This window comes from Zingiber officinale, chromosome 1B (assembly GCF_018446385.1).
Source record: "Zingiber officinale cultivar Zhangliang chromosome 1B, Zo_v1.1, whole genome shotgun sequence".
NCBI classification, from domain to species: domain Eukaryota; kingdom Viridiplantae; phylum Streptophyta; class Magnoliopsida; order Zingiberales; family Zingiberaceae; genus Zingiber; species Zingiber officinale.
Genome location: NC_055986.1, coordinates 100,320,606 through 100,392,694, shown reverse-complemented (window position 1 = coordinate 100,392,694; position 72,089 = coordinate 100,320,606). Strand labels below are relative to the sequence as shown.

The following is a 72,089-nucleotide window of genomic DNA, read 5'->3' as shown; positions in this document are numbered from 1 at the left end:
TGGTGAGTGAAGCTAGGTGAAAGTCCTGGTGAGTGAAGCCAGGCAGAAGAAAATCTTGGTGAGTGAAGCAGGTGAAAATCCTAGTGAGTGAAGCTAGGTGAAAGACCTGGTGAATGAATCCAGGCAGAAGAGAAGACCTAGTGAGTGAAGCTAGGTAGAAGGAAAATCCTGGTGAGTGAAGCCAGGTGAAAGACCTAGTGAGTGAAGCTAGGAAGAAGGAAAATCCTGGTGAGTGAAGCCAAGTGAAAGACCTAATGAGTGAAGCTAGGCAGAAGGAAAATCCTAGTGAGTGAAGCTAGGTGAAAGTCCTGGTGAGTGAAGCCAGGCAGAGGAAAATCCTGGTGAGTGAAGCCAGGTGAAAATCCTAGTGAGTGAAGTTAGGTGAAAGACCTGGTGAGTGAAGCCAGGCAGAAGAGAAGTCCTAGTGAGTGAAGCTAGGCAGAAGGGAAGTCCTGGTGAGTGAAGACAGGCACGGGGAAATCCAGATGGGTCAAGGTTGACCAGACATCTGGTGAAAGTCTAAGTAGGTCAAAGGGATTGACCGGATACTTGGCATGAGAAAGAAAAGTCCAAGTAGGTCAAAGGGATTGACCGGATACTTGGCAAGAAGGAAAAAGTTCAAGTAGGTCAAGGGAGTGACCGGATACTTGGCACGATGAGGAAAAGTCCAAGTGGGTCAAAGGGATTGACCGGACACTTGGTGAGGGAGTCCTAGCAGGTTAAGGGTGATCGGATGCTAGGCATGATGAACTAACAGGTCATGGATTGATCGGATGTTGGTTTGGGGGCTTGGGACTTGGTTTTGGGTAAAAACCAACAGTTGGGTCGATCAACCGATCGATTGGCTGGAGCCCAATCGATCGGTCGATCAATTGGGGAGTCCCTGTAAGAAGCCTTCATCCCAATCGATCAGTGGATCGATTGGGAGGCAGTCGCGAGCGCACAGAAACCTGCTGGATCGATCGGATGATCGATCCAGAGGTCCCAATCGATCAGTGGATCGATTGGGAAGCTGCGATTTGTCGCGATAAGCCCTGGATCAATCGGTCGATCGATCCAGGCAAATTCCCAGAGCACAGAGGTGCTCTGGATCGATCCACTGATCGATCCAAAGCCTCCCCGATCGATTGGGAGCAATCCAATCGATCGGGATCTGACCATTGGCATCGTATTTAGCTGCAGGCGTTCGATTCCTTCGGCAGAGAGAACTCAAACTTTGCACTGTTCACTCCAGATCATCGACAGCAACTCCACAGCTCTCTCCAAGCTCCAGATCGCCAGTTCTTGAAGGTTCTTGGAGGCTCTTCCAAGTCAAGAGGCGGATCAAAAGCAAGAAGAAGAAAGTTAGGGTTAGGGTTTCTTGTATTCATTGTAAGCTTTGCTTATACTTTTGTTCCCTTTGCTTTCTTTCTGTATTGAGAGTCTTGTAGGGCTTCTCCTCCTTCGGTAGTTACCGAAAAGGATTGTTTATTAGTGGAGGTGTGTGTGTGTGCGTGGATCCTTGGACTAGTCACCTCTTGTGAGGTGGATACCAAGTAAAATCCATTTGTTAGCAAGAAGGATGACATGGGAGAGAGTCGATGAACTCGGTGCATCTGAGGGACGAGGTGCTACGGAAGAGTACACTAGATGACGAGAAGGAAACACGCAACATTTTTGAGGGACATGAAGCCAGAGCGGAAGCTTGCTCGAGGAGAAAGCCAGAAAATAGGTTTGGTTGAGCCCTATTCAGGATGACCGAAATCACCCAAGCGAATGAGCCGGAACGGAGGAGAAATCGAGCAGTCGGCAGGAAGTTGACTGTCTGGACGCCCGGGCTGCCCTGGGTAGCCCAGGGTGCCTGTAAGTACCCTAGGATAGTTTTGATATGGTCAATTAAGTTCACGCTAAACTGAAGGAGTTGATCACCGGACTCACGAATCTCGGAGTAAAGGTAACAAACCGAGATTCCAAGGTACGCATTAGTTGTTGATTTAATTTAGTATAATTGTGCTACTAATTAGAGTTGGAAGATCAAGAAAAGTTAATTTTATTTTGTAGGCAATTCACCCCCTCTTATCGGCTTACCTGCGCCAATAAGTGGTATCAGAGCCATCACGCCTCAGAATGACTAACAGTCAACTGAAGTACCAAGATGATGGCTAGACCGAGCATCTACCCACCGAAGTTCAAGGGAGAATTTGTGTTATGGAAAAAATGCAGAGGTATTTTTTAAAACTGACTTTGAAGTTTTATTAATAATTAAATATGATTTTGAAACTCAAAAAGATCAAAAAGATGAACAAAAAGAAGAGTATCTTTGGACAAAGAAAGAGCAAGTGGACTTTGTGGCTAATGGACGAGTTGAATTATACCTACTAAGCGTACTGCCATCTCAAGAAATCAACAGGATCAGCGCCTACGCATCAGCAAAGGAACTTTGGGAAAAGTTCCTGGAGCTACATGAAGGAATGTCTGAAGCAAATCTCAATAGACAAGATCATCTCCGGAACCAACTAACGAACCTCCGGTTAAAAGAAGGAGAATCAATAGCACAATTGCATGCTAAACTGAAGGAGCTGATCATCGAACTCACGAATCTTAGAGAAAAGGTAATAAACCGAGATTCTCTAAGGTAAGCACATTAAAAAAATTATTTTCCACTTTAGAACTTCACGAATCTAGATGTGCATAATCAAAGGAGTCAAGTCAAATAATTGCCCTAAAGGCAAGAACAAATGATCTAGACTCCAAAGCATCAATCGACGAAAATGAAGCAGCGTTATTGGTAAGAAAATTTAGTAAGTTTATTAAATCTAATAAATTTAATAAGTCGTAGGCGAAAAAGTACTTTCAGAGCAAAAGGAAGGTATGATGCTACAACTGTCAAGGAGAAGGGCACATCAAGGACGACTGTCCCGAACTGAAGAAGGAGAAGGACAAGGGCAAAAGACCAACAATATCAAAGCACAAGAATCTGAAGGCAACATGGGATAAATTGTAGTCTTCTGAGTCCAAGATCGAGGCCTACGCCGAACTAGCCCTGATGGTAGACCACCAAAGGGACGTTGAAAGATCTTCAAAAATGAGCATTGACGAAGGGAGAGGATCCTTTGAAGAAAGAAACGGTGAAGGGGGAGCATCAAAACATGAGGTAAATGAGGTATGTACACTATCTCCTAAGCAATCTTTTGAATTTATTAAAATATTATCTAAGAATATAGTACAATTAGAAAGAGATAATGCTAGGTTAAAATTAAAATTAGCAAATTCATGCCCCTTAGATATGTATGATAATCTAAAAATAGAAAATGAAAAATTGAAAGTACAAATAGAAAAACTAGAAAATAACTATGCATGCTTAAATTCGAATATCTTTTAAAAATTAGAACTAAAAATTCATGCTAGAATTAACGGGTACATTAGAAAACACCAAGGACAAATTAAGAAAATTCATAGAAATTATGTACTTTCAAAATTTTTAGTAAATCCAGTAAGTAGGAACCTATATTAGATTCCAAAATCTTTAATATATTAAAAATTACCAAAGTTTTAAATTATTAGGATAAAAATTATTTTAATTAGAAATTTCTTTTGTAAATTTTTTTCTGTTCGAATTTCTTACTCAAAATTTTTACACTTATAGAAAAGATGTATTTCTGTTAAGAATTTTTTTTTTTGAATTTTTTTTTTGAGTTATTTTCTATAAAATTATTAACAAAAATTATATTTTAAAATTTAAAATTATTCCACATACTTATTTTTTAGAAAAAAAATATATTTCTATGATAAAATATAATATTCTCTATCAAACTAAATAATTTTTAAAAAATGTTGACCATTAAGTTATTTTCTATGAATTTATTAATGAAAATAGTATTTTGAAAATTAAAAATAATTTTCAGACTTATCTTTAAAATCTTTTATTTTTTGGGGATAAAATATGATGTCTTCTATCGTAACAAAAATTTTCGACATTCTTCAAATTTTATCTAATTCAATATGAATTTTGTTTCAAAAAGTTAATTTTTAATATTAAAAATTTAGGAAAACAGAAATTCATAAACTTTGATTTTTCTAGTGTTAGAGAATCTGTTTGCCATATCTAAAAAAAATTTTACAGAATTTTTAGAAGTAAAAAAGAAAATATATTTTTTAAAGATTTATTGTTGAAAATTAATTGCTTTATTAAAATAAATCATTTCTGTTAGACTAAATAATATTTTTCTATGATAATTTTTTTTACTGGTCTACCTTACTCTACTCAAGTTTGACAAAAGTTATAGAATTTTTTAAAATCAAAAACTAATTTTTTAAATTATTTTTGTCAAATTAAAGATTAATTAATAAAAATAGAATATGTTTGAAAATTACTTCTGAAAAATATTAGTCTACTAATAATGTTTGTAATGTACCCCTAGATTTTTTTTTCATATTTATTTAATTTTTTATTATTTTTTTCTATTTTTTATTGATTAAAGGGAGAGAAATAGGTACAAGTTAAGGGGGAGTTAGGACTTTTTTTTATTTAAAATTTTTTATTTATTTTGCAAGCACTTTTTAGTCTAATTTAGTTATGTTATTGCATTTTTAACTCTAACTTGAACTTAGGTTGATACACATCAAAAATGGGGAGATTGTAAGTACCTCAAGGTAGTTTTGATATGGTTAACCTGTTGGGACCGAAATGTAGCTAGAAGGGGGGTGAATAGCTCGTCGCTTGCTCGTGGTCGGCGTTGCTTGTTTCTTCAAAGATGTGCAGCAGAAATATACAAGAAACAACTACAACAACGCTAACAAATGGATTTTACTTGGTATCCACCTCACAAGAGGTGACTAGTCCAAGGATCCACGCACACACACAAACCTCCACTAATAAACAATCCTTTTCGGTAACTACCGAAGGCGGAGAAGCCCTACAAGACTCTCAATACAGAAAGAAAGGAAAGGGAACAAAAGTATAAGCAAAGCTTACAATGAATACAAGAAACCCTAACCCTAACTTTCTTCTTCTTGCTTTTGATCCGCCTCTTGACTTGGAAGAGCCTCCAAGAACCTTCAAGAACTGGCGATCTGGAGCTTGGAGAGAGCTGTGGAGTTGCTGTCGATGATCTGGAGTGAATAGTGCAAAGTCTGAGTTCTCTCTGCCGAAGGAATCGAACGCCTGCAGCTAAATACGATGCCAATGGTCAGATCCCGATCGATTGGATTGCTCCCAATCGATCGGGGAGGCTTTGGATCGATCAGTGGATCGATCCAGAGCACCTCTGTGCTCTGGGAATTTGCCTGGATCGATCGACCGATTGATCCAGGGCTTATCGCGATAAATCGCAGCTTCCCAATCGATCCACTGATCGATTGGGACCTCTGGATCGATCATCCGATCGATCCAGCAGGCTTCTGTGCGCTCGCGACTGCCTCCCAATCGATCCACTGATCGATTGGGATGAAGGCTTCTTACAGGGACTCCCCAATTGATCGACCGATCGATTGGGCTCCAGCCAATCGATCGGTTGATCGACCCAACTGTTGGTTTTTACCCAAAACCAAGTCCCAAGCCCCCAAACCAACATCCGGTCAATCCATGACCTGTTAGTTCATCATGCCTAGCATCCGATCACCCTTAACCTGCTAGGACTCCCTCACCAAGTGTCCGATCAATCCCTTTGACCCACTTGGACTTTTCCTCATCGTGCCAAGTATCCGGTCACTCCCTTGACCTACTTGGACTTTTTCCTTCTTGCCAAGTATCCGGTCAATCCCTTTGACCTACTTGGACTTTTCTTTCTCATGCCAAGTATCCGGTCAATCCCTTTGACCTACTTAGACTTTCACCAGATGTCTGGTCAACCTTGACCCATCTGGATTTCCCCGTGCCTGTCTTCACTCACCAGGACTTCCCTTCTGCCTAGCTTCACTCACTAGGACTTCTCTTCTGCCTGGCTTCACTCACCAGGTCTTTCACCTAACTTCACTTACTAGGATTTTCACCTGGCTTCACTCACCAGGATTTTCCTCTGCCTGGCTTCACTCACCAGGACTTTCACCTAGCTTCACTCACTAGGATTTTCCTTCTGCCTAGCTTCACTCATTAGGTCTTTCACTTGGCTTCACTCACCAGGATTTCCCTTCTGCCTAGCTTCACTCACTAGGTCTTTCACCTGGCTTCACTCACCAGGATTTTCCTTCTACCTAGCTTCACTCACTAGGTCTTCTCTTCTGCGTGGATTCATTCACCAGGTCTTTCACCTAGCTTCACTTACTAGGATTTTCACCTGCTTCACTCACCAAGATTTTCTTCTGCCTGGCTTCACTCACCAGGACTTTCACCTAGCTTCACTCACCAGGATTTTCCTTCTGCCTAACTTCACTCACTAGGTCTTCCACCTGGCTTTACTCACCAAGATTTTCCTTCTGCCTAGCTTCACTCACTAGGTCTTTCACCTGGCTTCACTCACTAGGATTTTCCTTCTGCATAACATCCCAGTTAGGACTTCCCAGTCAAGTATCTGATCAATCCCTTTGACCTACTTGACTCTTCTTCAACCAACCTGATCAGACCCTGATCAGAGGGGAATTGCACCAAACAATCTCCCCAAATGAACAACTGCACCTGCACTTGTCCATATCATCGAAGTCTTGTATTGTCAAACATTGAAACCCAAACCAAAATTCAAGCTTGGTCAACCAGGTCAAGGTCAACCTTGACCTGAGGGATATTGCACCAACATAACTATGTTCAGTTATATCCTATTATATTTGATCCTTGTATCTAAGTGTGCAGAAGCATAGGAACACAAGAAATTGAGCGGAAGACGTAGCTAGCGAGATGGATGGCACGGGAAAGGAGTCGATAGGCTTGGTGCATCCGAGAGACAAAATACTGCAGAAGAGTACACTAGTGGACGAGAAGGACGTGCACGACGTTCGAGGGACGAGAAGCCGGGAAGGAAGTCTGCTCGAGGAGAAGGTTGGAGTTGGGTTCGGGTCAGCTCAACTCCGCTTAGCCAGAGAATCACCTACACAAAGAGATCAACTTTGAGCTGAGTTACCCTATGGAAGACGCCTTCCATGGCTGGAAGGCTGGAAGGCGTCTTCGATGAACAGTACGAAAGCACTTTCCAACCTTTGAAGGCACCTTTGCTAGCTGTTAACTGAGGATAATGTTTTATTCTCGGTGGATAAACTCTATCCGATGGAAGGCGCCTTGGACCTCTTTGGAGGCACCTTCATACTACGAATAACTTTTTCCAGGGCTATAAAAAGATCCCTGGACCTAAGAAATATTTAACAACTCTTGTATTCATTTTCTAGCAACTTTCTGAGCGTTCAACAGGTGTAAGAGACTTCTCCACCTTCAAAGAAGGAGAATTTTAGTATTTTCTTTTGCTTTGGATTAACAACCGTCTAGGTTGTAACTAAGTAATTTCTTTACCTCTTCCTTTTAGTTGTGGATTAACAACTGCTGGTCCGGGCGCTCAGAGGGGTTCCAGGCGCCCCGGGCTGGTCCGGGTGCCCCGGACCAGTAAAGTCAACCCGTGTTGACTTTTTCATCCAGGACCACTACTCTGTTCGGTTCGGCTCGGTCTGGGTCTTCTACTCCGGATCCGCTCGCTTGGGTGATCTCTGCCATTCGGAAAAAGGGCTCACCCGAACCCAACTTCCGGTCTTCTCAAGCAGCCTTCCGCTCCGGCTTCTCGTCCCTCGGAATCGATGCGTGTTTCCTTCTTGTCCACTAGCGTACTCATCCGCAGTCTTCGTCCCTCGGTCGCACCCCGTTCCGACCTTCTCGCTAGCTGCGTCTCTTGCTCCCCGAGCAATCTTTCGCTCTGACTTTCGTCCCTCGGAACCACCGTACGCTTCCTTCTCATCCACCGGGGTACTCTTCCGCAGCACCTTGTCCCTCGGACGCACCGCGTGCCGTCCTTCTCGCTAACTGCGTCTTCCGTTCGAATACCTGTGCTCCTAAGCTCCTGCATACTTAGACACAAGGTTAAAACAATACATGACCTAACTTAACTTGTTGATCACACCAAAACAACCTTGGGGTTCCAACAATCTCTCCCTTTTTGATGTGATCAACCCAAGTTAAGCTAGGGTCAAAAATAGACATGAAAATGAAACAACTTATATTGTAATAACGTGCAACAAGATTGAAACATTAAATTAAAAAAAAAAATAATCCAATTTTCAATTTTCTACCTCCCCCTAGACTTATACTTTTTCTTCTCCCCCTTTAATCACATAAAAAATTGGGGTTGCAAGAAAAATCTAAGGGTTGACACTTAAAAATTTTATAAAGATCTATTTCAATGATTTTCTGAAAAATATTTCTAAGTCAAGGAAAATTTCTAAGTCAAGAAAAATTTCTAAGTCATTAAGAACTTTTAGAAAATTTTGAAAACTTTGAAAATTTTGCAATAATTTTCACAAAAGAAATCTCAAAATATCAAAGAAAATTTCTAAGTTAAAAATAACTTTTGGGAAATTTCTAAGTTTTCGTCATGAAAATTAAGAGTTTTCTCAGTAGAAAACTTTATGCATAAAAATTTTTTTGGAACATGTAGAAATAATTTATTTATTTATATATTTTTTTTATTAGAAGGTTTTAAATTTTCATTTTAACTTATTACCATTTCTCAAATTTGAAGTAAGAAAATTTGAATATGCGAAGAATTACACATGCTAATTTCTATTAATAGTTTGTCGAGATACTTTAATCAACAGGCTGTTTCTTTCAGCTTTAAAGCAACAAATATTAAACATGCAGGAAATTGTATTGACAAAATAATTGGTAAAAATTCATTTGATAATTTTTCTAATTTGCAAGATTCATTCGACAAAATATTTTGTAGCTTGCAAGAATCTTTTGGCAATATTTCTGATTTGCAAAATTCTTTTGACAAAATAATTTGTAATTCGCAAGAATCTTTCGTCAAAACATTTTGTAATTCGAAAACTTCTTTCGATAATATTCTTAATTCGCAAGAAGTGTTCGGCAGTTGATTTTCTAATCCGAAAACTCTTTCGATGATTCAATTGTTAATTCACAAAAATCTTCAGGTAATTTTTTGATTAATTGAACCAGTTGTTCAGAGGGTAGAGGCCATACCTTACTTATCTCGTCGGTCGTTGGTTCTCCCCCTGTTGAATTACTTTCTTCCGAAGATTCTCCCCCTTTCTCGATTCTCATCTCGGATGAGTTTTCTTCATCTGTAGGTGGGTCTTCCACTATGATTGCTGTCTCGGCAATTTCTTCGGTCTCGGACTGTTCTGTCGGTGGCTCGATGTCTGTTGAGTCGTCGGCTTTCAAAGGTTCTTCGTAGTGCTTCAAGAACTTTTCCCAAAGTTCTTTTGCGCTTTTGTATTCGTCGATTCTGTCGAGATCTTCATTTGGTATTATGGTTAGAAGATGAAATTCTGCCCGACCGTTTGCCATTGACTCGTCACGTTGCTTCTTGTTCCAGAGGCGTAGATCGAGTTTTTCTCCGTTCGTGTTCTTCGGTGCTTCATAGCCAAATTTCATTATTGAAAAGATACCAGAATCAGAGTTTAGATATACCTCCATTTTTTGTTTCCAAGCGGCAAACTCCCCCTCGAATGCAGGTGGGTAGATGTTATCTTCGGCCATCGTTTTGTTGGTTCAGACGGTGGTTAGTCCTTCTGAGGCATCTCGACTCTGATACCACTTGTAGGACCGTTGCGGCCGACTAGGAGGGGGTTGTTGGATAGTCTTGTAAACACAAAAGCAAACAACCCTTCTCGAACTCTTTAAGATAACACTTGCATAATAAAAGCAAAGCAGTAAATCAAAAACATAAAGGAAGAGGCACGAGTATTTACTTGGTTACAACCGATGTGGTTGTTAATCCAAGGAAGATTAAGCACTAAAAACTCCTTCAGGCGGAGAAACCTCTTACAACGTTGAATCGCAGAAACAGAAGCTTAACTACAACTCTAAAGCATACAAGCGTTGGAAATGATTACTTGGAGTTCGTTGAAAAGCTTCTGGATCAAGGCTCTATTTATAGCCTTGGTCGGGGCGTCTGGAAGGGTTCCGGGTGCCCTATAGGGGATAAAACTTTATCCCCAACATTCAGAACGCATTAGACGCGTTCTGGTCAAAGATGCTGGTCCGGGTGCCCGGAGGGGTTCCGGGCGCCCCGAACTAGTGAAGTCAACTCGTGTTGACTTTTTCATCCGGGACCACTGCTCTGGTTCGGTTCGGCTCGGTCCGGGTCTTCTACTCCGGATCCGCTCGCTTGGGTGATCTCTGCCATCCGGAAAAGGACTCACCCGAACCCAACTTCCGGTCTTCTCGAGCAGCCTTCCGCTCCGACTTCTCGTCCCTCTGAATCGCTGCGTGTTTCCTTCTCGTCCACTAGTGTACTCATCCGCAGTCTTCGTCCCTCGGTCGCACCCCGTGCCGACCTTCTCGCTAGCTGCGTCTCTTGCTCCCCGAGCAATCTTCTGCTCCGGCTTTCGTCCCTCGGAACCACCGCACGCTTCCTTCTCGTCCACCAGGGTACTCTTCCGCAGCACCTCGTCCCTCGGACGCACCGCGTGCCGTCCTTCTCACTAGCTGCGTCTTCCGCTCGAGCACCTGTGCTCCTAAGCTCCTGCACACTTAGACACAAGGTTAAAACAACACATGACCTAACTTAACTTGTTGATCACACCAAAACAACCTTGGGGTTCCAACGAGTTCATCATCAGAGTCAAAAATAGAAGCATATGCTGGACTAACACTGATAACTAGTCACGAAAAATAAAGTAACTCAGAAGCAAGCATCAATGAAGGGAGAGTGACATCAGATGAATATAATGATGCAAGGGGAGAATCTAGCTTCAGATCCAACATGGTAAGTTAGGTATGTCTCTTATCTCCTGATTAACTATATTTTGGTATAAATTCCATGTCTAAGCCAATGTGTAAATTGAAAAATAAAAATGAAAAATTGAAAAAGGAGAATTTAGAAATAAAAATGATCTTAGCAAAATCATGTTTAATAGAAGATTTTGATAAATTAAAAATTGAAATGCTAAATTGAAAGAACAAATAGAAAACTTAAAAAATTATGCATGTTCAACTTTTAATACTTCAAATGTTAGAAATTATTAAAGACTAAATTGGTATTATATTTCACAAGGGCCAAATAAAAAAAGGTATATTTCTAAAAAGTACTTGATTAATCCAGTAGGAAGGAACTTATATTGAGTTCCAAAATCATATTTAGATTAAATTCTTTACGTATATTTTTAATTTTAATTTGATTTAATATTTTTTTTAATTGTCTAACTTTTTCAAATAAATTGGTTTGTACAATTTATGGTCGAAATTAATTAGATCTAAATTTTTTCGATAAAGAGGATCTTATTACTTATTTGTAGGAAAAATTTTCAAAATTCTTTTACCTTTGTATTAATTTTTCTAATTTTTTTTTTTAACAAAAATCATATTTTTAAGATAAAGATTATTTCTCAGAATTATTTTTTGAAAACTTCATTTTTTATGATAAAATAACATGTTCTCTGTAAAAAAAGTATTTTTAAAATTTTTTACTGTTATTAAATTTTCTATGAATTTTGTATCCAAATGCTAAATTTAAATATTAAAAATTCTCAAAGATTAAATTTTTGAAAATTTATTTTTCTGTAAAAATACTTGCTCTATTACATTCTCAAAAAATATTTCAAGATTTTTCGAGCTTGGAAACTATTTTAAATATTTTTTAAAAAAATACATCTTTCTTAAAAAATAATTTATTTCTTCTTGAATTAAAATTTTTTTCATGAAAATTTTATCACTACTTTAGATATGTCTGTTTAACCGCTATAAAATTTTTTAAAAATTTTCAACAAATAAAAATAATTTTATAATAATTTTGTTTCAATTGCTTTATTGAGTTTTCAAAATTTTCTCTCTAAGTGTTAGTCACTAATTCTGGAACCCTTAGTTTCTTAACTCCTATTTTTAATGGGTTCAAAGGAGAAGAATTATATATTAAATCTAAGGGAAGGTATATTTTAATTTGCATATTTAATGCCTTAAATTATATTCATTTATTTTACTCTAACTTAACTTAAGTTGATCCACATCAAAAAGTGGGAGATTGTAAGTACCCCGTTGTACTTTTAATATGATCAATCAAGTCAAGTTAGGTCCTGTGTATGTTTATGTCTTGTGTCTAAGTGTGCATGAACTTAGAAGTACAGGAACTGAGCGAAAGACGCAGCTAGTGAGAAGAACAGCACGGGACAAAGTCGACGGGCTCGATGCGCCCAAGGGACGAGGTGTTGCGGAAGAGTACGCTGGCGGATGAAAAGGAAGCGCGCGGTGTTTCCGGTGAATGAGAAGTCAGAGTGGAAGCTTGTTTGAGGAGAATGTCAGAAAATGGGTTCGAGTAAGCCCTATTCGGGATAGCCAAAATCACCCAAGCGAACGGAGCCAGAATGGAGGAGAAACCAGATAGTCAATAGGAAGTTCATCGTCTGGGTGCCCAGACCAATCCTGGGCAGCCCAGGGCGCTTCTTCGACGCACCGAACCATTACGACGAGGATAAAGTTTTATCCACACCTAGGCATCCGAAGCTGCCACATCAGCAAACGGTTAGATTCAACCAACAAGCTATAAATAGAATCATGGTCTCAGTAGTTAGAATAACACTTTTAAACGACTTCCGTACTTCAAATTCTAGTTCTCTTCTTCACTGTCTATTCTAAACTTTCAAAGTTGTAACAGGCTACTCCGCTTTTGAAAGAAGGAGATTTTAGTGAGCTACATTTATCTTGGATTACCAATTCTCTTATTGCAAATTAAGTAAATATTCTTGCCTTTGTCGTTATTTTATGAATTTGCTTTTTATTTTTAAACAATTGTTTTTCTAACTTAATTCAAAGATTGAGAAATGATTTGCTTGTAATTTCAAGCAATTCACTCCCCTCTTATCAACCAACTGGAGACCTACACACAAAATGCACTAAACATACCTAAAGTATCTTTCTTTGGGCCGACACGATAATTCAACTTATAAACTATTTTGAAACTTATAAGCTCTTCAAATTTGGTTGAGCTTATAAGCTCTCTAAAATAGCTTATAAACTATTTTGAAACTTATAAGCTCTTCAAATTTGTTTGGTAATATTTTTTTCAAACAGCTTATAAACTGTCAAAATAAGTTGGTTTGGAATTTATAAGTTGTTTTTAAAAAAGTATGGGGACCTTACTTTTTCAAAAAAAATTCTTGTTTTAATAATTTCCTTCTCTAAAATATCCTTATATAATTTTATAAATCCTCATCTTATCCTCCATGAATTTTTATAAACCTAATATCTTTCTATCTTCGTCGCTTTCTCTTCTAGCATCGTGTCATCTTCTCCGTCGACATCTCTTTCCAATTTTTCTCTCCTCCGATGTAGAAATTCGCCCAAACTCTCTATTAATAAAAAGCTCAAACCCCTCTATTAATAGTATTATACCATTTTTAGTAATTTTATTAATAAAAAGATCTTATAATACCAAACACATCAATATCTTTAAGTTGATTGTAATAAATTCATCCAAACACTTTAACAACTTATTTTTAAAATAAGATCAAATAACTTATAAGCTTCTAAAATAGCTTACAAGATGTACAAACTTATAAGCTATTTTTAATAAATTTAGCCAAACACCCTCTTAGTAGCACATTATATAGATAGATTCAAGAAAATGCTAGGAACTTTAATCGAATAAATTACTTAATCAGCTTTAACAATTCAAAAAAATTAAACTTATTAATTGATTGATACTTTATAATAATCAATTGATATGATCCAATATATTATCTCAATTGATCTGATAACCTACTGACTACATAATTATATATATAATCCTCTATCAAGAAACTAAAGCTTTCTATAAGTTTTATCCCTTAACCATTCATGCATTAAAAATTTAATATATATATATATATATATATATATATATATATATATATATATATATATATATATTTATTTATTTATTTATTTTGTTTTCGCTCACATTGAAACAGTGAAACTGTTTTATGTTTTTTTTGTTTATTCACTGTTTCAACGTGAAACAGTGTATGTATATATATAGATGAAAAAAAAATTAATCAAAAATAAAAAAAATGATCTTAATTGATTAAAATAATTCTAATCGATTAATAACTAATATAGTATTTAAAACTATTAATCGATTGAATTTTAATCATTTTTATTTGAATGTTTAGACTCGACAATCGATTACTTATCAAAACAATCGATTGAATTATCATAATTTTATCTAAAATTAGGTTAAACAGCGACGATTTTCGTTATTCTTCGTGTTATTCGTAGAAACATAAAAACTCAAAAAATAAGTCTATCCTAATTTTCTTTTACACGATTTTCAACTATAAAAAAATTATATTATATTAAGAAAACTTAATCTAACATACAAACAATAAATCAACAAAAAATTTAAATTTTATTGCCAATAAAAACGATGAAATAGAAACTTGGCTCTGATACCAATTGTTAGTTCTTGTAAAACCTACGCCGCATGAATTCTAGACAATCGAAATAAGAATTCAAATAGGAAAAAATAAGAACAAGAATCTAGTTTTAGTCGTAAACTTGGCATAACAATTAAATACAAAACATTGTAATTATGAAGAACCTGAATACAGCCAGTGGCGTAGCCAGGATTTTAAACTAGAAGGGGCTATTTTTAAAAATTTCAAACATTAGTACTAGTCGATTTTCATAATCTAAATCTAATTTTGAATTTAAGGAGTCAAAAATGATCTTAAACTTAAAATTCTCGACCTTAGCTCTAAGGTCTAATTGAAACAACGATCCGTCAATTTCTAAAACTTATCTATATCTTAAAGTTGAAAAATCATTTATGATATCGCTTTCTCATAATATTTAGCATTCCTATAGCGGTGATGGCATATGACACGACGGAGGCTGCAATGTGCGTAAAGAGAAAAAAAATATAAAATAAAATTTTCTCAAAATTATCATAATTTATTTTAAATCAATCGAACTCGCTTAAACTTTAAATTTGCTTCGGTTATAACTCAACCAAATCAATCCTAATTTAAACCAACATAATCATTATATGTGTGCCTATATGTTGGATTTAGTTCAAAACCGATCCAATTTTAATTTAGTACTCTCACTTGTATTCTACATTTAATTTATCCATTTATTATTATATATTTTATTTTTAAAATTTAATATTTAACATTCCAAGTCACGATATTTTTTTGTAAAAATGGTACCAATGGATAGCTCAGGACAAGAGTTTTATAAATATGTGACCAATTTCAATCTTTCGGTGACAAACAATGGTGAATCGATTGGTCAAAATAGCGGCGAGGGTTTTTCAAATATATACTATTAATATATATATATTTTTGAAACTTCCAGAGGGGGCGGTCGCACCCCCTCCTCGTAATGTAGCTACGCCCCTGAATACAGCGGAATTTGTATAGAGCTCGTTAATCCAACAATCCTACGGAAGAAGAGGAAGAAGGAGAAGAAGGTTGATCTTCCGGAGGAGTTAGGGTTGACAGTACCGAATTTTTTTCGTCGATAATCTTAAAAATGTCCTAATCCTCTGGGGACCAACCTATTATATATTGCATATTCATTATTAGCCCATAGAAGATAATGAATACGGGTAATAAATTCTACCCATATGAAATTTATATCCAATAATCTAATAATTTTAAATTAGATCATTTAAACGGATTTAGTTGGCGTTAACATATACAAATTAGAATTAAGCTCGTGTAATAGAAATAAAATCTAATAATAGTCGGGCATCTATTTCAACCCACTAAAATGAATCATTATTTGAAAATTATACCTCCTTTACTTTTGTTAGTACAAGACTATTTTAAACTTTAAAAAAATATCTGATAAATTACTTGGAAAATGCATTATTTTTCATTTTTAGAATGTGTATTACGCCAATATTGAATATTTTAAGATATGTATTTTTTTTTACCTTTTTTGTTATTATTAATGTGATCTCAACTTTATAAAAGTACAATAAAAATTATTTAAATACTTTATTTTTTTATTTCTTAAAATGTATTAAATCATTGAATAAACTTCCATCAAACAACCATTAATTATTTTGAAAATTGTCTGCGGTAGACGATTTACTACCGCACTTTCGTGATTTATTTTTAAGGACGGATGAAAAATTTTGATGGGTCAGACACATGAGTTATATATATAGAGAGAATTGCTATGCTACGGATAAAACCTGTGCAGATCGTTGCGGACATGTTTCCTGATCAGTCACTCCTGATCGGTCTACAGATCGATCAGGAGGTCCTTGATCAGTCTGATGACCGATCAAAAAGCATGTCCGCAACGATCCGCAAAAATTTTGTCCACAGCATAATAATTATATATATATATATATATATATATATATATATATATAAAGCATGTCCGCAACGATCCGCAAAAATTTTGTCCACAGCATAATAATTATATATATATATATATATATATATATATATATATATATATATATATAGTACTGTTATAACACGCGACTTCTTTTACGCGTCTGTGTGCGACGGTGAACGTGGCAGATACAGATGGATTTTTTTTTTTTTTTTCAAAATCTAAAATTTTATTTCAAAATCTAAATTATTTTTATTTATTAATTCCCATTTGCATTACATGAATATTTAACCGTATGGTAATTTTTTACTCTTTAAAGCATTTACAAAAGTTTAATGGGAAAGTGAACATTTTCTGGAAATTTAATAAAAAAAAAGTTTTGTTTTTTCTATTGGGAGGAAAATATCTCGATCAAATCTTCCTCGTCGTCCGCTCGTTGATTTCTCGTTCAAATCTTCGAGCTCCAAAGCCACGAAGGGGGCGAAGAATCGCCAGTCGAGATCGCTCCGAAGACAAAGGAATTCAGGTGAATTTCCTTTCCGTTGATCCTGGCGATTCAATTAGCTTTTCCCTGCAGTAACAAACCATGGGGACTAGGTTTGTTTCTTTTGTTAACGTTTTAGCTATTGATCTGATTGACGCTACTAGAGATCGTAGTTCTTTTGTGGTTGAAAAATATTTTTTTTTTCCGACGGATGGCTGCTGTTGTTGCCCTCTTAATCCCTGGAAAGAGTTTCATATAAATCGTCTTGAGGATCTCGAAAAAAATTTGAAAGTTTCTGTTCGATTCTTTGTTTATTAACCTTATCATACATAGAAAATTAAACTGGATGCTAGGTTGCTGCCTAAAGCTTAATAATCTCAAGTATAACTTTTTTTTATCCAACACAAGTTCAGGAATAGTAGGAACGTTGTACTGTCAGAGAAGACCATATTATCATTTAGTTATGGTGTTTTTTATACTAAAATGATCGCATTAGTATTATTCATAAGAATGATCTGTTGGGTTATGCGTTGCTTCTATTTCATGGTTTCCTTTTATCTTTTTGATAGGAATGGTTTCTAATATTTCTGTTTGAACACCAAATTTCCAACACAGTCAAAGATGAGCATTGTACCCTGATTTAGATATTCATTTTGAGTGTTTGGGCTTAAACTTCAGAATGTTTGGAATTATTTACTATAGTTTGATGTCCATAAAGCGTCTTGATTCTGAGTTTTCTGTGGTCACATCTGAAGCTGAATACTATCAGATTCAATCCCAATCCTTCTTGTTCAATTTCCACATTTGTTTTGCCACGAGCTAACCTTTTGTGATCCTGAACTGATTGTCTTTGGCATCAAAATAATTATTGGCAGTCTTAAGCTATTTGCACTGATTCTGTTTTTTCTGATTCGATAGATATTGAACTGATCATCTTAAATCAGGGCAATTTAAGATATATTGAACTGATATAGTGTCTTAAGCTATTTGTACTGATTCTATAAAAATAATAGAGTATCTAAGCTTAGAAACAACATTTTATGCAATTGAGAGCGATATATTTTGCTTAGACATTGAACTGATCCTTTGTTTACAAAATTGAATTTTATAAAATTGTCCTTAGGGCTACAATACTGAAAGAGGAAGATCTTGTAAAAAGGAATCAACTCTAGTAAAATTAAATTATCTGTAAACATTATGTACATCACGTTTCTGTATGAAAATTTTGATTATTTAATTGTAATGTTAAGAGTGTGTTACATTTGATTCATTGGAAGTTAATGCTAATCAGTATGCAACTAAAGATACCAGTAATATAATCCATAAGAAGACTGTTGGAAACAGTAAGAAGATATTATGCCATTGGTTTAACTGAAGCCATTTTTTAAAGGTTGATTTTTTTTTAAAAAAAAACATATATCTAAAGGCACTGTAGCTTATTAGTTAGTATATGTAACAAGTTGTAATCTCAAATGTACCTATCAATATAAGTGTTTTGTTTAGTAGCATAGTTCATCAAGAATTTTGAGAAGATAGCAAGAAACAGTACTATTGAAGAAATATTCGTTCTTATATCTTTTTTGTTTGTTTAATGCTCAGAAAAGAACCTAAAAGCAATCCATCTGACCACATGTTCTAAAAAAGATGAAGCATAAGATTTAGTAGCAAGAATTAACTTCTGTAGTATGCACTTAATTTGCCGAGATGCTGGTGGAAGTACAAGAAGAGTGGTTTGCTATCTAATTTCTATTCAATTTAACCAATTTAACCAATTTATCTTGTTTATCACATCTCATTATGTTTAATTACATTTCACCTTATCGTACTTGATTGTTGAAAGTTTTTTTTTATTTATTGCAAAGCACAGTTTACTAGCAAAATACTTTTTTCAAAAGGTTTTGTTAAATGACTAGCTAGATATTTCGTATAGATTGCATGCCTTCATCTTCCCTGCTCTTATTTTGTTCTTCATATAAGAATATGCATATAATTCTTCAGCTGGCTATTAGATGACTGCACAGGACATCAAATATACCTTCTATAACAGCATGAGAATTTATTGCCTAATCGAGACGATGGTTCATGAATAATTTTTTGATTCTTAAAAAATTGCAATTTATAGTTTAAGTAAATTTAGGCAATTTGTAGGATAGTGTTAATTATGGCATAGTGTTCTGTTCCAGATTTCCTACAAGGCAAGTGTATATGTTTCCATTGCGCTCCAAATATCTAGTATAGATTAGAATTTATGCATTCATAGTACCCGTACGGTCTGACAATTCGTTGAAACTGGTACCACAATTGCAAACAAGGTCGATCACTCTAAAAGGACTAAAAATGAGTACTGAATTGATATTAGTTCAGTTTTTCCGGATAATCTTTCTATTATGATGTCAACTTTGCATGTTTTCAGTTGCGTAATTCAAATATATGGGATGAATGCTAGTCTCCTCCTCTGGCTTTATAATATCTAAGTAATTATTTTGTTTCCCAAGACTAATGAGGGATTTATTTCAATTATCAGATGCTGTGATCCTGCAAAAATTAGTAGCCTGCAGACTAGGAAAAGAAAATCCTCCTCATTTCGAAAAGCCACCAACGATAAATGGCCTCTTTGACTTGGTTTTCAGTAAGTTCACCCAGGAAGGTGATTCCTAATAATCAAGCTTTTAAGTGGAGATCATCCAAATTGCCAAGGCAAGTGCAGAAGCCAATCTTGCGCCGAAAATGTCTGACCTTGTGCAGTAGCAACTTGTTTCCATGGGAAGCTTCTCCTCCATATGCTACTACAGAGGATGGTGATGGAATCATCAAGGGAAGCAATATCGTCGAACCCATAGATGCGGATGACAAACTTGGCATTCCTATTTTTCAGGGCGAAGAAGAAGCCATCATTGACATGAAAAGCCAACCGCCTACACTGCAGCAGCCTCTTAAATGGCCAATGTGGCTTTTGGGACCTTCTGTTCTTCTAGCCACAGGCATGGCGCCGACATTATGGTTACCTCTGTCCTCTGTGTTCCTGGGCCCGAATATAGCTGGTCTTCTGTCTTTAGTAGGACTCGACTGTCTTTTCAACATGGGAGCAACCTTGTTTCTTCTCATGGCCGATGCTTGCGGACGACATCCTACAAGCAACCTCGAACAGAAGATCCGAGTGCCGGCTGCATACAAGTTTTGGAAGCTAGTGTCGAGTCTGCTGGGCCTTCTAGTTCCTTTAATACTACTCTTTGCATCTCAGAGGGGCTCTCTCGAACCACAAGCCTCGTTCATCTCGTTTGCTGTGCTGCTCGGGCCGTACCTTCTGCTGCTTTCTGTGCAGATGCTGACGGAGATGCTCACATGGCATTGGAGGTCACCGGTGTGGATAGTGACACCCCTAGTTTACGAGGCTTACAGGGTGCTGCAGCTGATGAGAGGGCTCAAATTGGCTGGGGAGATCGGTTCCCCTGCATGGGTGACAGGAAGCATCCGTGGGTTGGTGTCATGGTGGGTGTTGATTCTTGGAGTTCAGCTAATGAGTGTTGCTTGGTTCGTAGGAGTTGCATCTCGGGTTCGGCAAAATGGTAGTGCTTGAATTGTCTTCAGCTTTAACATTATGGTAAAAAAAAAAAATGTAGACAGTAGACGTTACATTGTAAAGGACAAGTGTCTTAATTGTTTTCAAGCTGTTCTGTTAGTCATTGGTTCTGTATTAGATTGAAGAAATAGTCAGGTATGAATAGAGAATAATATACGATGTGGGGATGGATAAGTGCCGTGTGGAAGGGGGAGATTTTTTTCCTTCCTTCTTTTAAGAGGAACACTTCTTAGATTTTTCTTTTCCTTCCTCCTTAATGACATCATTTAATGAGATGTAACTCTTGGCATTTCCTCCAAGAGGCATACTCCTTGCCTGGTCCCTCTATATAAAGGTTAGGGAAGGGAACAAAGGGAGGGGAGAGGAGGAGGGAGGGAGAAACAAGGGAAGAAAATAAAAGGGATGATTATTCATTCTATTATATTCTAGATTTCGACCTACCAGCCGTCTTCGGCCCACGAGTCGTTTCGGCCTCCGCATAGCCTCTAATCGCCAAGTCGTCTCGTCCGGCTCACATTCACATACTCTTCTGGATCACGACGACTCGATCAGCATCGCGGCCAACTCACCAATCCATCCGAGGGCGACCCTTAGGCTAGGGGATGTCACTGTACTCATTCTTTATTCATTTCATTATTCTACCATTAGCATGTTCCTTATATATCCGTGGGATCTGCCTTGAGCATCGAAGTGCCAGTGACCGGGAAATCCCGGACCTTGCCTGCAGGTAGCATTGATCAGAGATCTTCTAACGACTGGGTCAACATAAAAGATAGCTCATCACACTCTCCCTCTGGGTCATGACGACTTGGTCCGCGTTCCAGCCACGTCATTTCAGCAGTTCCATCTTCTCAAATTCCCGATAAGATGATATTGGCGTCGTCTGTGGGAACTTCGCCTGATCTGGAACGTGAAGGTGGATAACGCCGGAAAATTCTGTCATTCTCATGACCCCGATGGGTTTCGGCAAACATATCATATTCTCCTCACTCCACGAGTATTCAGGAGTCGAGGAACTAAGTCAAATCCTCTGCTGGTCGGCAGGTCAGTTTTTTCGTTATATTTTCTCTTTCAGTCATAAGATTTGCCACAGTTTCCCGATCGAAGACTCCCGTGCTGATCGGACGATGTCGAAGACTTCCGTGTCGATCGACCAGGTTTAAATTATATTAGAGCCACGGACTCAATGTTGAAGATTCTCGTGTCAATCAGCCGGGTTTAAATTATATTAGAGTCACGGGCTCAATTTCAAAGACTCCCGTGCCGATCGGCCAGGTTTCAATTATATTAAGGCCACGGGCTCAATGTTGAAGACCCTCGTGCTGAGCGGCCAAGTTTAAATTATATAACAACCACGGGCTCAATGTTGAAGACCCCCATGTCGATCGATCGGATTTAAATTATATTAGGGTCACGGGCTCAATGTTGAAGACTCTCATGTCGAGCGATCGACTTTAAGTTATATTAGAGTCACGGGCTCAATGTCAAAGATTCCCGTGCCGATCGGCCGGGTTTAAATTATATTAGAGTTACAAGCTCAATATGGAAGACTCCCCTACCAATCGACCGGGTTTAAATTATATTAGAGTCACTGGATCAATGTCGAAGACTCCCATGTTGATTGGCCGAGTTTAAATTATATTAGAGTCACGGGCTCAATGTTGAAGACACCCGTGTCGATCGGCCGGGTTTAAATTATATTAGAGTCATGTACTCAATGTCGAAGACTCCCGTGCCGATCGGCTGGGTTTGAGTTATATTAGAGCCACGAACTCTAGACGTCGAGCAGCGACTATAAACCCTCGAGTCAGAGACTCCCATGCCGATCGGCCGGGTTTGAGTTATATTAGAGCCACAAGCTCTAGAAGTCGAGCGACGACTATAAACCCTCGAGTCAGAGACTCCCGTGCCGATCGGTCGGGTTTAAGTTATATTAGAGACACGGGCTCTAGAAGTCAAGCAGCGACTATAAACCCTCGAGTCAGAGACTCCCATGCCGATCGGTCGGGTTTGAGTTATATTAGAGTCACGGGCTCTAGAAGTCAAGCGGCGACTATAAACCCTTGAGTCAGAGACTCCCGTGCCGATCCGCCGAGTTTGAATTATATTAGAGCCACGGGCTCTAAAAGTCGAGTGGCTAGTATAAACCCTCGAGTCAGAAACTCCCGTGTCGATCGACTGGGTTTGAGTTATATTAGAGTCACGGGCTCTAGAAGTCAAGCGGCGACTGTAAACCTTCGAGTCAGAGACTCCCGTGCTGATGGCCGAGTATGAGTTATATTAGAGCCACGGGCTCAAGAAGTCGAGGTCGAGTCGTCTTCATTGGTCTCGAACCAGCTTATTAATGTATCTATCTCTCTCGTTTGGGGTCGAGTCGTCTTCACTGGTCTTGGACCAGCATATCAGATCTATTATCTTCCCCGTTCAAGGTCGAGCAATCTTCACTTGTCTCGGACCAGCATATCGAATTTCTTATCTCTCCCGTTATAGGTCGAGCGGTCTTCACTGGTCTCATACCAGCATATCAGATCTCTTATCTCCCTCGGTAGGGGTTGAGCGGTCTTCACTGGTCTTGAACCAGCATATCGGATCTCTTATCTCCTTTGTTGGGGTCGAGCGGTCTTCACTGATCTTAGACTAGTATATCGGATTTCTTATATCCCTCGTTCGGAGTCGAGCGATATTCACTGGTCTCGGACCAGCATATCAGATCTCTTATCTCCCTCAGTCGGGGTCAAACGGTTTTCACTGGTCTCGGACCAGCATATCGGATCTCTTATCTGTAAGGGATTGGTGGCCGGCTAGAAGGGGGGTTGGATAGCTAGGTCACCCCCAACTTCGATTTCTTCTCTACACGGTTAGTTTGCGCAAGCGGAAATGAAACTAAAACAAGAAAGCAATGAGTAAGAACACAAACGATAACACGATTCTTTTACGTGGTTCGGAGATTGCTTGCTCCTACTTCACGGCGTGTCCTTGAGGTGGACGAGCTCTTGATCCTTCGGTGGATCAGTCCCCGGCAATCTCCGGCTAGCTCTTACTCCTTCTTGGTGGAGTACAACCTCTCACAAGGTTCTCTTCCTCTTACAAGATGAACTTAGGTTTAGGAGGAAGAGAGTAGGCTTGGAAGCTTTGGGCAATGACAAGGAGTGATTCAACAATAATCAGTAACCTCCTTCAAGCCCCAAAGCTTTCCTTAAATAAGAGGAGAGAGTTGATCATCATATCAACTCATCTCGGCACCAATCGACTGACAAAACCATCAGTCGACTGGTGTTACCGTTAGAGGTAGCCAACGGCTACTTTCCAGCACCAACGGTCATTTACCAGTCGACTGCTAAAACTAGCAGTCGACTGATCCACACCGACCAAACGAACAGAACCATTCTGTTCACGCCCAGTCGACTGCGCAGTCGACTGCACCAGCCGACTGCTAAAACATGCAGTCGACTGCTACAGTACTGCTACAGTAGCGCTACGGTACTGTTACAGTAAACCCTAAAATTTATGCTTTTACTCCAGTACAATCTCTCGTGCACTCGTACCCTCACCTTTACGACTCTTTTGACGCTTCCTTTGCAGCTTTAACAGAACCTTCAAGCATACTTTCTTTGGCTCTCGTCCCTCGGATGCATTCAAGCCTGCAGCTCGTCCCCAATGTCATCCTTCGCGTATGCCTCGAAATTGCTTCCCTCGGCCCTTGTGCTCGCTGCCTTGGCCATGGACCCTCGGATGCTTCATCCTTCACCGGACCCGAAACCATCAACCTGAGTCGCATGTGTATCCTGCGAACCTGCACAACTCAAATACACATATCAGATACAAGGGTGAACCTAACTTAAACTCTTTGACACACACATCAAAACTATGATCGTACCGATCAAAACCTAGGTCGATTGCACCAACATTATCTCCCTCGGTCGCGGTTGAGCGATTTTCATTGGTCTCGGACCAGCATATCAGATCTATTATCTCCCCTATTCAAGGTTGAACGGTCTTCACTGGTCACAGACCAGCGTAGCGGATCCCTTATCTCCCTCGTCCAGCGTCGAGCAGTCTCCATTGGTCATAGACCAGCTTATCACAACATCAATCTCCCCCGTTCAGGGTTGAGGTATCTCCACGGGACTCGAACCAGAGCATCTCCACCGGTCTTGGATCGGAGTATCTTCACTTGTCTCAGACCAGGGTATCCTGTGGGTTCCATGCCCTCCGGTCGTAGGAGCCTCACACCCACTCATTCATCGTGCTTTTCGCTCTCGGGATCCTCTCCCACTCGGCATCATCCCGCTCGGTACTACTTGACTACCGGGCTTGCATTTTACGATCGCCCGGTCGACATTTTCTGGGCTGCTCGGTTAGCACTTTTGTAGTCGTATGATCCTTATCTCCCGACCGTCCGCTTAGCCACTCACTTGTATCGTTCGACATCCTTGTGGTCTCCTGGTCAGCATTTTACGATCACCCGATCGATATTTTCGATTGATCGTTTACAGTCATTCGATCAACATTCTTCGATTGCTTTGTCGACATTTTATGATCATTTGATCGACATTCTCTCGGTCGTCTGCTCGATATTCTCTCAAGATCTGTGCTTGGTCGATATGCTCTCAGTCGTCACATCTTGTCCGTATGTTTGGCATTCGCTCAGCACCACTCGGTTGCTCGTTTTTTCACATTCGGCTTATCGATTGGCATTTTCTCGATCGAGCGCTCGAAACCGCTCGTCCATCATTTTTCCACCTGCCCGGCCTCCTCCCAATTGTCATGTTGGCATTCTCCCGACCATTTGCTCAATATCACTTGGTCTCCCTCAACATTCGATCGATTACTTACTTATCATGCACTTGGCACTATTTTTCATCACTCGATCAGCACTTGTTTTTCTCGCCACTCTGCCAGGCTCTCGCCGATTCGATCAGCACTTGCTCACCCTATGATTTGACAATGCGAGCTTGACATCACACGACTAACCCAACGATCTTACTTCATACTTGGGAGTGGTTCAACCTTTGCGATGGACTGCGTAGTCAGTCGGACTCGCCTCCTTCGACTAGATTTGAAAGGAAGGTTTGTGATATGGGGATGAATAAGTGCCATGTGGAGAGGGGAGATTTTTTCCTTCCTCCCTCTAAGAGGAATACTTTTTAGACTTCTCTTCCTCCTTAAACACAGAACACCTCTTAGACTTGTCTTTCTCTTCTCCCTTAATGACATCCTTCAATTGGATGCAACTCTTGGCCTTTCCACCAAGAGGCACACCCCTTGGCTAGTCGCTTCTATATAAAGGTTAGGGAAGGGAAGAAAGGGAGGGGAGGAGGGAGGGAGAAACAAGGGGAGAAAACAAAAGGGAGGATTGTTCATTCTATTCTATTCTAGTTTCTGTCCTACGAGCCGTCTCCGGCCCACGAGTCGTCTTCGCCCTCTGTACAACCTCCGGTCGTCGAGCCGTCTCGTCCAGCTCACATTCACATACTCTTTCGGATCACGACGACTTGATCAGTGTTGCGGCCAGCTCACTAAGCCATCCGAGGGTACCCCTGGGCTGGGTATGTCACTGTACTCATTCTTTATTCATTTCATTATTCTATCATTAGTTTGTTCCTCATATATCCATGAGATCTGCCTCGAGCATCGAGGTGCCAAAGATCGAGGAATCCCGAGCCTTGTCTGTAAGTAACGTTGATCAGAAATCTTATGATGATTGAGTTAATATAGAAGATAATTCATCAGACTCTCCTTCTAAATTATGACGACTTAGATCTACATTCTAACTATATTTTGACAGTTCCATCTGGTTAGATTTTCGACGGCATCAATATAGTTTTAAAAAGGTTGTCCCGGGGCAATAGTCCATCGGAGACGAATCATTCTCGAGAAATTATTCAACATAGACTACTCACACTCATGTGAGTTCAGTTACGGGTGGGTTCAGTTACGTGATCTATCAAATCACAAAGCGGGTTCAGGTGGGGTATGTTTTAGGGTTCTTCAAATTATTAACGGAGGAAGAGAGGCCTTCTGCGATACGCTATTGGCAGTCGCACCCGTCGCCGATTGGGACGAGCTGCGGAGAGAAGCACGGCGGATCGAAGGCAACCTTGACGTCCGCCTCTCCTCTTACGCGAAACTCGGAGGTGGGATTCCATCTTTTCCTCGTCCATTCTTGGTTTTGCACGTTATTATTGTCGTTGATAGTCGTAGGTCACTTGGATCCGAGAACCCTGCGAGCGATTCCCATTGGAAGTTGATGGAGATCGAGATGTTGCTGGCCAGGCTGACGGAGGTGAATGAGGCGATGAGCAGGTGTGCAGCAGCGTCTACGACGACAACCTCTATGGCCCAGAAACTCATCAGGGACAGGAACATCCTTCACGAGTTGACCCAGGTTGAATTCCATGACGTTGTCTAATAAACTTTTTTTTCTTTGTTTAAGGTTTCTCTGTTAAATTTATTACAACACCCAATTAATTAATTATTTTCTAAAATATCCTCTCTCGTTTTTTTTTACTATAAAACAATATTATTTTAAATCTCTTTTATCTGAAAATAATATCATTATAAGTTACAGAGTAATTCTTAAAAAAGAGATTTTGAATAAAAAATTAAAAGTAAGATATGATTTTAACATTTTTTTAAAAATAAATAATAGGCACCTATTTTAATTTGAGAGCTGCTTTTCCCCCTCCTAACGGTCAGCATCCCCTCCCCCTTCCCTTCTCTCTCCCTTGTAAATGACATGTTTACCCTAAAAAAAAAGCTGTTTCAAATAATTCACTATTTTCACCAATACTTATATTTTTTAAATTTATTATTATTATTTTTTAAGTTTTATTTTTTATTTATTTTATTTTATTTTTGTTAATCTATTTTTTTATCCGTTTTATTTTTTTTAAATAAATTTTTTTTTAGGAGTTCTCCAAATGTGTTGCTCAAGTTAAAAAAAGAAGCTGTTGATCCATATTTTTTTTATAATTTTTTATTATATATTTATAATTTTTTGTTTATTTTTAGTTATATATTTTAGGAGAGGAGTATTTTGACATGTATCAAAAATTGAAAGATGGATAATTTAAAGAGAGTAAGAAATTCTGATACGTGTCAAGAGTTGGAAGTGAGATAATTTAAAGGGATGAAAGATTTTGACATATGTCAAGGGTTGGAAGGGGGGTAATTTAAAGGGATGAAAATTTTTGACATGAGTAATTTAAAAAGAGTGACATATTTTAAGAGTTAAAAGTGAAGTAATTTAAAGGGATGAAAGATTTTGACATGTGTCAAGGGTTGGAAGATGAGTAATTTAAAGGGATGATAGATTTTGACATGTGTCAAGGTTGGAAGATGGATAATTTAAAGGGAATGAAGATTCTAATATATGTCAAAAGTTAAGATCGTAATTTAAAAGAAAAGGGTGTTTTGAAAAAATAAAAAAAATAATAAGCAAATTTAATTAAAAATTAAATTAAATCAAAATTTAAAAAATAATAATCAAAATTAATTTTAAAATAAAATTAAAAAATATATAAGTATTAATGAAAATAATAATAAACTAAATTAATTAAAAAATTAAATTAAATAAAATTTAAATAAAATTAAAAATATATAAGTATTATGAAAAAAATAATAAATAAAATTAATTAAAAAATTAAATTAAATAAAATTTAAAATATACAAGTAATAATAAATAAAATTAATTAAAAAATAAAATTAAATAAAATTTTTAAAAAATAAAGAAAAGAAAAATGATAAATCCGCCATTTGACATGGAGAGAGAGGAGGAAAGGGAGGTGCGGTGTCACATCAGGGGGGAAAAGCAATTTACTTTTAATTTTTATGTGGTACGAATAATTAAAAAAAAGTAGACAGCTGTGCGAGATTTTGTTTCTGGATAAAATTAATATAAAAAAAATAATATGCTATGGGCCTAAAAAAATGAAATGATGGACTATGAATTTATATGTATATCCTTAAATTTTTTCTTAAAATTTTTTTCTTGGATATATCATTGCTCATTAATATAATATAAAGGGTCTGTCTTCACGTGAAACGCATGTGACTATCAAGATAACATGGCTCAACTTTAAATTGATCTCAATGGCACCCAAGAGAACGGCCGCAATTAAATCAACTGGATTATGCAGCTGAACGAGTGAGTGACCTTCAAACAGAAATCCTGTGAGACCTCCATTTTAATTTCGACCCCTCTATTTCCTCCAACTTATTCTGTTATGATGAATTGCTTGTTCTACCTGAAGAAATAATTAATCATAAATATGTACTGCCTTACTTTTTTAAACACTTGGCCATCAGATTTGTATGATGCTGCTTCAGTTGCTGTTTCCTACTCCAGGACAGCCAATGCAAAGCTCTGTTTCTACTTCGTTTCGTTGAGTGGCTGTGGCTGTGTCATTTCGAATCGCTTCCTTTGAAACTGCAAATGGTAGCTCTGGTTCCAACTTGCAACACTTGAGACAAATAAAATCCATTAATTCAACGTAGTTAATTTGACAAGATGTTTAATTTTCTCAACAAACACTTAAAATCACAATATTGCAGCAGCGATTAACAAAACTTTGCAGCTTTGAATGATTGCGTAATGCAATTGGTACCTGCTCACGTAGTAATCCATTCTGCTTCATCAGGCTACTCTCCTAATTCAAGTTAAATATAGTAATCGTCGTACAAAAATTATCACTTGGAAAGAAAAAAAAAAGAAAGAAGGAAAGAAAGAAAAGTATTATAATCTACCTCCTTTTGAAAATGTACAACCTGCTGCTCTAGTATTTGATTCTGGAAACGAAGCATAGAAAATAACTAAATTAGTAATGAATTAATATATAAAGTACAACTAAATTCAGCAAGATCTTTCCTGCCTTGCTCTTATAGCAATTATCAAACGGCCCACAAAGGTTTCAGGAATTTCCAATCATGTACCATACTTTACATTTTAGGAAAGGGTGCATGTTCTTCCGCCTATTGCAGCCCCAATTAAAGCAAAAAAAACGTCTGATTTTGGCTCGATTTAGTTTTGGATGAAATTGTCTTTAATTTGAGGCTGCTATGAGTAGTGCATGATCTGGGAATTCCCAAAACTAAGTGCACAATTTGGTAAATTGCCGTTGCTCTTATGTTGCACAAGTTGTCTGCTATCTTGGTTTTAATGAATTGATTTATGAAGAACAAGTAAATTCAGCAATATCTTGCCTGTCTTGCTCTTATGCTGCGCAAGCTGTTTTCTATCGTGGTCTCCAGTTCATGTAGTTCCTCCAAACAACATGATTCCAAATTTTCACCTAAGATCTTCCTGTAGCATACAGTTAGTCTCAAGTTCTTAAACTCCACAAGTCTTCTTTTCAGTAAGAAAATATTGCGATTATCAAAAGCTAAGAGAAGGATGTGAGCACTAGCACTGTAAACAAACCGTTTATGTGCTTCAAGATGTTCAATCTTCTGCGACGTATTTGCCACCTCATACCTACATGGGTTCAGCAAGGACAATAAATTTTAGACGTAACATGTTAGTGTCTATGCAATGAAAAACTAATTTGATCATTAAAATCTAGATGACATTTAACTTTAGGGGCCTATATTAGAAGTGAAACCCACATGAACTTCAATGTCTTATTTGTCTAATCTGCATCTTAAAGTACATGTCTAAACACATGTACTTTAAGATGGTCAATAATAAGAAAGACTGACTTTAACCAAGGAAAAGCTCGCACGGATTTAAATAATTTTAGCTAATAGTTGAAAACTACAAGAGGCATCTTGGTGTAATGGTAAAGTTACTGTCGTGTGACCTAACAGTTATATGTTCGATTCTCGGAAACAACCTCTTACAAAGTAAGATAAGACTATGTACAATAGATCCTTCCCCGAGACCAGCATTAGTGCCCGTTAGTTGAAAACTACTACAAAGATAAGGTAGAGATCTATCTAGCCATACAAGGCATTATGTACAACTAAATTTTCTTAATATATCTCTATCAGATGGAAAAATATGTAAGGGCCGACAATAATTCTTCTTCTTTTATCAAGCTAGGATCTCTATTATTTGATTTGAACATAACAAAAAAGTATTCTAAAGTGCGTAAAAATTTATTGCTCTCCTCTTATATTCTTAGTCCATAATCGATTTTAACTTTATGGAGATTGGGTAGCTACATGGAGGTTAGAAGACAAGCAATAATCAGTATATAACTTAGTGAAACTTAAGAAGTACAAATTATTTCAAAGAGGACAAGCTTAAATGGAGATTAGATAGCTATATATCTTCTACAATAGATAGCTATATATAGCTATGTGCCTTAAAATTCACTTAATGCATGATTGGCATTCTCAGTGGATTTTTTGAGTCATTGCCAATACTTGGAACAAATTGCTTAACAATGATAATGCATAATTCATAATTTTAAAAATAGTTAGTGTTTATGTCATAGCACTTACATATAACTCCTGAATCTTTATGTCGCTAGATTAGGCACCAGCCAACTTAGTCATAATGGTAGAAAAAGAGAATAAAAAATAATCTAATCTTCTTAAGACATAGGAAATTTTTATAAGTACCGTGAAAGTTTTTTTTTTTTCTATTACCTTTTTGTTAATCACACATGTAAAGATTTCAACCAAACCAAGCCAATTTCCACCCCGAAGTAAACTTATTTTAATAAGAAACTAGACAATTGGATCACTAGATAAAAAAAAATATATTTAAAAGAATACTTTTATGATAACCATTCAAATTTTTTTTTTGTCCCAAATTGTATGCATAAAATTTTGCAAATATTTTTCAAAATAAAAAATTCATTATCTAAATCAGTCAATCTAAATCAATCTGTTAGTGAAAATTGTCTTTACATGTTCATTTTATTTAACTGGATATTTTTAGTGCATGATTAAGACATTTTTATACAAGCAAAAACTAGATGAAGGAAATAAAACTTTAACATGAATATATTGTAAATGAGTAGATATTTTATCTAACTTAATTTATATATTATGCAAATATTAATTAAAATGTAAGCTTATAGTTGAAAATTTGCGAACCTTATTATCATGTTCTATGGAGTTGCTCGTTTTATTACTTTGTTTTGCATGTGTCCTATAACGCTCAATCGTATCTTGTATGCTGCAAAATGAGCAAACAACAAAATCATGTGTGTTAGATAGTCAAGATATTTAGAATAATAGATTAATGATGAGAAATGTTTCACTTGTATCACAAAGATAACAATAAATAATTCTTATTAATTTTGTAGATGTAAAACTTTTTAGACCAATGTATTGATGCACATCGTATGAGTTACTTATGCCATTATCGATTTTCATTGCCAAATGTAACTAATAAGAATTATATTTATCTATGTTATGTGATTTAATGAAAATTATCCTTAAACTTCCAATACATTCTTTAATATATCGTTATGTACCAAAATTCTTTAATCTATTACCAACTTTGTAGAAGCCTACATCTTCACTTTGGAGGTAACTACCAAGGTTAGTTGAGCTCAAAAAGCACTAATTTATCAAGTTGGCTTCTCCCTAAAACGATAATTACAACAACACAAAAGTTGTGGGCAAATAAACTTGTGAGGATCCTAGAGGAAGATAGATAGTACAATTCAATCCTCTTCTAATTATAGCGATAAGATAATTTCATAGAATATTTTCTCTGTACATTATTTTTACTAGAGATCAGAGACCGATCTTCAACAAGGTTGTCCTGGACTCTAGCCTAGCCCAAAATTTCTTTTATTACCTAGTTTTTTTACTTAGCCCACTAAAGCCCACTTCTTCCACACCCAAATCCAGCCCACCTCTAATTTATGGAACATGAAGACAAAATATTTTCTTTGTACATCTCTTTGGCTTTCAGACAATGCAAGTGTATCGCGAAATAGGATATGTTAAAAGAAGGAAAATATAAAATAAAAGCTAGCCGAGATTATGAGAAAAAATGAAAATGAAAACAAATGCACTACTAACTAAAGATAGTAGAGCACATCTCATTCTCCAGCATGTCTTATTATTTTCCTTGAATCCTTATAGCGAGCACACTAATAAATAATCACTTGAAGGCTTATCAAGATTACCAATAAGGTATTTCAACCTCTTAACCTCTTCTGAAAACTTGCAGAAAATGGTAAGAGATAAGGAAAAATCAGTATTGAATCAAATAGGAAAAAATTAGCTATAAAAGTTGGTAAAAGGAATTCAATTATGAAGACTAGTAAAAGAAAATAGCAAAAAATTGACAATGAAGTTCAAGAAAAAAAAATAAATTGCAAATGTGAGACTAGAAAAAGGAATCCAACTGTGAAGGCTAATAAAAGAAAATGAAAAAAAAAATACAATGAAGGCAAATAGAAATCTAACTATGAAGGTTGGTAAAATTAAAGGAAATAAGCTATTTTGCTTCTCCCTAAAGGACTGACTCCTTTTACAGGATTCAACCCGTGAGGACATGGTTCCTCCCTCTTGAATATTTCCTCTACTATAGTAGAGATTATCCTCTCAATTTGCTCTGTCATCTCCGAAAACTCCGTTGTCTCCTAGGCAACCGACGGCTGGTGGTCACTAGTTAAAAGTTCTTATCCTCACGATTACTTTCATCTAGATTTTCCATCTCAATGTCTTAGCCCAAAGCTCCCACAGACGATGCCAATTGTTGATGTTATCAAAAAAATTTAGCAATGTCAATTCCTTGAAACTAAGAAGCGAAAGTCAGGGGTCACAAATTCAGCTATCACGACGATCTTGCAGGGGCCTCCATGCCCTCTATTTAAAGGTGTCCTAAATCTTATCCCCATTGAGGTCTAGATTCTTTGCCGCCAAGAACAGATATGAGCCATTCCTTATCTCAGAGAAATCTTATCCTACCTCTATTGATGGTGGAGACCCATTCTCCTAGGATATAGGGCGAGACGCTTTCTCGCAATGGACCTAGGTTGGACTTTGTTCAAGAAGAGAGAGGTGTGACATAGGCTACGACCCAATGAAGGGAGCTGAGACACGCCGGCCTAGACCCATGATGTCAATACCTCAAAAGCTAAGACCTAGCTACGTGACTCGAGCTGAGATTTTTGGGGTCGAGGACTTTGGAGTTGAAACCTCTAGCACTAAGACCACTAGTGCTGAGACCTCAAGTGTCGGGCCTACACGGGCTAAGTTCTATCGGGCTGAGGTCTATGTGGCCCCAAATTAGTCATGACTAACTGTCTCTCTCCTTCTACTGTAGAATGAGCATCACTTTCCCTTCGGATCAAATATATTTGGTAGAGTTTTAAGTTAGGTTTTTACCAATGTTGTTGATGTTTGTGTGGAGTTTGTAGGGACTAGGTAGCATGAATATGAAGTTTGTAGAACTTGTGACTCAAATATGATTGAGTTGTGATGTTGACTTAACACGATCAAGTTAGGTTCAACTCAAGGCTTAAGAGCTTCGTAAGATTTTGGAGAACAATGATATGAGACATCTAAGGGTCAATAGGACAAGGCGATTAGAACTAGTTCAACAACTTTGATAGGAGTTGCAAGAGATAGGTGAAGGATGGAATGTGGAGTAGGATGTAGGCTCGTCATTCAAGAGACTGTGGGCTTGACATAAAGTGAACTAGATGATAGAAAATTGTGACAACCGAAAGGCAATGAGCTACAAGAAATGTGTGACTTGTAATTTTGATTTCATGATTTTGGATAGGATAGGCTTGATTGAGAGAGACTTCAATAGGGGAACATGAATTTGTAGTCATAGCAAGCATAAGCTTAATCTTTATTTTAATCTACTAGGATCTTTAGTCGACTATTTGAATTAACTAATGTGACTTTTAGACAAGATAAGTTAATAGTATCAAGTAGTTGAGTTGACTATTATGAATATTAGTTGATTGAACATAGTTGACTCAGCTGGATCCTTGTGGATTCAACTAAAGATAGAAGTTATTAACAATTAAATTTATCTAACATAGTCAATTAGATGCATACTAAGTTGAGTAAAATGTAATCAGTCTACTAGATACAAGACCTAGTCGACTGAAAACTAGTCATTCGATGCTAAGATTATCTTATCTAGATATCAATCAAATGTTTGAAAAATTGAATCGACTAATTTCACCCACAAGTTATCTGAATGAGCTATCTTATCCTCTATTTAAATGCACACTTGTTACTATAAATAGTAACAAGGGGACTTCCAATTCACAACTCCAATAAGTATTCACTTTTTTATGGTTATTGTAAGGTTTTTGGTGCTCGCTCTAAGTAATATTTTTTCTATGCTTATTTTTTATTTATAAAAAGATACTTTGTACCAAGTTTTTCCACCTCTATCAAAAGAGTCTTTGCATAATGGGAATATCAAATTAAGCACTATTCATCCTCTAATCTAATATTCATCACAATAGTTGTCTAAGAAATTCATCATAGACTTCTTTTAAGTGAATGAAAACCATATGTAAATCCTTTTTTTTCATCAATTATTTTATTTAATAAACAGTGTTTATGGTTGATCTTCCATGCATAAAATAAATTGATTCATAGAAATATTTATTTCATCTATTATTCTCATCTATAAAACTCTTTTAGAGTTATGTAGTTAGTCATTAATTTGATTCCTCAATAATTAGAATAGCATTGTGATGACTTATATTAATTGTGAAGATATATTATTATAATCCATAACACTTTATTTTTTCAATAATTTATATTATATTAATTTACTTAACTATATTAGTACAAATTAATTAATGATGCAGTCTTACATAAATGTAATGCAATGATACGAAACTTGCAGAGCCTTTTAGTTAATTATTCTAACAATTATTAGTGAAAGTAATATTTGGTAGACCAATAGCACCATATTATCAAATGAAATTTGAATGATTCTACAAGATACTTATGCAAATAAAACTACATATATGTTAATAAGATGACTATGGGGAAGAGTTGAAAATTGAATAAAATAGAAATCAAGGTGAAAAGAAACTTAATTTAATTTTTGAAAAGTTGAATATATGGAAGAAAGAGATGATATCTATCCTTTGGAGAAGATGAGATTAAAGAGACATACAACTTGATGGAAGTTGACAAATGTTACTATTTCCAAGATGTTTACATGAAGGATAATAGAATAGACAAGTGAGCACTTCAAAAAAAATTGAAAAAAGGTTGGTGCATACAAATTGTTAAGTTATTGGGAGCTAGAGTTATTATGTTATTAAAGTTATATGTTGTAGTTTAGTTACATATTATCTACTTTAGACATTGAATGATGCTTGATTCTTATATAAATGGTGTTAGGCTTATGTTTAAACAGCAACAAACAACAACAATTTAATGCTTCATTTCTCTCAACTTGGTATTAAAGCAAACTCTCCTAGATTGGAGTTTCTATATTCAATCACCTTAGACTGAATTCACAAGTTTGATATTATGGTGTAGCTTCCCCTTCCTCAGTCGTTGACAAACTCGAACTTTGTTTCTCCTCTTATGCACATCTCTCCACTCCCTCTACCATCATAAATTTTTTTTTTTTGTTCCCACGGAATGCCCAGTTGGTTAGAGAGTGACTGATTTACTACAATGGGACAAAGGATCAATTTTCGGCGGTTGGCGCATGCTCTCGGAGAAAAAAATCCCTCCCAGCCCCTAGCCAACTTGATGGTTGGCTATAAGCTTACTCCGTAATTTACCTCCCTTCATGTAACTTGAGATAGTGGCGCCTGAGATGGGCATAATCATCTTTTGCTATAATAAAATTTATTTTTCTACCTATTTTTAGCTTATAGTCATTGTTTGCAACATTCCTTGACAAACCTACTTCACTGAATTAATTAAACAACTGCCAACAACAACTGATCTCTTTGTCAAATCATAAGTCATTGCTTCTCCTTCGACCATCCACACATGGTCCTTTTTAATCACTTATTTTATGTTCATGGATTAATCTACAATTAATTACCAATTTTCATTTTCAACATTCATTCTCTATCTCAATCAAATGGTCAATAATTAACTCTCAAAGTATTTCTTGTTGGATTTATTCTCTTAAGGTGGGCTTAATTGTAATTTGCATAAATGAATAAGATCTGAACTCGTTAAAATGATCTAACTTATGTTTATTGGATTTTGAGTTATTAGATCCGGGTTTAATGCGTAGAATCTTTTAGCTCGATCTGTTATCATCTATGAGCTGATAATAGATCGGAGTGTTTATATAAAGGAGATGCCCCCAAGGTTAGGGCATCTTGACATCTTCCTTTGTTCCCTATTAACGAAAGTTTGCGGCGGCATCACCCTAATTCTCTTGGAAGGTCCCTCCTATTGCTTTCATCTTCTTCCACATGGATTGCTCAGACGACACTAAAGGACAAGGACTATTACTCTTCAATCAGGTTCCTTGTCATTGGTTTATACTTTTACGTTGTTATGCCATGTTTTTCGATTAAACTAGATCTTCATGTATTGGATTATTTTTTTTGTACGAATTCCTTTTGTTCCTATAATTCATGCAGTTAGGAGAAACAAATTCCTTTCAATTGGTATTAGAGTCAAGACTCTGTTTCTTTGATTTCATCGCAATACTGTTTATTTTTCATCGATCTTTGTTTACATGCTAGATTAGACTTTGCTAGTATATGATTGTTGAAAATATTATGTAAGAAAACCTAAGAAAGGCTTGTTTTCCAAGTTTTTCGTAATTGTCATGAAAAACATGAAGAACAGTGGTGACCCGGTGCTATCTTTGGGAAGAACAGCCTTGTTTAACCTAATTTTAGATTAAATCATAATGGTTTAATTGATTAGCTTGGTGGGTCAATCGATTACTAAGTCTAAAATTACGAATAAAATCGAGCTGAATTAATTACCCAATCAATTCAGTTGATACCAATTGATTGGTAAATTTCTCCAATCGATTAGCATAATTGGATCGAATATGGGATCAATTTTAATTGATTAGGTCAATCGATTCGATACTACCAATCGATTGGTAATTTTTGGCAATAGATTAATAGCTTAAAATCGCAAGAAATCGATTGCAATCAATTAGCCTAATCGATTGATACTATCAATCGATTAGGAATTTTATCCAATCAATTAAGAGAAGAAAATCGCAATAAAATTGATTGATGATATCAATCGATTGTGAATTTTTCCAATCGATTATAGCCTTAAACTCACGACAGGATCAATTATCAATCGATTAGAACTTTTTCTAATCAATTAAAAGCTTTAAAGAATCAATTATCGATTGATTCGATTTGTTTCTAAACGATTAACACTTCTATGTGAAAAAGCAGAGAACTTCTTCAAGGGTGGGTTCCACTCATCCATGTTTTAAGACCTCTTAAAGGGTGCGTCCCACTTATGAAAGAAGGTTTTTGATCGATTAAGGTAATTGATTGGTGAGAATCAATCGATTGATATGAAGTCTCAATCAATTGATGAGTTAAATATTGAACTCAAAAGATTTTGTGATCGATTAGCCTAATCGATTAGTTTGCACCAATCGATTGACACTAATCATCAATCAATTAATGATCCTGAAACTAGCCAAATTGATTAGTTTGCACCAATCGATTGACACTCATCATTAATCAATTGATGATCTTGAAATCACATACAATAGGCTTTCGAATCGATTAGGGTAATCAATTAGGTTAAACCAATCGATTGCCATATGGTATCAATCGATTTATAAGCCTAATTTTTGTACTGTTAAGATTGATTAAGTGATTATCTGTTTAATTAAAGTTCCTAGGGTTTCTTGGGTCTATCTACACACATGCAATTAAATTGAACTAATGTGTCAGCTTAAAGGAAGACACTTTAGGTAGGTTAGTACATTTTATACTGGTAGACGTATATCTATGCTAAAAGTAATTGACCCAAAGAAAAATTACTTTTATTCTAGATATATATTTAAGGCAGCTTACAACTATAGAACATAATTTATTTTGTTCAGATAAGCACAAAATATGTTAGCCCAAAGGAAGACATATTACGTGGCAGATTAAAGTTGTTGTAAGGTATGAACCAAATTATAACTCATATAAAGTGTCAAATTATGTGCATAATGGATTGACCCAAAGAAAGACTTATTATGTAGTTAATTAAAATTTGAATTATATTAGAGAGTACCGCTAACAAATTATATTTTAGTCCTCAGAGTAAAATATAATATTGTATTTGGTATCTCATAAATAACCCATATATGCATTTAAAATTTTATTTGCATAATTTTATTTATGTTATTGGCTTTAATTAAATCGTGAACATATATAATCTACACTTTTAATTTCAGTACAATCTGTTAATGTCAATATTAATAACATCCTCATACTAATTGGTTTAAATTTTCTGAGTGGAAAGAATATGTGATTGTCATCTTAAGCTACATGGATTTGCACTATGCATTAAGGCATGATCACCCTGTACCCCTTATTAGTGCTAACCATGGTTTGAAATGTCGTTCTGTGCTGCCTGGCATGGACGATTTTTACCGTTCCGCCGGTCGGCTGAAATCGGTACAGGAGGCGTCCCCGTCTCGGTAGCGCCGAAGGAGACGCGGGACGCCTCCGTTGGCGCCGGAGGAGATGCGGGGCGCCTCCGACGGCGTCCCGCGACACCTTCGGCACCGAAGACGGCGTGTGCGATGCCTTCTGCAGCGCCGAAGGCGTCGTGTGCGGTGCCTTCTGCTTCATCGAAAGCGTCCGACAGGGTCACAGACACTTCCGTCGACCCTCCGGCATCGCCAGAGGCGTCTGGTGACCCTTCCGACGTCTCCGAACGCCTCCCACGGGATCACCCGCGATCTCGCATACACAGGTACACGATTTTTTTTTTCTATTTTTAATAATTATTTATTTTATTTAATTAATTTAAACAATTCCCAAGGATGTGTGATATTTCGAAAAAGCTTTTATAAATCCTAATTAAATTATCCTAATAAAATATATAAAAAATATATTTAAAATTAAAATAAATTTTATTAATTAATATTCTAAAAAAATAATATTTTAAATTTCATTTAAAAATTTTAAAAAAATATATAATAATTCTTATTTATATTCTAATATATTTTTTATTATTTTAAATTTCATTTAAATTTTAAAAAAAATTCTAATTTTTTTTTTAAAAATTATAATAAATTATATTTATATTCTGATATTTTTTTTTTTATATTTTTTACTTGATATTTTTTACTATTTAAAATATATATTATTTAATTAATAGTTAATTAAATGAATAAATAGTTAATTTATATAATTATTATTAATATAAAGTAATATCTTGTATTAATTTATATACTTATTATTATTATTATTATTATTATTATTATAGATACTTCCATTTTAATTTGAATTATTGCTATATCAATTCTATTTAAATAAAATTATTTTTTCTAACAATATTAAATTATTCAATAATTGAGAACTTATAATAAATCAATATACAACTTATTTTTATATACACAATAAACATATTTATCTTATAATTACTATAGATAAATAAAAAATACCGAAACTGTATTGGCACGGCACGATACGATATTGAAACCCTATCGTTCCGGTCTGAGACCACAACTTCGGCATGGGTTGAAATTTTAAACCTTGGTGCTAACACTATAGAGCTGAGGGTAAAATTTGGAAAGTGGGAGCGGTCGAACCATATGTTTCTAACTATCATGAGGTTTTCCATTCTGGTACCAATTAAAGGCTCAATAACTGAGGGAGAGGATGCTAAGAGTTTTCTTAGCCAATTAACAAACCGTCTCATGGCAAACGAAAAGGTCAAGACTACCACACTTCTTTCGAGGTTGGTAACTATGTGGTATAACGACAAAGAAAATATCAGGGAGTACATTTTGAAGATGTCCAATATCGCCACAAGTCTGAAATCACTTAAACTCGATATGTCTAAGTTTATGTTAGTGTATCTCACGGTTCACTACTTTTAAGATATCTTATAATATTAAAAAAAAAAAAAGTGGACATTGAATGAACTTATAGCCCAGTGCGTGCAAGAGGAGGAGAGACTGAGGTGTGAGACACTTGAAAGTGCTCACTTAGCATCTAGTTCCCAAGATTTGAACAAGAAAAGAAAGAGGATCAATAAAGAAAAAAAGAAAGCAAACTGCATATTCTAGGGGGCATGGTCATAAGGAGCAAAAGAAACAGGATAAGAAGTCCACTTATTTCTTCTGCAAGAAGAAAGGTTATATGAAAAGACTGCCCCAAGTACGCTAACTAGCGTATAAAGAAAGGTAAATTTCTCACTCTTGTTAGTTCAAAAGTTAATTTGGCTATTGTACCCACTAACACTTGGTGGATAGATACTGGTGTTACTATTTATATAAGTATGCAAGGTTGTCTCAGGAGCTGACTTCCGCTTAATGATGAAAGATACATTTATACGGAGAATGGAAAGAAGGCTAAAGTTGAATCTATTGGTGTTTTTAGGCTTTATTTAGGAGCTAATATCTTTCTGAATTAAAAAAAAATATATTTATTGTACAATATTTTTGATAAAAATTTAATTTTAATTTTTTATTTGGACAAATCAGGTTATTCTTGTTCATTTAGAAATGAAATTTTTAGTATTTTCTTTAATTCAGTGTTGGTTGACAATGGTTCCTTGGTTAATAAGTTTTATAAATTAAACATTATAACTCTATGGTTGACAACGTAATTATACATAGTATAGGTACGAAACATAAATTGACTAGCGAGAACTAGGACATATATACAAACAACGCCTATAAAGGTTAATGTAACATGGAATTCTTGATTCTCTTGACATGTCAGATTTTGATGTTTGTATAGAACATGCCAAGGGGAAAATAACTAACAAAAGGAATAAGAGAGCAAACTGATATAGTGACGTATTAGAACTAATACATACGAATATTTATAGACCATTCCTTGAGGCATCATAAAATGATTAAACATATTTTATTAGATTCATAGACGACTACCCTCGATTCTGCTATTTGCACCTATTCATGAGAAGTCACAATCATTAGACATGTTAAAAATTTTCAAAGTCTGAAGTTGAAAATCAACTAGGTAAGAAAATTAAAGTCATCTGATCTGACCATGGAGGTGAATATTACGATTGATATGATGGATAAAGTGATCAACGTCTAGGACCTTTTGTGAACTACCTTGCTGAGTGTGAAATTGTGCCTTAATATACCATGCTTGGTACACCTAGTCAGAATGGTATAGTTGAGCATCACAATCGAATCCTAAAAGATATGGTGAGAAGTATGTTGGCCTGCACTTCTCTACCGAAGTCTTTATGGGGTGAGACACTCAAGACTGTAATTTACCGACTCAATAAGTATCTAGTAAGACGGTAACTAAAACCTCATTCGAGATGTGGACAGATAGATAAGCTATCATTAGACATTTACACGTTTGGAGTTGTTCAATTGAGGCTAAGCCTTATAGGCCTAACGAAAGAAAACTCCACTTAAGAACAGTTAGATGCACTTTTATAGGCTAATCTGAGAAATCAAGGAGGTATAAATTTTATAATCCCTCTAAGAGATCCTTCTTCAAAATAGGAAACATCAAATTCATTGAGGACAATGGGAGTAATAAAATCAGGGAAGTATCTTTTGAGGAAAGTGTTGGCGATTCTCCTTTGGTCACTACTAGTGTGATAAATAGTGGTATGATTACCATACCACACATTATGGAAATTATACATCTAGCGAGTGTAGTGAACTAAAATAATTCTATGACATCTCCAATGCAATTGGAGGAGTCTACCACTGAAATTGAGGTATTTTCTCATATTAATGAGCAAGTACCTCAATCACCTCAAACACAAGTGTCATTAAGGTGATCCATGAGGGAACAGAGAACCACGACTTCTTGTGATTATATTTATTTCCAAGTGTTGGTGCAATATCCCTCAGGTCAAGGTTGACCTGGTTAACCAAGCTGAGTCTTGGTTTAGGTTTAGATGTTTGACAATAAGATACTGATTGAAGAAGAGTCAAGTAGGTCAAGGGAGTGACCGGATACTTGACTGGGAAGTCCTAGTGAGTGAAGCTAGGCAGATGGAAAGTCCTAGTGAGTGAAGCTAGGCAGATGGGAAGTCCTAGTGAGTGAAGCTAGGCAGATGGGAAGTCCTAGTGAGTGAAGCTAGGCAGATGGAAAACCCTAGTGAGTGAAGCTAGGTGAAAGTCCTGGTGAGTGAAGCCAGGCAAGGAAGGAAATCCAGATGGATCAAGGATGATCGGACATCTGGTGTTGGGAAGTCCAAGTAGGTCAATGGAGTGACCGGATACTTGGCACGAGTAAAAACAAGTGGGTCAAAGGGATTGACCGGACACTTGGTGGGGAGTCTGGCAGGTCAAGGAGTGACGATACGACATGATGTACCAACAGGTCGAGGTTGACCGGATGTTGGTTAGGGAGGTTTGGGACTTGGTTTTGGGCAAAACCAAGTCGGATCGATCCGTGGATCGATCCATTCTTCAATGAGGATCGATCCACGGATCGATCCGTGGATCGATCCGAGGCCGAGCATTAGCTGACGACGCCCTGGATCGCGTGGATCGATCCGTGGATCGATCGGAGCTTCTGATTCGCGCTCTAGATCGATCCGTGGATCGATCCAAAGCCTCCCCGATCGATTGAACATTGAATCGATCGGGATCCGACCGTTGCGTCGTGTTTAAAGCCGCAGGCGAGCGTGGTCTTCGGCATCTCTTTACGAGCTCTTCTCAGATTCATTCCAGCTCCTCCACAGCTCGCTACAAGCACGTGATCGCCGGTTCTTGAAGGTTCGTGGGGGCTTGCCAGGTCAAGAGGCGGATCTATTGCAAGAGGAAGAAGTTAGGGTTAGGGTTTTTATTGCACATCTTGTAAGCTTTTGCTTAACTTGTATTTCCCTTTCTTCTTCTTGTATTGAGAGTGTTGTAGGGCTTCTCCGCCTTTGGTAGTTACCATAAAGGAGTGTTATTCATAGTGGAGGGTGTGTGCGTTGGTGTGGATCCTTGGATTAGTCACCTCTTGTGAGGTGGATACAAGTAAAATCCTAGTGTTAGCGTTGTGTTTGTTTCTGTATTTTCCGCTGCCATCCAAGAAGAAACAAGCAACGCCAAGCAACGAGCGAACGCGACGAGCTATTCACCCCCTCTAGCTACTTTTGGTCCTAACAAGTGGTATCAGAGCGAGGCCGCTCTTCACCGGAATCATCGCCGGAAGGGTCAAGCATATCAAGACAAGCTAGAGGGTGAAGAAGTTGGAGCAAATTCTTCAAGTTCAAGATTTTATCAAGCTCAACTTCAAGATGCAATTCCAAGATGGACTTGGATTTGACACAAGGGTGGCTCCACCATACACATCCACAAGCTTCGATTCTTGGAAATCAAGAATCGAAACCTTTCTTATGATGGAGATAGAGCAATGGTTTGCTCTAATGGAAGGTTTCGAAGCTCCAACAAACTCCAAGGGCAAGCTTCTCAAGAAAAGCAAATGGAGCTCGGAGAAAATCCAAAGGTGCGAGGCCAATGACAAAGTGACCAAGCTATTGGTCAATTTATTGCCAAGCACCATCCTTTGCAAAATTGGAGAATTTGAAGATGCAAAGGACTTATGGAGCAAATTGGCCAAGCTTCATGAAGAGATCCCCTCCACTGTACAAGAGCAAGAAGAATCCAGAGAGGGTGACTCTTTGGAGCAAGACCAAGAGGAGGATTCCGAGGTTGAGAGATGTTCAACCTCCGAAGAAGAAATCCAAGAAGAAGCTTCATCCTCAAGGGAATGCAACGAAGGGAACAAGGAGGGAGCATACTCCTTGTTTCATATTCAAGATGATGAAGCCTCCACCTCTAGGATTGAGGGGGAGCAATCCTTGGTGACACCGGATCAAGAAGAAGAAGAAGCTTCTACATCCGGGTCAAGAGAAGAAGAGGAGGAAGAAGCTTCTACCTCCACAAGTCAAGAAAAATCAAATGGAGGAGAATCAAGGTCCGATCAAGAGGAAGCTTCTACCTCCGGATCCAAAGAAAAAGATGCCACTCCTACAAGCAAAGGTATAAATATTTCAATTAATAATAAAAATCATATTATATGCTTTGAATGTAGGGAACATGGGCACTACAAGAGCAAGTGCCCTAAATTAGCCAAGAAGAAGGGCCAAGTGGCACAAAAGGGCAAGGTGAAGCCCAAGGAGACCATCCCCAACACAAAGAAGAGCAAGGAGCATATTATATGTTTCTCTTGCAATCAAAAGGGGCATTATCGTAGTCAATGCCCCAAGGGGAAGAAGAGGGTCAAGGCTCAAGGAGGCACTAGTCAAGAGGGAGCCTCCAAGGTAAAGAAGAAGGTAACATTTATTGAGCCTACTCCTTTATATTATGGTAAAAAGCATGATAGGTCTAACTTTTATCATTTTAATGCAATTTACCATAAGAATAAAAAGCATGAGGGCTTTAAGGAAAAGCATGTGGCCCTACATGCTAAGACTATCACTCCTAGGGTTAGGAATGTAGGTAAAAGTCTAGGCAATAACTCTAAGGATTTTAGATACAAGCCTAGAAACCAAAATGCTCATGGACTTAATGAAAAACCAAATTCTAAGGATTTAATGATAGAAAATCAAGTCTTGAGATCAAGACTTGATAAATTGGAAAAGACCCTAAAAAGGATGGAAAATATCCTAAAAGGGCAAAATGAGCAAAACCTAGGGCTAGGAAAGTCAAAGCCATCAAATAGCCATAGAGGTTTGGGATACAAACCAAAGGCTAAGAAGGATGTGCCTAGTTATCATAGGGTTCCATATAGTTATGGAACAAACCCTAGGTTTAGTGGTCAAGTCAAGAATACTAGGGAAGTCATCCCTAAGAGTATTTTTGCAACCAAAGTGACTAAGACTTCTAAGAAGTCTAAGAAAGTCACTAACAAGGTCACAAGGGAGGCTATCCCTAGGGTTGACATAGAAAATGTGACCAAGGCTTCTAAGAAGCCCAACAAGGTCACTAGGAAGGTATCTAGGGAAGTTATCCCTAGTGAGTACCTAGAGCATCCAAGGAGCACCAATAGGTGTTGGGTTCCTAGGAGCATCTTCTCTACCCCATAAATGGGTTAGAGAGTGTCAACTCCAATTAGAAGGGTAGTTAACCCAACTTTGAGGAAATTGACACTCAAGGAGCATTTTCAAGGTTTTTGTTAACCTTTGAAAATGAAATGGAACTATTATTTACTCCTTGAAAGAGTAAAATGTGCCTAGTGGTGAAAATTTGATTTTAATCTTAAAAGGCATATATTGGGAAATTCATAAGAGCTACCAAGTTGGGATTTTGGTATGTTCTTAGGAAATTTAAGGCAATCCGGGCCTTAATTTTAAAAGTGCTACTCTTGTGGAAAAATGAAATATGCCAACATTTGAGGAATATGCTTAATTTCAATTGGCATAAATTAATCAAGGGAATTAGAAATGCCAATTTAGGTTTTGGCGTTTTCTTGACGCACTTAAGGGCAATCTAGTTTTAAGTTGTAAGTTTAGCTAAGGTTTTAAGGATACTTAGATAGTTAATCTAGGTATATTTTATTTACGCTAAATCTTGCCATGATTGTTTGCCCATCATATGCCATGACATCATGTCTACTTTTGCATTCATGACTTATTATGAAAAATATAAAAATACCATGTCATGACATTCATACATCATGTAGTTATAGGATATTTTCTTTTGAAAATTATTTCCTTTTGATGTATGCCATAACATTATCATGCATTAGTTTAATTCCTTGTAATTAAGGACAAAAGGCATTTAACAACACTTATTAACAAGTGACATCCTAGGTGGGTGTCTAATATCTCCAAAATGCCTAGATAGTATGCATGATCCCTAGATTAGGGCAAAACCAATCTCTACATCTCACAAAGACCTATAAGATGACTTGTATGTGTTTTAGTGCACATTAGATACAAGTGAGATGTTAGGATGATGAACAAAACTCAAGATGTTGATTTAGTGCATTCTTTTGAGTTTTAGTTTCATCAAAACACATAGATATGTGTTTTCCCATCATTGGGAAAGCTAATGTACAAGTCATGTGCATTAAGCCCAAGGAATATGGTGGGATATTGGTTTGAAAAAGTTTTCAAAATGATTTTGGAAAACCTTGGTGAAGGCTATCTTTTGATAGTAATCACCATTGAATAGTTAGACACAAACTTGAAGAAAACACTAAAGTTTTTGCAAGTTTTCAAGTTTGTGTCAATCTTTGAAAATATGATGTATTTTCATAGAAAACTATTTTCCTTGATAATATGCCCTAAACATTGTCTACACAAACTTCATAATTTTGGATTTTGTAGAATTTTCTAGGGGTTTCAAGTTGACTGAAATGGAATTTCAGCAACTATCGAGCTCCGATCGATCCATGGATCGATTGAGTTCTGAATCGATCCATGGATCGATTCGGAAGGCAAATCACGCGAGCAGTAGCTCGCTGGATCGATCAGCCGATCGATCCAGATCTGAATCGATCAGTGGATCGATTCAGAAAGGTTCAATCGATTGGAACCCAACTCCAATCGATCCAAATTGCTGATTTTGGCTGGGAAAGCTTGATTTCAGCACTTTGAACCTACTTTAGTCTAGGTAACCATTCCAAACCCTTAAAATACATTTGTATACATAAAAAGGGTGTTTTCGTGTTGAAAACAAGGATGGAATGGTTAAGGAAGACCTCATTGAAGTTTAGGTTGAGGTTTGTTTCAAATTTTGAACAGTTGAACCTCAAAACTTCTAAATCTGGGTTTCCTAAAGGTTTAGGGATTCCAAGTCATTGTTGGTGCAATGACAGAAGTTACCACCATGTCTTTAGGGGGAGGGACTCTTTAAAGGCATGAAAATTATTTTTCATGAACCTTGGAAGGTGGTTAACCTTTTTTAAAGAAAATGCTCATGGACGAGTTTTTGAACTTGAAATGGGGAGTGGATATCCTCATTAATTTAAGTGGAAACTCAAGTGGTTAGAAAATGCTCAAGGTTGGGTATCTGTCTACATTGAGGGTGAAGTTAAGGATAAATGAAGGGTATGAGACCTTCATTGTCGTGTTGATCACAACGAGTGATGTTGTGAACAACGATGAGCAACTCTTCAGGGGGAGAGTTGTCAACAAATGGATTTGTTGATGTATACCCAAAATTGGAGCATCGGCTGATGTGTGTCCAAAGATGGGTTGATGTGTTTTATTAGTAGGGGATTGATGTGTACCAATAGGGGGAGAATGAAAGGAAGTAAGGTAGGTTTTCATTACCTAGAGGGAGTTTGCCCTCTTAGGGGGAGAATGAAAAGCTTAACTTATGTGTTCATTACCTAGTGGCATGAAGAAGGAGGCTATAGGATTAGCCTAACTTACATGTGGGATTGTAAGTGTTATAGTGGTATTGTCAAACATCAAAAAGGGGGAGATTGTTGGTGCAATATCCCTCAGGTCAAGGACCAAGCTGAGTCTTGGTTTGAGTTTAGATGTTTGACAATAAGATCTTGATTGAAGAAGAGTCAAGTAGGTCAAGGGAGTGACCGGATACTTGACTGGGAAGTCCTAGTGAGTGAAGCTAGGCGGATGGGAAGTCCTAGTGAGTGAAGCTAGGCGGATGGGAAGTCCTAGTGAGTGAAGCTAGGCGGATGGAAAACCCTAGTGAGTGAAGCTGGGTGAAAGTCCCGGTGAGTGAAGCCAGGCAAAGGAAATCCAGATGGATCGAGGATGATCGGATATCCGGTGTTGGGAAGTCCAAGTAGGTCAAGGGGTGGACCGGATACTTGGCACGACGAGTAAAAGTCAAGTGGGTCAAAGGTTGACCGACACTTGGTCCTGGCAGGTCAAGGGATGACCGATGCGAGGCATGATGTACCAACAGGTCAAGGTTGACCGGATGTTGGTTAGGGAGGTTTGGGACTTGGTTTTGGGCAAAACTAAGTCTTGGATCGATCCGTGGATCGATCAGTGTGGATCGATCGGTGGATCGATCCGGATTCTTCCGGGACGAACCTCGGATCGATCCGTGGATCGATCTAGGTCGATCGATCGGCCGATCGATCGGGCGATCTTCGCCGCGTGATAGCGCTGGATCGATCCGTGGATCGATCCAGCGCGTTTCCAGAGCGCTCAGATCGATCCGTGGATCGATCAAGCCTCCCCGATCGAATCGATCGGGATCCGACCGTTGCGTCGGGTTTAAAGCCGCATGACGAGCGTGGTCTTCGGCATCTCTTTACGATCTTCTCGATTCATTCCGGCTCCTCCACAGCTCTCTACAAGCACGTGATCGCCGGTTCTTGAAGGTTCTTGGAGGCTTTCCAAATCAAGAGGCGGATCTATTGCAAGAGGAAGAAGTTAGGGTGAGGGTTTTTACTGCACATCTTGTAAGCTTTTGCTTAACTTGTATTTCCCTTTCTTCTTCTTGTATTGAGAGTGTTGTAGGGCTTCTCCGCCTTTGGTAGTTACCATAAAGGAGTGTTATTCATAGTGGAGGGTGTGTGCGTTGGTGTGGATCCTTGGATTAGTCACCTCTTGTGAGGTGGATACCAAGTAAAATCCTAGTGTTAGCGTTTTGTGTTTGTTTCTGTATTTTCCGCTGCACATCCAAGAAGAAACAAGCAACGCCAAGCAACGAAGCGCACCGAGCGAACGCGACGAGCTATTCACCCCCCCCCCCCTCTAGCTACTTTTGGTCCTAACACCAAGAACATGATTTTGATATAGGGTTGAAAAGTTATCTTGTATCTTTCCAAGAGATCAAACAATACTCTAACCTGAAAGGTGGATTAACGTCATACAAGAAAAGTTGAAGTTTATGACATACAATGATGTTTGGGAACTTTTCGAATTGCCTGAAGATTTTAAACCCGTTGGTTATAAATAGATATTTAAAACCAAGTGGGATTCAAGTGGCAATATCGAAAAGTATAAGGCTTATCTTGTTGCCAAGGGATACACTTAGAAGAAAGACATTGATTACAAGAAGACTGTCTCACCTGCATCGATGAAAGACTCCCTTTGGCTACTTGTACCTCATTACGATTTAGAGTTATACCAAATGGATGTAAAGACTGTGTTCTTCAATAGAGACATTGAGGAGTATATATATATATATATATATATATAATGCAATCGGAGAACTTTAAATTTTCAAATTCAAAGAACCTAGTATATAGATTAAAAAAGTTTATTTATGATTTCAAACAGGTGTCCCGTCAGTGGTACCAGAAATTTGATCAAGTGGTTGTCTCTTTTGGATTTAGATATAACCTTGCTGATCAGTTCATATATATCAAGTTCAGTGGGAGCAAGTTTATTATACTTGTTTTATATGTGGATGACATATTGCTTGCAAGCAATAATAAGGATTTGTTGTATGAAACCAAGTTATTTCTTATTTGTGAGCAATAATAATGGTCTGCTACATTAAACCAAATCATTTCTATTTGGTATTTTTGAAATAAAATATCTTGGTAAAGCATCCTTTGTTTTATGCATACAAATCTGTCGTGATCGTTCAAGAGACATTCTTAGACTTTCACAACATACCTATATTAAAAAGGTGCTTATAAAGTATGACATACAAAACTGTGCACCTGGTAACACACTTGTGTCTAAAGGTGACAAATTTAGTTTACAGCAATGTCCACATCTTGAATTTGAAATAAAAGAGATGAAACAATTTCCTTATACATTAACTGTGGGAAGTCTCATGTATGCACATATTTGTACACGACCAGATATAGTGTTTATAGTGGGGATGTTAGGAGATATATTAGTAATCTAGGACTGTCGCACTGGAAAGTAATAAAGAGAGTGATGTAGTATTTGCAAATAACTAAAAGACACATATTCACATATCAGAGGTTAGATCACCTGAAGGTAATTGGATATTTAGACTCCAATTTTACAGGATGCTTGGATAGTAGGAGGTCTACTTCATCCTATATTTTCATACTTGCTAAAGGGACTGTATCTTGGAAAAATGTCAAGTAGACGCTAGTAGCTATTTCTACTATGGAGGTAGAATTGGTAGCATGCTAAGAAGCATCTAATCACAATATTTGGTTGTAAAACTTCACATAGCATTGCAAACTATTGAGGGCATTAATAGGGCATTGAGGATTAACTGTTATAATAAAATTATAAAATAATATGCCAAGAACAACCGCAGTTCGTCAAAGTCTAAGCATATCGACATCAAGTTTCTGGCGGTTAAAGAAAGAGTTCAGAGTTATCATGTCATGGTAGAGCACATCAACACAGATTTCATGTTGGTTGATCCACTCACCAAATGCTTGGTGCCTAAGGTGTTTCATGCACATGTTGTGGATGTGGGAGTCCTTATGGAAGAAGAACTCATCTAGTTGGAGTTTGTATTTATTGCTCTATGTTAATAAAGATAAATATTTTGTTTTGATTATAGTACGTACTTAAAGTTCAAAACATTAATGGAAATTTTATTTGTTTGTTTGACTCTCTGAATAAAGTATCATGATTTACTATTGCTAGTCAATATGTAGTGTTTGTAAATATGATATGGATTCCTTTTGGAATCATAAGGCTTAGATTTTGATTTACTTTTGTAGTTTAGCATAAATATTTACAGATATGATGACCCTTGGGTCACTTTAGGACTAGTTGGAAATTGATATATATTGATCGCATTTCATGTAATTTTCATATTATACATCAGTATCTTGATCCATGTCATTAATGTCATTGGTATTGTGAGTACTGTTGGGACTTGTTATAAGCATATATAGTAGTTATTACCTCTTTAATCTTATACCAATGACGTTGATGGACTAGATTGTTTGGGGGTATTCTGTACCCATAAAGTTTGATATTAACTAAAATTATATTCGTATATAATATACACATCATATGTAACTCAAGTGGGAGATTGTTGGGTTTAATCTCTTAAGGTGGGCTTAATTGTAATTTGTATAAGTGAATACGATCCGAACCTATTAAAGTAATCTAACTTATGTTTATTAGGTTTCAGACTATTGGATGTTGGTTTAATGTGTCTATGTAAGAGAGAGCTCCCCAAGGAGTTAGGGCACCTTGGCATCCTCCTTCATTCCTCATTAACGAAGGTTTGCAGTGCTATCACCCTAATTCTCTTAGAAGGTCTCTCCTATTTCCGCTTCATCTTCTTCCACAAGGATTGCTCAAATGATGTTAAAGGACAAGGACCATGACTCTTCAATCAGGTTCCTTGTCGTTGGTTTATACTTTTACGTTGTTATGCAATATTTTTTGATGGAACTATATCTTCATGTATAGGATTGTTTTCTCAATACGAATTCCTTTTGTTCCTAGAATTCACGCGGTCAGGATAAACAAATTTCTTTTATTTCTTCCCTCATAGAGTGTACCATTAGAGTTATAATCTCGCTATATTTCAATACTTTCATTTGTTTCTCTATTATCTACTATAGCTTTGAACTTTAATTAATCTCTCTCTAACATATATGTCTTTTTGAGTAATACCAAATTTTATTCTATATTTCTCCGACTATTAAAATTCTACAAAATGATAGTTAGACCTATTATATTATATGAAGTTAAATGTTAAGATATTACTCAAACACATGAGTAGAAAATGAGAATTGTAGAGATGAGGATATTAAGGTGGATCTATGGACATACTAGGATGGACATGATAAAAAATGAGAACATTAGAGAGAAAGTCGGAGTTACATTTATTGAGGAAAAATTATGAGAGGTACTTTTAAGATAGTACAGATATTTACTTAAATGATCAATAAATGCTCCAGTTAGGAGTTAGGCGATATAAAACTATGACAAATATGCACATCAAATGAGTAAGAGGAAGACAAAAAATGACTTAATAAGCAACAGTAAAATGAGATAAAATTTATAGACGATGATATAAAAGATAAAGTTTAATGACATAGAAAGATTCATATAGCCGACCCCACCTAGTGAGATAATGCTTAGTTGTTGTAATAGTTACTCTTGTATTTCTTCGAATATTAAAATCTCTCATAAATTGTTATCCTTAAACTTCATAATCTTATGATATCAAGTCTTTCAAGGATCATCACCACTTGCACTTTTAAAGATATCTCTTAATAACCACAATGCAATCAATCCTTTGAGGATAATCAAAGGCCTCGTATCTTTATGTTGTCATTCTACTATTATCATGTCTTTGTTTTCGTCATTATTAACTATCTTAGTTTTTTTCCTTTTTGTGATTTTTTCTATTTATGTAGCAAATTGGAGATAGTAACATTGTTCCATCTTAAAAGAAGAATATTTGAATTCCTAGATTATTGAATATTAGAGTTTCAGGTTATTATAGTAATATTTATTGTGGCTATCATCGCAACCCCCACTTTAGGTATTTAAATAATAATTTAGTATTTAAATATTAATAGTAGACCATATTTTGTTCTTCTCAACCTAATAAATACAGTTTAAAAGGTTCCTAGAATTTCTACTCTTAATTCGTTCCTCTTGAAAGTATTAACAATTCTTTAACATTCTTTTAAAAACACATCACAATCAAAGGCAATTAATTGATAGCTCAAATTTATATGAAGATCTAAGGATATAAATGGAAAGAGACATAAAAGACATATGCTTATAAAGAATGATGAATTCCCTAATGGCTTTAGCAATCAAAGTAAGAATATAGTTTTCTTTTATGTTAAAACATATTCCATGATTAAGGTATTACATGACAATTTTGAAATGCTAAAATTGATAGAATGAAAATTTACAATTGATAGAATCTTACAAGAATGCTAGATTGAATGAATGACTACTGTGGATAGTTGTCCGTTGTTGAAGTCTCCACATTTGTGGAAGGTGAGTTTTGGAATTAGGACCTTGTCGACCACTCCCAAAATCATTACCAACTTGGAAGCACATACTTCCGTGGAATGAGTGATATAAGTTACAAAACACAACATATAATAATTCATGTGCTCCAACTGATGAAGTGCAGGTAAAAGAAATTCTCATGCTGATTTAAGTAATAGATAAAATATGCTTCTTTTTTTTTTATTTATCTAAATGATTTAATTGGTATTAATTGAACATGATTTAAAACTAATCAAGACAGATCATGGCAACTTACATAATTCTTATGTTGTCATAGGTGGTATGAATTTTCGCACTCATAAGCTTATACAAAGGATTTGAAAACAATGAGAAAGAAAAACTTGATTAAAGTATAACATGCTTCGCACATAGTTACTTTTTGTTAAGGCGCATTTATTTAGTAGGCAAATTCCATTTGAGTTAGTATACTTGCATTGATGTTGCAGATTCAATATATTTCGTTAATATATATTTAGTTAATTTATCTAGGTTGTCTAAATACTTATACCATAGGATCAAAATTTATGACAGGGTAATGCAATAAATAAAAGTATATCGATTTGTTGAAAGAATAAAATCCTCCATGAGTGCATAGTGCCCCTATGGTTTATTTTCTCGACATTTTATGCGTCTTTGCTAGCTTGGATCATATAAGCAAGCAAGTAGGGCAAATAACAAGGGACTCATACTTTACAAAAGAAAAACTTGCTTTGAAAGAGAATCATGTTAATATTTCTTAACCAATTGAAATTTCTCAGGCAAACAAAGATTAAGCACTGAGATGAACTCATGAATACAAACAATGAATTGCCTCCTCCGCATGTACACGGGTATCATGTACGTACCAATGTTCAAGCCTATCCAATGAAAACCTCAAACTATCCAAGGAGGGTGTGTTTATTTCTATGAAAGAAACTTGAAGAATAGACAGTGAACAAATGAAAATTTAAATAGAAAATGTCTTTTCGGATGAAAAAAAAGATGGCAAAAAAATTCAACTTAATTTATCTTTTTTTCTATCCACCCATGTAAATTCAGTTTTAATTAGAAGGGACTAATGGAATCTTACACCATTAAGTAGCACCAACTAGCAATAATCACTTGCACCAAGTTCTACAATTAATAAATATTTTCACTTGAAGAAACTAATGTATGTGTGTGTGTATATATATATATATATATATATATAGAGAGAGAGAGAGAGAGAGAGAGAGAAGTTCGAGTATAACTATGTAAATTCCCAGTTTAGCAACTTTGAGTGAGTTTTGTGTTATTGGATGTATCAAAAGCTGGCATGGGATCTATCTTAGGTATCAGACATATGTTGGTAGGCTTGACTAAAGATTGTGTCATAATATTTCATATAATTCAAAGTTGTAAGGTGAAGAAAATTGAAGTTTATGTTACTAAACAAGGCTAATATACTATAGAGGGTAAGGTGAAAAACGTTTGCACTGTCAAAAACCAATTATGGTTCCACTTAATTTAGATGGTGAGAACAAAATTTCAAGTACAAAATAAATGACCTAAGCACGGTTCTTCGCTAGAGGGTAAGTAAACGCTTTTTCTAGTTTAACAGGATCGTCCTTCAGTCAACATGCAAAATAAAACTTGTCGTTTGATCGAGCCAGACGGCTCAGACTGCAGACGCTAGCCAGTGGCGATCCGCAAAGAAACGTACAATTCAAAAATAGCATAATATTATTCCCGTTACAAAACAATCCTCACTACAAGTACCCCCCTTTGCATCCATACGGTGCGATATGACTACACGAATTATTTAACTCCCACGGTAGTACATGTAAAGCAACAGCACTTAATTATGTGTATCTCAGGAAAAAGATTAGAAGATTGTGCGTTTGCAAAATCTAACCATTACGACATAAGCATTTCAAACGAAAAGGGGAGCCGGAGCATGCCCCTTTATTATTTACTCCTCAATCAAGATTTTTTTTTCCAGACATGAAAAAAAAACTTATAATAATTATAGAACTCGAAGGCTGTTGAAAAAACCTAGGTCAAGATACAAGCCCGAACAAAAAATAATCTCGCCATTAGATCATAAAAGAAAGGAAATTAATGACTGTTGCACAAGAGCAGAAAGAGGAGAGATCGTGAGAGGGACCTGTAGCTAGCGAATTCGTAGAGCTTCCCACGAGCAGAAAAGACGATGAGGCCGATCTCGGCATCGCAGAGGACGGAGAGCTCCAAGGCCTTCTGCAGCAGACAGCCCCGACGCTTGCAAAAGGTCACCTGCCGGCTCGCCGGGTTCTCTATCTTCTTCACCTGCGTCTTCCCCCTCACCATGTCAATCTACGCACACCTGAACCCCAAATGCTAGCTATAAAACCACCGAGCAAGGTTCCGATCGATCAGCAGCCACGCGAAGAACGACAAGGACGGATTGGAGGAAGGACGTGAGGAATCGAGGCTATCAGACAGGGGATCGAGAAAAAGGAGCGGCGGAGGGTGCCTTCCAGTGACCTGGTGACGCCTCGGAGCCACACAGGCAGCCGCTGCGCCCCCACCTATTTGGCCATAAAACTACGCTTAAAAGGAACGGGAAATGAGCAAAACGATATTAAAAAGATGGATATTTTTTGTCGCTTCCTACAGAAATGCAGATGGGATATTATATGTATATTAATGATGGTAAGCTGGGATTGGAAGAGAGGGTGGGGCCGGTTGGTCAGGGCACGAGCCACCACCTCGTACAGCAAATCATGGCAGGGCGCATTAAATCAGTCCGTACGGCGCGCCGCGGATGGCGACACGTGCTCATCACGTGGGCGACCGCCTTCCTCGTTTCAACTAAAACTAGCAAAGCGTCCCCGGAACATAATTACCGTTTATTATTTTTCAAAATTAATAAATTAATTTATTTTTGCAGTATCCATTTTTTAAGATGGACATTGCTAAATAGCGGCTATATGACCGAATGAAATTTTTTATATTTATTTTTTAATTGACATGTATTAATTAATATTATATGTAACAATAAAATATTTTATATTTAGATTTTAATTGATTAGATTTTGATCATTAAAATTTATCGTTTTAAGATCTCGAAAGCTACTGTTTGGGTTATGCTTTTGAAATATTTTTAAAAATTATTGTTGAATAATAACTAAATATAATTAATAAATAAACTGTTATTAAATTTTACTTCATTGCAAGTTTTATGTTATGCTTGATACGTAATCTTACATTTTATTTTAAATCATACCATTTAAGATTGTCATAAATTCATAATTTTAGTGAAAAACAAATTGAAAATTTTGGATCAATTCTTTTTAGATTTTTTTAAAATAAAAATTCTATATATATTTTAAACAAAACCGAACTAAAAGTAAAACTATTTAGAATCGGATTTAATTCGAATTAAATCTTGAGTTATTTCTAATTACTGATAGTCCACTAATTATAGTTCGATGAACATTCATTAATAGTCTTTCGGGGTGATACGGTGGTTAAAATATAGGATGTTGACACATAAAGTCTTAGAGTCGAAATTCGATGTGTCTGAACATGTCTTCCCTCATGCTTTCCCTCATACCTTAATCACCTATACTAATGGCTAGTAGTCATCCGTGATTTACCTTCTTTGTATTGGTCTAAGGACAGATTGATTGGGATACTGATGCACTCAGAGCACTGGGGGCGAGTAAATTGTATTTTGCCACATGAACATCCATTAGTAGGCAGACATGAAGGGAGATCAAGATTCCTTTGTAAGTTTATAGTTGCTACTTTTTTTTTTTTTGTTAAATCATCAAAGGGATGTTCTTTTTGATTAAAAATTAAAAATGGAGCATGTCATCTCATTGTTCAATTATGTATAATTATCCAACTGCCCTCCAGTATTCTTGAGTGTTATCTCCCACAAATCTCTCGTCTAATTTTTGAATCGGTCGAACACGTTATAGTAATTATGAAACCGTAGTTGCTACATGAATATAAGTGAGTAAGTCAGTATTTTCCCTTCCCGACTCCCAATCTGCTCCCGTCCCAAAATTTTTTTGACCCGAATTTTTCTCAACCCGATCAAAATCAGGAAAGGATTGGGAACACAAGCTCTACCCAACGAGATTCCCGACCCGACCTGAATATATTTCAAATATTTTTTAATTAAACGGCTTAAAAAAAAACATAGAAGCTAGGGGTTCAAGTGTTCAACACATCTCGTTCAACAATCGCTATCCATTATTTTTCTCAATTATATGAATGATTTTCAAACTTGGTGTGAAGCAGAGAATCCGTTGTCGATAAGAGCCTAGTGGCCACTCCGATTGAACTCCCGCCATCTTCCACCTCCAACTCCGATTGACCCCTTGATATTTTTTAGTTATTATTAATTAGGTGCACATGGATACATCTAGAGGAAGTGGTAACACTCCTTTCACCACTCAACCTCAAATATTTTCTCCATCCAAAATACCAATCATTCATGAGGAAGTTGTTAGTTAGAGCCCTAGAGCCAATCATTTGATGATTGTATTATGGACTTGTTGTATCATATTCTTATATAAATAAAGACATTTGTTTTTGGTTATTATACTTACTTGTATTGGTGCCAAATAAACTAAGTATAATAGCGTCCTTGAGTAGAAGGTTCTCACCTATATCAATCGGTTAGTTGAACCGATAGTGAGATGATATAGGGAACACTACTCTTAATCATTCCTAGTCAAGTATTAACATTCAGGGACAATGTTAATGCAATAAGACTAGCATGTAGGTCAACTCGATGACTTGATCTCACAAGTCATGGATATAGAGATATCAAGTTGACACATGAGTATGCATTGGAGAATGTATACTGAATGATCCACCATGAGAAAGTATCATGGATCGTTATATGAGTGTCATATACTTTCTCATGTGGCTATTAGTATGACTACTAGTCCTTAGACCTGAAGTCACCATGGTTCCCTACATAAGGAGTTATGTACTTTGGTTTCGTCAAACGTCACCCGTAACTGGGTGGACTATAAAGGCGATTACTGGGTATGTAACGAATTATGCAGAGGGATGTGAGTGATGTAGATGGGATCTATCCCTCATATATGACGGGAGAGACATCGATATTCTTGATAGAGTGAGACCACGAAGTGCATGGCCATGCCCAAATGAGTCAATATGAGATATTGAGCTCATTTGATTTAGTGAGTCTACTTGGAGATCAAGATTTAGATTGGTCAGAGGATGACACGGTCTATGCCTCACATTGATCAATCTAGATGTCTAGGATAGAAGGACACTTGTCATATATTGTGAGGAGTCACAATTAGTAGTCACAAGGTGATGTTGGATCTCAACATTCTTGTAACTTGGGTAGTAATGATGTGTTGCTAGATACCGCTCATTACTTATGCTCCTAAATGGGTTTAGGGGCATTGCCAACGTTACAAGAACCTATAGGGTCACACACTAAGGACAATTAGATGGAGATTAGGTTCATATGATGAACCAAGAGGATTAGATTCATGTAATGAATCAAATTGGATTAAGAGTAATCCTAATTGGGCTAATTGAGTTGGACTCAAGTTGATTCATGTGTTTAATGAGTCTAATTTAGATTATGACTCATTGAATCAATTTAATTAAATGAATTAGATTCATTATATTAAATTGGCTTGAATTAAATGGTTGGATTAGATCAACTATGAGAGAGATTAAGTCAAGTTTGACTTGACTTGAGAGGAAGATGAAGAGTCAAGTTTGACTTGACTTTATGCCACCTCATTGGTGAGTTGGCATTGAGTGGGCCAATGATGATGCTCCACATCATCATGGTTACTTAAGTGGGATGCCACCTCATCGGAGTTACCAAGAGTTGTGACTCTTGGCATTCCATGGAGGTTACAACTCCTCTTAATGTGGCCAGGCACCTGAATGTGATTGTGACTTTTCATTTTGTGAAGTAACTCTCATCTTCTTCCTCCTAGAGCTCTCTCTTCTTGCTCTCCCTCTCCTTATCTTGCCGAGATCTTCTTGGAGTGCTAGCACACTCTAAGGTTCTCCCTCCATCGAGTTGTTCGTGTGGCTACGCATAGAGAGTTGTCTACCTTGACAACTTGAGATCCGGCACCTTGGATAAGCGGGATTCACGAAAGGCACGCATCAAGGGTAAAATCTCATACTCTAATGTAGATCTAGAGTTTATAAACTCATACTCGTAAGTTTTTCGAAAGTTTTATTCTTCGTACGGATCTGGTGGCGGGGCTTTCGGGGTTTTCGTGACGCGAAAAAGCGGTTTTCGCGGCCCGAAAAACCCAACAGAAGTAATAGATATTGGAGGTAAAAGGAAAAAAGTAACATATGTATGGCCACATGCCAAGAAAATTATAAGGATAAATGACAAAAATGAGGTTATTATTGTTGTTGATGTTTGCAATTATTGCAAAATTGAAGTTCTTGCCTATAGCAGAACACATGGGAATAATGACATTGATGGACATATGAAGAAATGCAAAAAGAATCTTTATAATGTAGTGAAGTCAGGTTCTTCTCAACCAATCTTAATACAATCGTCCATGAATAATGCTTTGACACCCCATAACTTTAGCTAAAAAGCTTGAAGATAAGGTTGTCACATTTGTTGTTAAAGATGAGATGTCGTTTAGGGTAGTGGAAGGGGCAAGGTTTATAGAGATGATGAAGGAAACTCAACTTCGATTCAAAATTCTCAACAGAAAGAAAATTGCATCTCTTTTATGAGCTTTATATGTAGTGGAGGTGGCTAAGATAAAAAGTGTCATTGGTGATCAAAGGGTAAATATCACGACCAATACTTGAATCATGATTCAGAATATCAATTACATGATAATCACAACTCATTTCTTGGACAATGATTGGAAGTTGCATAATGTTACGATTCCGCAAGTGCATGGATTCGTCGTCAGTAATATATAAGATTGTCGAACCACATGGACTGTTGATTAAGCACTAGAGATGTCACAAAGTGAGTTATCTAGATGGTCGAAAGTTGGCTTTGGCGCTTGCAAACTAACGAGAGTGATTGAAGAGAGAAAGAGAAGGATGAGAGAATCGATCTTCGAGGGAATTGAGCTTTGGGAAATGAATTCTAGGATTTCGGTTTCGTTGTGATGGAACCTGATGCATCATGTTCTATCTTTTACTCATCGTCAATCAATATACCTCCCCGGGGGAGTCCCTGTCCGAAGAAATTTCGGCAGCACCTCCCCTGTACGGGTGACAATCTGAAGTATTTCTACAGACATAATATACATCAGCCACAGGCGGCTGGAATATACACACAACCACGCAGTTTATAATACAGCCTACTCGGCTGATACAATAAAAACACAACCACGCAGTTATATGTAAAGCAGCCCACTCGGTTGTACCAAAACCAAAACACAACGGAAAATGACAGAAATCAAATACAAACCAAATACAAAACTGCTAGCTGGCTAGACTTACACAACCAACAACCAATACAAAATATCACATAACAACTTCAACACTCCAGAATAAAACCGGAGCACAAACTAAACACACCGACACATAAAATAAACAAAACATAAATGAAACTGATAGATCTTCTGAGGTGACGTGGGGACCAGTAGACAGGATACTCCAAGCGACATCATAAACAACCTGGTACCCGAAAAAGATAGTGTCCACGGGGTGAGTTCAACAACTCAGCGAATACCAATAGACATGCCTAGTAAGATATATCTAACAGCAATAAACATGGAATACAGCTTCCTAATCATATATAGGAAATATGCAAAACTGAAAGGTAACTGAGGAAGCTGTACTCACCAGGAACTCCTATCCAGAACAAAAGGGTCGTCAAACCAGATACACAATATGCCTCCTGTATGCTTGTCAAACAAATACATCCACCAAAATGCAGCATATAAGTGCAGCAAATAAATGCAATAAATGCATATGGTGCCAATGACATGGTCACCCCTGACGCCAGTCAGTCATCTCACACACAATGGTGAGATTGAGTGGGTAGGGCTGTGACAATCGTGCACTCTGACGTCACTGCTCCTGATGAGTGACCGAATGGACGGGATGCTGTCGAAGTACACACATACTCCTACCCCAAATCATAAATGGGGGAGCGCAATGCTCTCATCTCCCGGTACATCATGACGGGGAGGGATCCCTGACGTGCTACCACGCTGCGTCACACTACCCATGAGTGGACTAACGGAGCACCGAACAGAGCAAAACTGACATGCTACCACGATGCGTCACGCTACCCATGAGCGGACCAACGGAGCACCGAACAGTGATGAAACTGGCGATATGCTCTACAATAATGGAGCAGCCTATCATACAGCATGCAATCATGCAAATGGTGCATGAAACTAAGCATAACAATATCCTGAACCAAATCCACATATATATATATATATATATATATATATATATATATATATATATATATATAAATGGTTACCTAGTACAAGTAAGTCAAATCCACAGATCTAGGGTATACAGGTCCTCTATGGTATAACAACCTAGGTCCTGAACATATCCACCTCCATAAAATATGTACCAACAATGTACATGGCTCAAAGCAAAAGGTCTAGGTACACAGATCAGATATGATATAAAAATATAGATACACATGTCAGATAATAAAAAATCCAGAATCTAGTCCTAAACTCAGTAAAGCATGGTATGTCACTTACTCTAGGAATTAAGGAACTCATGGCAATAATCATAAGGTATAAATCTGGATACATAACAAGCGACAAAACAGAACATGCTATGGGTATCAAACAGTGACATACCAAAGGCAAACATGATCATTGCTTGTAGCTATAAAATACTATGCATATCCAATTGACAATATCATAAAAGATAAGTCAAGAGGTACCCGCCTCCAATAGGAAGGTCCAATCCAGTTAAATCCAACATTGAGATGCTCGTCTCGAACCAGAGTCCTGTAATACATGAGATCTAAATTTAGCTAATTACATATAAATAAATTAGCTAAATCAAATCCTCGAGAAGCTAACATAAATCCAAATCCAATTATAAACTCTAATTGGATCATCCAACTCCTCAATCGACTTTAACTAATCCATATGAATTAGAACTTGCAATAAGCATAATCCATCTAAAATTATCCAATCCAACCATGATCTACATCTAGATCAAAACCTACATTTAACAAATCAATCACACTAATCATGTATCAACTAGTGATATACTAACCATCTAGTAATCCATATCATCTCCAATTCAACACATACCTACTTCAACACATAAATCTAATCAATTACTCATGATTCATTATCTAACTACAATATATATCCAAATTCCTACAACATACCTCAAACTCACAACCGCTGCGGAAACAAAGTGCTGCCAGATGGAATTCTGCCGAATCCAAGAAAAGATCCCACATAAAAGAACCTTAACTCAATGCCCTGATCCAGTTATTGTCCACCAACCGGATCAAGAAGAAGAGGTCAGATTTCAACAAAACAACTTATCACTAACCAATTTCTAGCAACAACAATGCACCTTACCTCTGTTTCTCCAATCCTGTGACCTCAATCCGCAGCAAAGAAGAGGATCAAGATCCGATCAGGGGAAACAGTAAGAACGGATCCGACCCCTTTTCCTAAACCAGAACAAGAAGGATTAACTCAGCACAGAGCCCAATCAATCAAAATCCAGTGACACCTTACCTTAAGGACCACTACTAGGGCACGGCGTAGCGGAAACTAGGGCATCTCTCCAAGCTTCGGTGGACAATGATGGAAGGAAACCCGATGCTGCGGAAGGCTAGGGCACAGTGAGAGATTGGTTGGGAAATCTCGGTGACTGGTGTTGGTGCAACCTTAGATCAAGGTTGACCTGGTTGACCTGACTCGAGTTGTATTTTGATGTTTGACGAGAATAGAAAAGTTCTATTATGATGTTTGACGAGAATAGAAAAGTTGTATTCTGATGTTTGACATAATACAAACTTGGGAGATTGTGGGTGCAATCTTTGGTCAAGGTTGACCTGGTTGACCCGAGGTGAGTCGACCTGATTCGGGAAAGTCCTGGTGAGTGAAGCCAGGCAGTTGGGAAATCCTGGTAAGTGAAGCCAGGTGAAAGTCCTGGTGAGTGAAGCCAGGCAAGGGAAAGTCCTGGTGAGTGAAGCCAAGCAGTTGGAAAATCCTGGTAAGTGAAGCCAGGTGAAAGTCCTGGTGAGTGAAGCCAGGCAAGGGAAAGTCCTGGTGAGTGAAGCCAGGCAATTGGAAAATCCTGGTAAGTGAAGCTAGGTGAAAGTCCTGGTGAGTGAAGCCAGGCAAGGGAAAGTCCTGGTGAGTGAAGCCAGGCAGTTGGAAAATCCTGGTGAGTGAAGCCTGGCAAGGGAAATCCAGATAGGTCAAGGTTGACCAGACATCTGGTGAAAAGTCCAAGTATGGAGACTTGGCACAAGAAAAGTCTAAGTATGGAGACTTGGCACGAAAAAGTCCAAGCAGGGAGCTTGGCACGGGAGAAGTCCAAGTATAGAAGCTTGGCATGGGAAGTCGGAGAGGGCTCGACAGCTCGTTCTCCGGACTAGGTCAGAGAGGGCTTGGGAGCTCGTTCTCTGGACCGGACGAAGTCGGAGAGGGCTCGGTAGCTCGTTCTCCGGACTAGGTCAGAGAGGGCTCGGTAGCTCGTTCTCCGGACTAGGTCAGAGAGGGCTCAGTAGCTCGTTCTCAGGACCAGGTAGGGTTTAGGGCTGGGAGCTCTAAACCTGGATCGGTCTGGTGACCGATCCAGTGATACGCTGGTTGACTGATCGGTCTGGTGACCGATCAGTAACCAAACAGTGTGTTTCTGTGAATTACCTGATCGGTCTGGTGACCGATCAGTAATCATACAGAAGCGAAGAAGATCGGGAGAAGAAAGAGGGGGATCGGTCTGTGGACCGATCCACCTGAGTCCTGATCGGTCCACAGACCGATCAGAGAGTTGGGCAACTCTCTGTGAAGCGTGCTGATCGGTCTGGGGACCGATCAGAATAGGTCCTGATCGATCCCAAGACCGATCAGAGAAGGTCTGGACCGATCAGGGTGGAGCCTGATCGGTCTAGCTCTAGCCGTTGAGTCACAACGGCTAGATTTCTGCTGTGTCTTCTGCCCTCTTCGTAGGTTCGCAGGTTCAGGGATATAAAGGGGTCGAGTGCCTCTACAGTAGCAAGACTGCTTCTCTTTTCTTACTGAACTTACTGCAATCAGAGCTTTGCTGAGCTCTCATTTTCCTGAAGCTTCATGGAAGCTTCCTTCGGCTGGTTCCTGCTGTTGTAGGTGTTTCGTGAAATTGCTGCTTCTTCCAGTCGACGAGAAGGCAAGCTGTGTTTTTACATTCTTACTGCCTTTGTATTGTGCTGTATCTTTGTACTCCTATCTTGTTGTTGCAAGAAGTTTGTGGCGAGGTTTCTCCACCCAGAAGGAGTTTTTATTAGCCGGTTTTCCGGGGTCTCATCCACCGACGGATTGATAGGCTTCGTCCACCTTACGGACACACCGAGGAGTAGGAGTATCATCTCCGAACCTCGTTACATCATCGTGTTTGAGGTTTGATCTTCTCCACTTTCGTTTCTACTCTTTATTTCCGCTACGCTAACCTAAATTGTAGGAAGAAACGAAAATTTGGGGTCGGCTATTCACACCCCCCCTCTCTAGCCGCCATCCGAAGGTCCTAACAAGTGGTATCAGAGCAAGGTTGCTCTTCGTCGGATTAACACCCAAGGGAGCACAAGCTAGAGAATGGATGGACTTGGAGAAGACGTCACGATTCCACCCTTCTACGATCGCGACGACTTCGCGTATTGGAAGGTAAGAATGAAGTATTTTCTTATGACTAACCTTGAAAATTGGAATTGTGTACAAGTAGGTTTTATCCCTCCAGTGGATAAAGAAGGAGAACTTCTCGAGAAGAAGAAGTGGACGAAGGAACAAATCCACCAATCCATAATCAACGACGAGGTAACGAAAATCTTTGAATTTTCATTACCTAATGATATATTGTGTAAGATAGGTGGATACAACGATGCCAAGGAGTTGTGGAACAACTTGGCTAAGTTCCATGAGGAGAGCTCCAATTCAAGTCATGAAGAGGAGTAAAGTGTGCCAAGTAGCTCACATCATGAAGGTATGGAATTAGAAGTTGAGGGCTACTCAACATCTAAGGAAGAAGAGGAGAAGAGTTCTTCTTCAAGATTGGAGCAAGAAGAAGAAGCCTCTACCTCCGGAAGGTATGAAGAAGAGAGTTTATGTTCATCCTCAACCCTAGGTAACTCAAGCAATTTAATTTCAAGTAAATTACATATAATGTGCTTTGAGTGTAGGGAATATGGACATTACAAGAGTAAATGTCCAAAGAGGATTAGGAAGACTCCACCGGCACCAAAGGTCAAGGAAGCCGGAGTCCCGAAATGCAAGAGCAAGGAGCACGTGGTGTGCTTCCTATGCAAGCGAAGGGGACATTATAGGAGCCAATGTCCGAGGGGGAGGCAACCTCACAAGGACAAGAGACCAAGAACATCTATGGGGGGGGGGAGCTAAGGCAAACCCTAAGGTATCTTTTAAGGCACATTATTGCAATTCTAATAAGAAACATGCTAGTAGCCTTATTGCAATTGCCAATGATGATAAGCATGATAACTATAGAAACCGATACATGTGCTTAGGTGCCAAACATGTTAGCCTAGGTAAGGATGATACTAGAAATGCCAACCCTAGGATTAACTCATCTAAGGTTAAGGAAAACCTAGGTAGGAATCCTAAAACAACTAGACATATGCCTAGGAATACCTCAAAGAAAAATGATAAATTAAAACTTGAGGTATTAGAGAAGGAAAATCAAGTCTTGAGGTCAAGACTTGACACTTTAGAAAAGGCCCTTAAGAATTTGGAGAAGTCAACTCTAGGGTCTAAGGGTCAAAAACCAAAGCCCAAGGACATGAGAGGTTTGGGTCACAAACCTAAGTCCCAAGTGGTCAAGCCCACTTACCATAATGTTCCATTCAATTATGGAACAAGACCTAGGGCTAGAAAGACCATCACCAAGGTCACAAGGGGAGTCACCCCTAGAGTTGATTTTGATGAGTCCCAAATGACCAAGGCTTTAAAGCCTAGGAGGGTCATTAGGAGGGTTACTAGGGAAGTCATCCCTAGTGAATATTTAGTGAACCCAATGAGCTCAAATAGGTTTTGGGTTCCTAGGAGCGTGATTTCATCACGCTAGATGAGTTAGGGTGTGCCAACCTTAATTGGTTAGGTAGTTAATCTAATCATGGCAAAAGGTGGCATTTTAGGAATTTTCAAGGTGTAATCAAGCCTTGAAAATGAAATGGAAAGTTATTCCTAAGGTGATTAGGATGTGTCAATCACATTTGAGGAGTTTTCTAGAGTCAATCTAATTGACACATAGTGATCTAAAAATCTTTGGTATATGATTTTAGGTCTATTACACTTAGGAATATAGAATTTATGGCAAAATGATCAAAATTATCAAAAATGGCAACTAAAGCTAGAATTAGGTATTTTCTATACCTTTATATGTTATTTGCCATATATTGTTTGTCATATGCCATGTCATGACATCATATCTAATTTACTATCATTTGAAATATCATGATAATGCTTAGGTTAGTTATATGTCATGCCTTATTTAAGTTTCATACTTTATGCCATGACATCATGACATTGGCACATATTTTTACTTATGATATCATTATATGCCATGTCATCATCTTTTGCATTTATAATTAATTAATTTGATTTAAGGACAAAAACATAATTTAATATAGAAATCAAATTGTTGTCTAGAAAATGCATGAGAACTTAGCTTAAGATGACCTAAACTCATATCTCACATCAAAATTGACTTGGATGTGTTTGATACACCTTAGATGTGTGTGAGATATTAGGATCATGAGTTAGGATCAAGGTGCATAGTTTTTGTACCTAGATGAGCCTAATTCAAAATGGAGGATCATAGGGAAAGCTTGTGTACAAGTCATGTACACTTAGCCCCAAGATTGAGGTCCTAAATTGAATGGTTTAAAATCATTTCAAAATTTATTTGAAAAACCTTGATGAAGCTTTTCTAGTGATAGCATTCATCATTGAGCAAGTTGATACAAAGTTGAGGTAAACTTGAACTATTTCAAAGTTTTTAAACTTTGTATCAAGATTTGAAAATGAAAGTTATTTTCATAGAAAACTATTTTTCCATGATAATATATGTTATGAGGAATGTATCCTCAAAATTTTAAAATTTTTAGAATTTTCTGTAATTTTGTAGGGGTTTCTGAATTTCGGGAGGAAGAAATTCAGAAATCAGACATGTGTGACCGATCAGGAGGTTCCCTGATCGGTCCAGGGGATGCTGGATGTTAGTTAGAGCCCTAGAGCCAATCATTTGATGATTGTATGGACTCATGTATATCATATTCTTGTATATTAATAAAGGCATTTGTTTGGTTATTATACTTATTTGTATTAGTGCCAAATAGACTAAGTATAATAGCGTCCTTGAGTAGAGGGTTCATACCTATATCAATCGATTAGTTGAATCGATAGTGAGATGATATAGGGAACACTACTCTAAATCATTCCTAGTCGAGTATTAACATTCAGGGACAATGTTAATGCAATAAGACTAGCATGTAGGTCAGTTCGATGACTTGATCTCACAAGTCATGGATATAGAGATATCAAGCTGACACATGGGTATACATTGGAGAATGTATACTGAATGACCCGCCATGAGAAAGTATCATGGATCGTTATATGAGTGTCATATACTTTCTCATGTGGCTATTAGTATGACTATTAGTCCTTAGACCTGAAGTCACCATGGATCCCTACATAAGGAGTTATGTACTTTAGTTTCGTCAAACGTCACCCGTAACTGGGTGGACTATAAAGGCGATTACTGGGTATGTAACGAATTATGTAGAGGGATGTGAGTGATGTAGATGGGATCTATCCCTCCCATATGACGGGAGCGACATCGCTATTCTTGATAGAGTGAGACCACTAAGTGCATTGCCATGCCCAAATGAGTCAACATTAGATGTTGAGCTCATTTGATCGAGTGAGTCTACTTGGAGTTCAAGATTTAGATTGATTAGAGGATGACACGGTCTATGCCTCACATTGATCAATCTAGATGTCTAGGATAGAAGGACAATGTCACATATTGTGAGGAGTCACAATTAGTAGTCACAAGGTAATGTCGGATCTTGACATTCTTGTAACTTGGGTAGTAATGATGTGTTGCTAGATACCGCTCATTACTTATGCTCCTAAATGGGTTTAGGGCATTGCCAACGTTACAAGAACCTATAGGGTCACACACTTAGGACAATTAGATGGAGATTAGGTTCATATGATGAACCAAGAGGATTAGATTCATTTGATGAATCAAATTGGATTAAGAGTAATCCTAATTGGGCTAACTTGAGTTCGACTCAAGTTGATTCATGTATTTAATGAGTCTAATTTAGATTATGACTTATTAAATCAATTTAATTTAATGAATTAGATTCATTATATTAAGTTGGCTCGAATCAAATGGTTGGATTAGATCAACCATGGTAGAGATTGGGTCAAGTTGGACTTGACTAGAGAAGGAAGACCAAAGGTCAATTTTGACTTGACCTTTTGCCACCTCATTGGTGAGTTGGCATTAGGTGGACCAATGATGATGTTCCACATCATCATGGTGTGCCACCTCATGGAAGTTACAAAGCCATTTTCTTATTAACTCCACATTAATTGCATTTAATGGGGAGTTATTCTTGTGAAGAAAGTGGCCGGCCACTTTGTGAATGTAGGGGGAATTCATTTTCATTCAAGTGTGGTGCATCTTCTTCCTTCTTCCTCTCAAGCTCTCCCTCTCCCTCTCCTCCTTGCTTGGCCGAATCTCACCAAGGTGCTAGCACACCTTTGTGTGAGATTTTCTCCACCTACGTGTCCGTGTGGATACTTCTAGAGGACCGGCGCTTGACGGTCTAGAGATCCGACAACTCCTTGGACGAGTGGGATAAGCGAAAGGCACGTTTCGAAGGTATAACCCTTATCTAGTGTAGATCTAAAGGTTTTACAAACTCGTACAAGAAAAGGTTTTTCGAAAAGTTTTGTTTCTGAATCTTTGCACGGATCTACGGCTTTGGGTGACTCGGGGTTTCCGCGTTGCGAAAAAGCGGTTTTCGCGGCCCGACGAACCTAACAGTGGTATCAGAGCCACGTGCAAAGACTTGTACGAGTTCGTTTGTATTTTTATGAAAAATAAACCTTCTGTAATTTTCTGTAAAAATTAAGTTTTTAGAGTTTTTATGAGTAATTTTTCCGTAGAAGCGAAGCACTAGTGTTTCGGCACTTGTAGGCTTCGGCTACCGGAAAGTTTTCTTTTAAACGGTTTCGTTTTGCCCCAAATCCGTTTGGGACAGCGGGGTCGGGTGCCATTAGATCGCAAAGGAGCAACTCACGATGGTTAGATCGTGGGTAGGGGCATAGCCCCTAATCCCGCAAGGGAATTTGCTTCGCGATTGCACCCGAAATCGCTAAAAAAACGAACCCGCCGGGAAGATTTTTCCGAAACGGCAATGTCTCGACCCAAATCGTTTTGGGACAGCGGGTTTAGGCGCTGTTGGATCACAAAGGAACCCTCGCGATGGTTAGATCGCGGGTAGGGGCGCTGCCCCTAGGCCCCGCAAGGGGATCCGTTCCGCGATTGCGCCCGAAACCGCTAAACAGGACCGCCGGGAAATTTTATTCATAAAAATTGTAAAAATTATTTTTAAATTATAGAAAATTATGAAAAAAATATATAATTTTGAATTATATATAAATTGTGATAGTCATGGCCCAAAACCCAATATGATTGGTTGTGTTGTAATTCATAATACGGCCTGCGTGCCGTTATGTGTTTGCGAGTGATGTATTATAATCGCGACCTGCGCGTCGTGCCTTCTCTTATTTTCTTGTTGTAAATTAGATTTAGACTCGAATGTAACTCGAGTTTCAAATTGTAATGTACAAATTGGAGCGGTGGAGGGTCCACACGAGACGGAGTTCCGAGGCGGGCACGAGCAACACAAGGTGGTCAAAGGGAGGAGCTTGATGAAGCTGTTGACCCTAGGTTGACCAATCGATCTTCTCATTGGCTTGAGAAGATCGTAGTAGGGCCATGACTAAATCACAAATAGATTAATTAATTGCTTGTGTATGTGATGCATATTTAATAAGTAGTTAATTAATTAGTGCCTTACGATTAGATTAGATCTAAGTCGTGCACATGATGCACCCTTGCGATTAGATTAGATCTAAGTCGTGCACAAGATGCATCCCTTTCGATTAGATTAGATCTCAATCGACTCAACTCTAATGCCTAACCGTGCCGTGATACCTATCACTACCTCGATCACATGTATTGTTGACAAAGCAGAGCAATACATATTATCTTGGTAGGGTACGGAGGGACAATCTTGGTCCCGTCTATCAACGCATGGATGAATACAAACTCAATTAGATTGAGTATTCATAGTTACTCGGTTGGATCGAGTCAACTATAGGCATTCTTCCAATAGTTGGAAAGATAGGTCAATATCACATCTATATTAACTCTCGGGCGTATTAGCCAAAGCTAACTCGAGTTTTAATATAAATGCGGATATTGATTCTATAAACAAGAGTTGCATAGAGATGTAATTGGTAATCGTTACCTACCGATCATACTAAGCCTTGGGCGTATTAGCCAAAGCTAACTCAAGGGTTAGTATGATGTGGATCTTGTCCCACAAGAATTATAGAATTCAGTGGGAGCATCATTTAATTAAAAGGCCTAATTAAATGATTTTTAAAGAATATGATATTTATTTCTGCAAATTTTCTGTTGTAGATAACCATGACGTCGAACACGAATTCCTTCTCCCTGCGATCTGTCCTTGAGAAGGACAAGCTCAACGGAGCGAATTTCCTGGACTGGTACAGGAACTTGAGAATAGTTCTCACCCAGGAGCGTAAGCTGTACGTTCTGGAGCAGCCCATTCCGGAGGCTCCTCCTGCCAATGCCCCGCGAGCAGACAAAGATGCTTACAAGAAGCATCAAGACGACGCATTAGATGTGTCCTGTCTAATGCTCGCGACCATGAACTCAGAGCTTCAGAAGCAACATGAGTTGATGAGCACTTTTGATATGGTTGAGCATCTTCGCCAACTATATCAGGGACAAGCGAGGCATGAGAGATTTGAGATCTCGAAGGCACTGTTTCAGTGCAAGATGTCAGACGGGGCTCCTGTAGGTCCTTATGTACTCAAGATGATTGGGTACATAGAGAACCTACAAAGACTGGGGTTCCCACTTGGCCAAGAGCTGGCTTGATCTTGCAGTCCTTGCCGGATAGCTATAGTCAATTCGTTCTCAACTATAACATGAACGAGATTGACAAGCCACTGCCCGTTACTTAGTATGTTATGAATCACTGAGATTAACCTTAAGAAGGTTAGCCCATTCGATGGTCCGAAGCACAAGGGCAAGGGCAAGCCCAAAGGTAAGGAAAGTCCCAAACCAAGGGCAAAGGCAAGGCCTCAAGCCTAAAGGAGGGGTCGCTAAGGATGCTACCGCTTCCACTCGACCGGGCATTGGAAGAGGAACCGCAAGGTAAACTTGGAGGATCTTAAGAAGAAGCGAAGTGAGACTTCTGGTATATATGTCATAGAAGTCAATCTATCTATTTCTACATCATGGGTATTAGA

At 37.6% G+C, this 72,089-nt stretch overlaps 2 protein-coding genes across 3 annotated transcripts; one reads left to right on the top strand and one right to left on the bottom strand.

Annotated features, from left to right (window-relative positions):
- The first annotated feature begins 16,767 nt into the window (after positions 1–16,767).
- LOC121970324 lies at positions 16,768–20,566 on the top strand. Of its 2 annotated transcripts, none has more exons than XM_042520961.1 (2): positions 16,768–16,996; positions 19,408–20,566. In XM_042520961.1, the coding sequence occupies exon 2, from the start codon at positions 19,489–19,491 to the stop codon at positions 20,458–20,460; it is 972 nt and encodes a 323-aa protein (XP_042376895.1). In that variant the 5' UTR covers positions 16,768–16,996; positions 19,408–19,488; the 3' UTR covers positions 20,461–20,566. The 2 variants fall into 2 exon arrangements, with proteins under 2 accessions (XP_042376895.1, XP_042376885.1); XM_042520951.1 differs by having other exon boundaries at positions 16,772–16,925.
- Positions 20,567–28,789: 8,223 nt separating this feature from the next.
- LOC121981743 (MADS-box transcription factor 50-like) lies at positions 28,790–55,886 on the bottom strand. The gene is made up of 6 exons (XM_042534480.1): positions 55,466–55,886; positions 29,885–29,938; positions 29,668–29,767; positions 29,212–29,253; positions 29,073–29,114; positions 28,790–28,928 (listed from the first exon to the last, which is right to left on the bottom strand). Exons 1-6 carry the CDS (start codon positions 55,645–55,647, stop codon positions 28,791–28,793), a joined length of 558 nt encoding a protein of 185 aa, XP_042390414.1. The 5' UTR covers positions 55,648–55,886; the 3' UTR covers position 28,790.
- Positions 55,887–72,089: the final 16,203 nt, after the last annotated feature.

Excerpts from the sequence above, each read along its gene's own strand:
- LOC121981743 (XM_042534480.1), bottom strand. The coding sequence starts at position 55,647 with ATGGTGAGGGGGAAGACGCAGGTGAAGAAGATAGAGAACCCGGCGAGC. Across the intron at positions 29,768-29,884 it reads CATCTTGAAGCACATAAACG|GAAGATCTTAGGTGAAAATT; the intron begins GTTTGTTTACAG and ends TGTATGCTACAG. Across the intron at positions 28,929-29,072 it reads ATGGATTACTACGTGAGCAG|TGTTGCAAGTTGGAACCAGA; the intron begins GTACCAATTGCA and ends ATTTGTCTCAAG.
- LOC121970324 (XM_042520961.1), top strand. The coding sequence starts at position 19,489 with ATGGCCTCTTTGACTTGGTTTTCAGTAAGTTCACCCAGGAAGGTGATT.